This window comes from Pollicipes pollicipes, unplaced genomic scaffold, assembly GCF_011947565.3.
Source record: "Pollicipes pollicipes isolate AB1234 unplaced genomic scaffold, Ppol_2.1 Scaffold_3216;HRSCAF=3773_pilon_pilon_pilon, whole genome shotgun sequence".
In the NCBI taxonomy this organism is placed as follows: domain Eukaryota; kingdom Metazoa; phylum Arthropoda; class Thecostraca; order Pollicipedomorpha; family Pollicipedidae; genus Pollicipes; species Pollicipes pollicipes.
In genome coordinates this window covers 966,812-1,034,311 of record NW_023596251.1, presented here as the reverse complement: position 1 = coordinate 1,034,311, position 67,500 = coordinate 966,812, and the positions used below count along the sequence as shown (strand labels likewise).

At 56.8% G+C, this 67,500-nt stretch overlaps 3 protein-coding genes across 3 annotated transcripts in view; 1 reads left to right on the top strand and 2 right to left on the bottom strand.

Moving 5' to 3' along the window:
• LOC119090993 (uncharacterized) overlaps positions 1–4,240 on the top strand; it is a 6,070-nt gene extending 1,830 nt beyond the window's left edge. Inside the window, exons 4-10 of the mRNA XM_037213717.1 lie at positions 627–749; positions 948–1,129; positions 1,513–1,639; positions 2,597–2,721; positions 2,944–2,950; positions 3,317–3,537; positions 4,112–4,240. Of these exons, the coding sequence (XP_037069612.1) occupies positions 627–749; positions 948–1,129; positions 1,513–1,639; positions 2,597–2,721; positions 2,944–2,950; positions 3,317–3,537; positions 4,112–4,240 (914 nt within the window). The remainder of the gene's footprint in view (positions 1–626; positions 750–947; positions 1,130–1,512; positions 1,640–2,596; positions 2,722–2,943; positions 2,951–3,316; positions 3,538–4,111) is intronic.
• A 5,926-nt stretch (positions 4,241–10,166) lies between these two features.
• On the bottom strand, positions 10,167–40,036 carry LOC119091078 (Usher syndrome type-1G protein homolog). The gene is made up of 10 exons (XM_037213795.1): positions 39,924–40,036; positions 29,598–29,741; positions 19,337–19,562; positions 18,875–18,973; positions 16,982–17,149; positions 15,488–15,625; positions 13,553–13,670; positions 12,821–12,920; positions 11,435–11,568; positions 10,167–10,536 (listed from the first exon to the last, which is right to left on the bottom strand). The coding sequence occupies exons 1-10, from the start codon at positions 39,944–39,946 to the stop codon at positions 10,286–10,288; spliced, it is 1,401 nt and encodes a 466-aa protein (XP_037069690.1). The 5' UTR covers positions 39,947–40,036; the 3' UTR covers positions 10,167–10,285.
• Positions 40,037–53,973: 13,937 nt separating this feature from the next.
• LOC119090992 (uncharacterized) lies at positions 53,974–60,652 on the bottom strand. The gene is made up of 7 exons (XM_037213716.1): positions 60,596–60,652; positions 60,212–60,351; positions 59,681–59,809; positions 59,301–59,399; positions 58,430–58,580; positions 56,312–56,491; positions 53,974–54,531 (listed from the first exon to the last, which is right to left on the bottom strand). Exons 1-7 carry the CDS (start codon positions 60,650–60,652, stop codon positions 54,289–54,291), a joined length of 999 nt encoding a protein of 332 aa, XP_037069611.1. The 3' UTR covers positions 53,974–54,288.
• Between the last annotated feature and the right edge of the window lie 6,848 nt (positions 60,653–67,500).

Genomic DNA, 67,500 nt, shown 5'->3' with positions numbered 1-67,500 from the left:
CTCGAGCGACCCTCAGCGGGGGCGCGCCCCACTCCCCCCCCCCCAACCCCACACCACTACCTACTCCCACCCCTCTCAGCCCGCTGCCATGATCGAAACACCCGACCGCTCTCCACGACTCGTCAGGCTCACGCCTGGCTTGCCTCGCCCGACTCCGGTGCTTGTGGATGCTGAGCGCTGTGACGGCACGGCGTCGCCTCCTGACACGCTGACGCGCCGACACGCTGACGCGCTAGTACGGTGACACGCCGACACGCTGACGCGCTGGCACGCTGGCACGCTGACACGCTGAGACGATGACATGCTGCCATGCTGCCATGCTGCCATGCTGACACGCTGACACGCTGACACGCTGACATGCTGACATGCTGACATGCTGACACGCTGACACGTTGACACGCTGACACGCTGGCGCGCTGACACGCTGAGGACGATGACATGCTGACATGCTGACATGCTGACACGCTGACACGCTGACACGCTGACACGCTGACACGCTGACACGCTGACATGCTGACATGCTGACATGCTGACATGCTGACATGCTGACACGCTGACACGCTGGCGCGCTGACACGTTGACACGCTGACACGCTGACACGCTGACACGCTGATACGTCGTTGCAGCGTGCTACTCGGAGCGCGGCCGCCAGTGCACGTTCCCCTTCACGAACCCCGACGACGGCATCGAGTACCACAACTGCTCGTCGCTGAACCCGGCCGACATCTTCGAGCCCTGGTGCGCCACAGGTGAGGCCAGACCGTCGTCACGTGACCGTCGTCTGGAGCCGGCAGACGGGCGCCGCAGGTCACGTGGGCCTCTCAGCCCGCCGGCAGTCACGTGACCGTCGTCTGGAGCCGGCAGACGGGCGCCGCAGGTCACGTGGGCCTCTCAGCCCGCCGGCGGTCACGTGACCGTCGTCTGACGCTGCGTGTCTGGGCGGCCAGAGGTCAACGGCACGGGCCACGCCACGCGCCTGGAGCGCTGCCTGCCCTACTGCTACTTCGAAAGACCCATCGTCACCTGCTACGACACGCCGCCGCGGCCGCCGCTGCAGGACGAAATGCCGGCCGACCGGTGGCGCGTCAACTGGACCTCCAGCTGGGACGGCGTCACAGACCTGCAACAGGTGAGACCGGCTGGCGCGGCGACGGCGACGGCGGCGGCCGCTGTCGCGGCGCCGGCAGTGTGTGGACGGCCGTCGGCGACGGCGGTCTCGCTGGAGGGCCTCACTCGGCCGGCACCGCGATCAGCGCCGGCTTGGCCGTCTGACCTCAGAGCGCTAATGCGCCGGCGGCAGCCGCCGGCACTCCACAAAAACGTCGTGACGTGTGCCGCGTCCCATACCAGCAATGGAAGGCAGCGCGGAACGGTAGCGGTGACTCGCGCGGCGAACTGGACTGGGCGTGGCCCTCGCGTTGGCGGCGTGGGGAGGGGGTGTCAGAGGGCGGGAGGCTTCGCTTTGGCCCGAGAGCGAACGCAGCGCAGTGACAAGGGCCGCCTCACCCGCAGCATCAATCCATCATCTACACCTGCCCCGAGGGATACCACTTTGACTTCAACAACACGCCGGAAGTGCAGGTCACGTGCGGCAACTGGACCTGGGAGGAGGCACCGCAGCTCAACTCCACCTGCCAGCGTAAACAGCTGACGCGCGCGGCCGATGGGGCGCCGGGCGGAGCTGGCGTATGACGTCATCAGCCCTGTTTGTCGCAACTACTTGTGTGTATTGTGCATCTTGCGTATCAGTCCCAACCACTTGTAGTTGCTTGTGTGTATTGTGTGTATGGACACGCTAGATTGCGAACTAAGCATCGTTGCCCAGTTTTCGTACGATCATGACTACGATTATTGCGTGGACGAGATAATCATGGGTATTTCATGGTGTGTTTGGCTATTCTCGCTGCCTATCGGACAAGAATTAACGCACAACACTTTCATCGAGACGCGAGAGCGTAGAGCTCTTAGACAGCTTATTTTCATCACAAATGTTACGTTAGCCATTAGGGCGGGGTTGCTGTACGTTTTTTACTTGTTTGTATTTTTTACTCCACAGCAATTTCCAGTAGGTTATGACATCCATTCGGCATGTTCTACGAAGAAGCCATGCTGGAATCATGGTCTCGTTCAGAACTGATCAGTTTTCTTCAGGCAATGAACCCTTATTTTTGAAGACCAAGCTGTAGACAGACGGCGTGTTTTTTTTTAGTCATTCAGTATTTTCCATTTCGCCGAAGGTTTCTCTCATGACTGAATATGCTGAAAGGTTTCGAACCTGCACTAACAGAGGACAGACCAAATATGATCTGGTGATATTTTCACTTTGGCAGCAGCTTAGCCTACAACATTGAGGCCGAAAGCCCAAACGTGTCAGTCTTAACTGTTTGAAATGTTTTCGGGCTCAAAAACGTTTTTTGGGGATTACGACATTTCTTTGGCTGCACCAATCTATTTAAGTATTTGTCCCAATTTCTTATTTAAAAATTGTCCCTTCCCAAACGTCCCGCGGAGAACAATTGATTCCGTTTAGAGACGAACCCCTTGTGAAGCCAAGTGCGCGTGCCGGCGCCGACGGCACGTCTGGTCCTGCTCCCAGCGGTCCGGTGCCCGGAGGAGCTGCCCAGGGTGGCGTCCGACTCGGCCTACAACGCCTCTATCCTGGCCTGGAACGAGGAGCACGAGTACCTCACCGAGATCACCTTCGAAGTGTCCCACAGGCACGTAATGGCCGGAGGGCTAGCCGGCGACAGAAGAGCGGGAAGGGTAAATGTTATCAACAGATGATGTTGGCTGCTTCAAACAGCGCTGAGATTCGATGCAGGTAGTATGTTGCTGACTGAACACAACACCATACATGACTTGCCAGTCAGTACTGAATCGGCATTGAAGTGGGCTGAGCGCTCGGGGCCACGGTTGATGAGGTGCGCTGTTGTTTGTGGCCAGGTCACACGTATGACATGTCCGTTGGTGTTGCCCAGGTCACATGCTTGAGGGGAGATCAGTCCACTGGGCCGCGTTCCTCATTGGCAAAGTACCTACTTGAGTTGCTACCGATGACAACGCAAGTTAATACGCCATACACAAGCGACTATTGCCCAAGCCGTAGCAGCAGTTGTGACACACTTACCGCTGACGTCATAGGTTGCAACTTGTGGACAGCTGTTGGTAATGGAGAACGCGGCCCTGGTGGCCGTCAAGTCACGTGCTCGGGTGGTGCGCAGCACGTCAATTGGTGTTCGCCAGATCACGTAATGGAGGAGAAAGCCTGCCGCCGTCCTGTAGGTCGCGTGTTCACACGTCCGCTGCCGTTGACCAGGTCACGTGTTCGAGGGTGAGCCGCGCCAGACGGAGGATGACTGGCAGACAAACCCGTCCAACTGGAGTCAGCTGCTGACGGTGCGGTGCGAGGCGTCGCAGAGCTGGTCGCGGCCCCAGCTGCCCGCCTGCCAGCCCTTCGACTGCGCTGGCCCGCCGCCGGCGCCGCTTCTCGCAGTCTCCTCCGACTGGGACAACGACACGCTCACCTACAGCTCCTCCGTACGTCACGCTCGCCTTCGACCCTTCCGCACGTCACGTTCTGTTCCGACTTCTCCGCATGCATCGTCGACTCCTGCGTGCCTTCCGCTTGCCTTCGACTCCCGCGTGTCTTGCGCCCGCCTTCGACTCCTCCCCTTGTGACGCTCAACATCAGCTCCTGCGTATGCTCCGCCCACTCTAAACTCCTCCGCGCGTCAAGGTCACCTTCGACGCCTGTGCTCCTGTAAGGCTCTATACACTACATGCAACTATCACACCTTCACGCGCAATTAGCTGTGTTCATACACAATTACTTAAGTTTACACACAACCATTGTTGCGTGACTTTCACTTAATCTCGGCACGTTCTGCTAAAATGAATTATTCCGCAGTGCGTGCGCCATAGTCAGCCTGTATCCCTCTTCGTCAAAACCCTGCTTCACACTGGCGCTGTGTGTCTGGACTCCTGCGGCGTGCACAACACACACGCACGCCATCTCGGAGCCAGGTTCCGCGCGCACGTCTGCGCCACGAATCGGCCGGCGCCCGCGGCCGGCTCGTGCCCGCGTGTGATAACGTCACTGTCTGCGCGGCAGGTGCGCTACTGGTGCACGGCGGGTGTGGGCTGGGGCTTCCCCAGCGACGGTTTTGCCACAGAGCGCAGCGTCACCTGCCAGGCTGGACGGCAACTGGTCGCTGACCAGCGTCGAGGACTGCATCGGTGAGCCCCGGCGGCCGAGCGTCGCGCCGTCGGATGCCACGACCACCGGGCCTCGTGGTGACCTTCCAGGTTGTGTGCATTGTGCTGTTGAATCATGCCACCTTCGCCTACCGAGCTCTATGGAGGCCGTCTTGCCTGGTCCAGACCCCTATGCCCCCGATCCGTGCGTGCAGCCCTGAACCACACCACGTTCTCCCGGCGACCTCTTTGAAACCTTCTGATGCTGGCCTGCTGGTACAGACGGGGTTCCGGCGCTGCCGCACCCGCTAGCCGTTGATGCGACCTCGGCAGACCAACCGCCCTGCCTCGCCCCGCCCCCCCCCCCCCCTGCGTGACGCGACCCGCGGCGTGCAGTGACGCCCTCCGCGCGCCGGCAGTGATGCCCTGCCCAGACCGCCCGCCGGCGCCTCTGGCCGACCAGCAGCTGTCGTACGGCATTCATCGTCAGCAACTACACGTGCCCCGCCGGGCTGGGAGTTCCCCGGCGGCGGAGCGCAGCGCTCTGTCGAGTGTCTGCTCGACACCAAGGTGTGGCAGCCTGAGAGCGTGCCAGCCTGCCGCAGTGAGTGAAGCCGACCGATGGACCGGCGGACGCCCGAGGCAGTGGTAGAGCGATGAGGGAGTGGAGAGAAATGGAGGCTGGCTCTTGTGCAGCCTCGGGCTGTCGGTTCGGGACGGGCGTGATTAGATGCGCCGGTAGCAGTGGTGATATGTGCCGGTAGCAGTGGTAAGGTATTGCCAGCAGCAATGGTGAGATGTGCCGGTAGCAGCAGTGAGATATGCCGGTAGCAGCGGTGAGATGTGCCGGTAGCAGTGGTGAGATGTGTCGGTAGCAGTGGTGATATGTGCCGGTAGCAGTGGTAAGGTATGCCAGCAGCAGTGGTGAGATGTTCCGGGAGCAGCAGTGAGATGTGCCGGCTAGCAGCGGTGAGATGTGCCGGTAGCCGTGGTGAGATGTGCCGGTAGCACCGCTGCGGCGGGGTGGACTAGACCTGCGACAGTGAGCGCGACCCATGACGTTAGTCAAGCAGTTTTCCAGCGGCAGTGTTCTGGTCCTCATGCTGGCCGGGAACGTGTCCGCTTTAGCTGACACGGCCGGGCTTTGTTCACACCACTGAATGAAATGTGATGAGGACTAGTCACCATTTTATGGTGAATAGATAGAGACGTCTGCTGTAACGGACTTGCCCGGCCTGTAAAAGATCGCCGTGTATTGGTGACATGACGAATGACAGGATGGTAACGTAACAATATAGCATTCTACAATCTCGTCGGGTGTCAGCAAGCCATCGGGTGTCAGCAAGCCAAACAGGTTCCAACAATGCGTTAGCTTGAACCAGCTGTCCACCCGACTGTGGGCGCACGTCTACCCCGTTATGAGTGTAACCGGAGCCGCCGGTCAGCCAGTGACGCCGCCGCCACCCTCGACAGAGCGTCGCTGCGAAGACGCGCCCCCGGAGCAGCCCGCCGACGACATGGCTGTGGACTGGCCGCTGGTCGGCGGCTACCCGGGCCGACAGATGGACCACGTGGTCACCTACAATGTCCGCGGGGCTTCATCACGTGGGACCTCAACGTCACGAATCAGGTGAGCGGCGCCAGGCGCGCGGCCACGCGTGCGCCGAGGACCGGCCCGCTCTCTGACGACGCCGGGCGGTAATCACTGCCATCTATCGGAGAAGACTGACAGATGCCGTCGGCCGTATCACGTGCGTTTGCAGCGCTTCGTTCAGTGCTTCTCTGTTGGTACGCCGGTCTGTGGTAGCAGCGCTATCCGCAGCACGTTGACAGTACCTGAACGCGACGATCCGGTGGTCCTGCATGACTTCACGTGACCGATCCACCTCAGCGGGTTCGCGAGCCATTAATGAAGCCGATGATGCGTGAGCTCAAATTCACGACAGCTGGTGGCGCTCTAAGTCGGCTGCTGACGTCACGTACTGATGCCACCGGCAGGAGGTGACGTGCGTGCACGAGCCGGCGAGTGACGCCATGGTCTGGGACCCACCCGACATCGCCGAGTGTAACCGTGAGTGCAGCGGGTTGGTCACGTGGTCCGGCCGCAGGTCGTGTGACGTCATGCCGTGCGCCGTCGGCTGGCGGCGCGCGCACGCGCGCTGAAGCTGGTCCGAGGCTAATGACGTCCACGCTTCTTTAGATGATGTCATTGACAGAGGGTTCTGAATCTGGATGACGCTGCTGTCGATGACCGGCCTGACATAGATGGCCATATTGACAGCGTCTTCGATCTCTTTGATGCCCTACGAGTGACATCTTAGACTCTCGTGGCCAAGTCTCTGTGGGCTTAAACGCGCCTTCTCTGCGGCTGATCGATCAGTGGATTGATAAGTTCTGAATGGCTTCCACAATAAGGCGTGTTGCCAGTTGTCATTCCGCGTTGTACTGAAGGCTCAGTCTCGCGATATGTAATTAACCCATCTGTCGGCATCCTCATCTCCCATGCCGCCGGAGCGAGACACCGACTCAGGTACGTGCTGCAGCTCTGTCATGGTGCTGAGCTTCAGCTCTATCGTGGCGCTGAGCTGCAGCTCTATCGTGGCGCTGAGCTGCAGCTCTATCGTGGCGCTAAGCTGTAGCTCTGTCGTGGCGCTGAGCTGCAGCTCCGTCATGGCGCTGAGCTGCAGGTCTATCGTGGCGCTGAGCCCACCACGGACAACCAAGAGTTGTAGCTCTATCGCCTCTGGCTGAAACGTTGGATGATTAATCAGCATTGGCGCTGGAAATGTCTTGGTATAGTAATTCTAAGTCTAAGTAATTCCAGTTTGTTCGAACATATACCGTAGCATGTTAATTCTGAGCAGTGTTGCTATCGCTATTTTGGAGGAAAGTGTTAACTGTGTACATCAGTCGTTGTTATCCTTCCCCTTCCTGTCGCCACGTCCTGCCGAGAATGAATCAGAGTGGACGAATGAATGGGTGAGAATGAATCAGAGTGGTCGAATGAATGGGTTATGTCATGTGCTGACGAGTGCGCGCGTGTGTACGTCATGGGTACATGTGCACGTGCGTGTGCTGAGGGAGCGTTGGCGCGTGGGACGGCCGGTCTGCCGCGGACAAAGACTGCAACGTGAACGTTTGACGACAAAACTGACGAGACGAGAAGACTGGAAAGCCGCGGGAAGTGGCTCGCCTCCCTGTGATCAGCCGAAGAGATGGCCTCGGAGAACCTCGCGTTGGTTGTGGAGACCGAACAGCTACATGAACAGGTGAGGAGGCGAACAATAAGGGGTACCTGGCCATGTGAGTGGCTTGCAACCCATGTGCGGGCTGTTGGCGTGATCTCTTTTGGAAGAGTGTGTGCTTTGGTTTAATACCTATTGGTTAGGATGTGTTTGTGTAATGCGGCAGCGTACAACCAAACGCGTCCAGCAGATTAACACAATAGGGTTGTTGGAGTCTTGGATCTGCTTCCATCAACAGGTTCCATAGAATCTCAAAGAAACTTTGATTATTTTTCCGTCTCATTCTTCCTCGCTCGATTTTCCACGATCGGCCGGCACGCTTCGGGAAGGAGAACAGCCTGTGCTGCGCCTGCCAGCCGTGGCCGACTCTGGCCGGGGAGCTGGCGCCGCGGCCGAGCAGGGAGATCAGCTGTGGCCGACTCTGGCCGGGGAGCTGGCGCCGCGGCCGAGGAGGGAGATCAGCTGTGGCCGACTCTGTCCGGGGAGCTGGCGCCGCGGCTAAGGAGGGAGATCAGCTGCGCCGCGAGTGCTGACTGAGCTAGCCCAGACCAGACTGGCGTCAGCGGCCGAGCTACCCGCCGCCACAGACGGAGCAGTCCTGTGTGCTGTCAGCAGAGGAGACTGCCGGCCTGCGTAGCCCTCTCCAACGGCGAGGAGAGAGCCAGCACAGGTTCGCGACAGTCAGACCACGCTCCGGTGCTCCGTCCACACTGATCTGAAGTCTGGCTTCACCCCAGACACGCTTAACAATGCATCATTATGGGCCGCGTGATGTTTGCTCCCAATGTGATGGCTTGTGACGTGCGGCTACCGAGTCCGGGGCCTGGGAGGCGGGAGCGGCAAGGGAGCCTAGAGTCAGAGTCGGAGTCGGAGTCTAACGCAAACTCCGTGTGGCCTGCCGGCCGGATGGGTGTACCTATACTGGGACTGTTAAAAGTTCTACACTTAAGGCTAAAGCGGAGAATCTGTGTCTGTTCCTTTCTTTTAGCCTGATTGTAGAAAAAACTGATGTGAATAAAGTGACGAAAGCGTTGCAGCTTGTTTTGGAACTGCTATTCAGCGCGTCTCTTGTTTCAGGTTTGATTGTTAGTCTAGGCTTGCGTCTTAACGGATAAGTCACGTACTCGAGCCCAATCAGGACTCACTGTCATGGCCGACCTCGGACGTCACACAGTGGCCCGACCTCTGTCGGACGTCACACAGCGGTCCGACCTCTGTCGGACGTCACACAGTGGCCCGACCTCTGTCGGGCGTTACACAGTGGCCTCGGCCTCTGTCGGGCGTCACACGCGACGTGTCACAGTTGACACGTGACCCCGTCAGCGCCGTGACAGCGGCGTCACAGCCGGACAGACCGCGTCCGTCCGGTCCGGCGACCGCTGCAGGGACCGCCGGCGGCGATGGAGGCCGGGACCGAGCGTGGCGACACTCGGTACAGCCAGGCCGGTCGGTGTGGGGACCCAGAAGGGTCGGCAGGGGACGACCTAACGTGGTCTCCATTTACATAATTGATTGCACGGCTGCATGGTTCTCACTAGATTTTTGCGTTTTCAGACGACGGCTATTTACGCACTCCAAATTTGGTAATTTTTAGCTTCTTCCGACCCCTTGGTATGACATTTGTTCCACTAACGACCTCGAGCCCAATGCAAGTTAAATAGGTCTTCGTATGCTCACATCTGTCCATCTTGCTTTCCCATGTTTCTATGACCAGAAGTTTCGGCATTCTTTCAGGCTGGCCGGTCGCACAGCGTAAAACAAACCACTTCAACATCACAGTGTCTATTTACACCAATCATGCTCATTCCTGCACCCGTTCATAATAGCGACCATCTCACGGATATAGTTACCCCATCTGTCGGCGCGCATACGAACCAAACACGCACGCTGCTTACTAAGCACGCTCACACGGGGACTAGTCGGTGGTTACAGCTAACTGTCGCGTTGCAGTCGCCATGGAAGGCCACACGCGAGCCCGAGACGCTCTGGCGGCTTGTCACGGGCGCAGGACGCAGGACGCAGGGCGGGACGGCGCTCGCGCGCTGGTCAGACCGATTACTCCGCAGCAATGGCATCATTCAAGTGCTGATGACGTCATCTCGCGCTGACGACGTCATCTCGCGCCGTCCCCTGGCCACTGCGGTGACCACACTGGGGGTCATGATGTTGCCATCGCATGGCAAGGGGGGGGGGTCGTTCCCAGCTCATGAACGGCTCCTCCACGTTCTGCAATTTGACTATGCTCCTCTGTCGGCTCGAAGCCGCGCGAACGCTTACGTCGCTTCGTCATTTCGCTTTACGCACCATAGTCATGGAGCCGGAGGGTTTCCGTGAATGGTGCGCTAACGCGGTAAGATGACAATGAAAACAAAGGGATCGCTAGTACCGGGTTTTGCGCATCTGTGCGCATTGACAACGTCATTTCTCCCCGTCCCTTGAGAGATCTGCTTTCCCAACATACATCCCCGGAATGGTGGGGAGTTTTGCAATAGGGTTTGACTACTGGGGTCTGTGGCATACTGCGGTTCCGACAGGCCAATTTCAATGGACTTAGTTACGTTTGTAACGTCGGTGACAAAAAGTGATCTAGCCAGAATACACCGCCGTCAGTCCGGTTCTGGCCGGCCGGTTTATTAGGGAACATTCCTCAATGGCCCGCCCAAGTCGTTAACGGCGGCATCGTGCTTCCAGGAGTCCTCACCGAGCGTCACAGGACGCTAACCGCACTGGCCCGGCCCATGCCGACCGCAGGCCGTGAGCTAGCTCACCTCTCGCCTCCTCTCACACACACGCAGCTCTCGGTTCCCGCGCCCAGCGCTGGCGAGAGTGCCGCCGGCGTCGCGCTCTCAGAGCTGCGTGTCGGTGATCTCGCCGGGCTGCGCCAGCGCCGCCTCCCGGTCGCTGAGCGCCTTGAGCAGCTTGCGGCGCGGCCCGAGCGGCAGGCCCAGCTCGGCCAGGTCGGCCTCGGAGAGCAGCGCCAGTGCCGCCAGGTCGATCTGCTCGCGCGTGAACGTTGGGATGAACTCGGCCAGGCCGGCCGACGTCAGCACCAGGTGCAGCGCCGACGTCTCCGGGTTCATCTCCTCCACCTCGTCATCTGCCGGCCAGCAGGGGCCAGCACGTACAGAGGAGCCGAGGCTGAGCTCAGCACGTACAGAGGAGCCGAGGCTGAGCTCAGCAGGTGCAGTGGCACCGGGGGTGGCCTCAGCAGGTACAGAGGCACCGGAGGAGGGGGCCTCAGCAGACACAGAGACACCGGGGGCGGGTTCAGCATGCAGTGAGGTATGGCGGAAATGTGTTTAGCTGCAGTGACGTAGGCCATAACTACTTGATAAAACAAATGAGTAGGAAACGTTGGACCTTCTCGATGTCTGTTGGCAGGGGAAGCTGGCTGACTTCCTGACTTTGTTTTCCATCGGCGCGGCACAATGCAGCTGTCACGACGCCAGCTAGTGTGCCAGCTCTTCCTTTTAGTCCTCGCCGAACTAGTCAGAGGGCAGAGACTGAAGGCTAAGTAGTAAGGAAAGCAGGGAGAGGTGATATCCATAGGTTACAATATGAGCTCTACCGGGGGACAATTTGCTAGAGGGACGGTCACAGCGTTGATGTTCATAAGGTGTATGCCACTTTCCCAACGTCGTGAACACGAGATCTGCACGACTTTGTCCTCGAAAGGGCATTGTCCAACTCTGTACTGGCGCGATTTCAAGGATTTGGGGCTGTATTTTGTTACCTGTGAGTTCTATTGCCCTCCTCTACCGTCCCGAACTATCTTGTTTGTTATAAATGGTTGCCATAATTACCACCGGCACTACTGGCACTGGTCACTCGCGCACCACTGACCGCCGCTGGCGCAATCAGTGACAGCGGCAGACAGTGGCGCCGCCTGATGGTGTTGGTTTTAGCGCCTCCCATGTGCGTTCATTGGATGCACCTGCCATGAAAATAGTTGTTCTCTGACAGCATTAACGCCAGCGACGCAACGAAAAGCTTACCGCTTGGAAGGTCCTCTTCGTCCCAGGGGTTCTGCTTTCCGGTGAGGCTGCCGGCGGAGCCGATGCTGTCCTCCTGACCTGACTTGACCTCCCGGTCCTCGGGTAGCTGACTCAGCGCCGAGTTTATGTTTCTCCTGACAGAGTTCGACGCCTTAGTCAGTGTAAGTTTATGTTTGTCCTGACAGAGTTCGGTGCCGTCGTCAGTGCAAGTTTATGTTTCTCCTGACAGAGTTCGGTGCCCTAGTCAGTGTAAGTTTATGTTTGTCCTGACAGAGTTCGGTGCCGTTGTTAGTGCAAGTTTATGTTTCTCCTGACAGAGTTCGGTGCTCTAGTCGGTGTAAGTTTATGTTTGTCCTGACAGAGTTCGGTGCCCTAGTCAGTGTAAGTTTATGTTTGTCCTGACAGAGTTCGGTGCCGTCGTCAGGGCAAGTTTATGTTTGTACTGACAGAGTTCGGTGCCCTAGTCAGTGTAAGTTTGTGTTTGTCCTGAGAGAACTACGTGCCGTGGTCGGTAAAAGGTTGCATTTGTCCTGACAGAATTCAGTGCAGTAGTCAGTGCAAGTGGCTGAGTGGATGAGTGAACACGAGGCAGGCATAGACATCGAACAATGGAAGAACTGACAGAAAGATACAGATATGTTACAGAAATACGTGGAGGTTGATGCCAACTCGACGAGCAGCTTTTAACCAGCGTCAATGCCTGGCGTACCTCGCAGCGTATAAACATCAATGCCTGGCGTGCCTCGCAGCGTACAAAATACATCGCGGCAAAATAAGGATGGATTTCAGTAAACGCAAACAGCTGACTTTGGTTTGCTGCTATTCGTAATGGCCTCCTCAGAGCACGGTGAAGTGGGTGTTCACCGCCGGTGTCATTACAGCCACGGCCAGCGACAGCCAGGGAAGCGCATGGAGTTCACGAATGACAGCAGCGTCAGACGACCCTGCGCTGACGACCCTGACCGTCAGACGACCCAGCAGCGTCAGACGACCCTGCGCTCGGATTGGCTGCAGTTTTTTTGTCAAGTAAATGGTGCTGATATCAAGGCGGAATTAAGGCGTGAGCCAGTGGTCGACACGTGTTGAGAGAATGTCAGAGCGGCGGCCGCTTCTCCAGACAGGGGTGGAGTGACGTCCCTGATGTGGAGACGGACGGCGCGGAGGCCGCTTCTCCAGACGGGGGTGGAGTGACACTCCTGATGTGGAGACGGACGGCGCGGAGGCCGCTTCTCCAGACAGGGGTGGGGTGACACCCCTGATGTGGAGACGGACGGCGCGGAGGCCGCTTCTCCAGACCGGGTGGAGCGGCAGCCAGGTTCAGCGGCCAGCATCGATATGGCGAGAGGCAGGGCCGTCTCCGTCCCCGTCGGACGGTTCGCCACTGACCTGAAGGCGACGTTGCCGAAGCCGGGTCGGTCGAACAGCGACTGCTCGGCAGCCGCCCCCGACTGATTGAAATCCAGGTCCGTCAGCTTACCCCGCTTGCCTGGCGGGTGACCGGGCACAGGTGTTGGCTTGCAGACGTGGCCCGGCACGAACACCAGCGCGCCGATGCATACCCCACTCATATAACGTATGAATGTTTAACGTGTGGATCATGCACGCCGACGTTTTTCTGCCAAGCGTCAGTGTGTATTAATGACGGCGACTGCCTTACGGTAACCCGTCCGTCGATCCCTGGGTGCCACAATCCGAACCAGAGATCCATGCTCTGACAGGCGGTGTGGTGCGACGGATGATGCCCCAGTCCGACCAAGGGCGCCAACGCACATCAAGGGGCACCAAAGCCTAACGAGGGGCGGGGCACAGTCTGCCAGGTCTCAGCACAGCCGGACACAGAACACCACAGTCACCAGGGGGGCGCCACGCAGCATACGACAGAGCGCCAACGGTCGCCGGGGTGCGCCACACAGCATACGACAGAGCGCCAACGGTCGCCGGGGTGCGCCACGCAGCATACGACAGAGCGCCAACGGTCGCCGGGGTGCGCCACACAGCGTGCGGCAGGGTCCTAACGGTCGGCAGAGTGACGCGCTGTGACGAGGCAGGCGTGACTCTCACCTGGGCCACTCTCACCTGGGCCACTCTCACCTGGGCCACTCTCACAGGGCCACTCACCTGGGCCGTCGGCGCCCGAGCCCTCCTCCTCGTACTTCTGCACGTACATGATCTGATCGTCCCGCTTCAGGCCGGACAGACTGCGCACCGACTTGGTGCCGTTGGCGCTGTCGGACACCTGCGGACGGCACCGAGGTCACTGACCCCTGGCCGGGACGCCTCAGAGCTTGCATGCGCTCGCCCCGCGCTCGCCGGCCCATAGAGCGACTGACACGGTGTGGGGTCAGTCGGTTTCGGCCCCGAGATTTCCGAGACGGTCCTAACCCGAATGGCGGGCCCCTCCTGTGATCCAATCGAGGGGGCTCGTTGCCCGTGCACACGGCGCAGAAGCGTTGGCGAACATCCCCCCCTCCCCCCCCCGCGACCTTCGAATATTCTGACGCCCAACATCAACATGCAAGTGCTTCCCTGCCCTGCCTTATCGGTGTAATTTCTGGCCGCAAACTGTGACGCCAAAGCTGACAACATCACCGATATTGACCTTTGGACAAAATCGATGACTTTCAACTTGCGAAATTTGGGGGTTTACGGAAAGCCTCTGCCGGAATTCAGACGACAATGGCTGTGAGTGACTGGGTGAATGGGTAAGCAACAGACGAGCGTGGCTGTACAAATAATGAGAAAAGTAAGGAGAGTGCAAAAATATCTAAGGTAAAGGTGCTGATAAGGACCTCAGGGTTGTGAACTACCTTATTGCTATAGGCGATGTAATTATATAGACTTCATAGGTGCATGCTCTTGCTAAATGGGAATAGTCCATTCAAACAGCTGACTCATTTGTGCCAAAACAAGGAAGAAGATGGGGTCTACAAAGCACTACTCAATCGCAAAGCGTGACCGACAGTGAAAATATTTCTTTACATTCATCTGTGAATGACAGTGCCGTATTACAATGGCCTTGTGTAGTGTTGTAATGCAAGTACCACTAAGTGATGCTGGCCAGTATCATCGTCCATACCAATAACAAAACTTCGCAGGAATATGGTAGCGTTAAGAGCAAACTCCCATTAAGGGAAAGGGATCACATCGATTATGAGCAGATGTCGGATTCCACGCCTTTAACTAAAGAATGCTGTTTCAGTGGACCTTGTCTCTTTAATTGCGCAGGACAATCCCGGCACCTTGCGCCCGCCGTGTTTAGGTAACTTGATGTTCTTCGACATTCAGGGCGCCTTTAACACCACCTGGTGACCTCACGGCAGCCTGCCCAAGATAAATAAGTGTAGCATCACAGCAGCATGAGCAGCATTGCCCCTGAAGCGCTCTTGAGGTCCAAGTGAGGGGCGTGAGCTCAGGACTGAACCCACGGGGTAACGGAGTTTCGGAGGACACTTACCCAGGTGGGGCGGTCCTCATTTGTAAACGGCCGCCACCTACACCATTGCATTGCATTGAATGCAGCCTCAGTGGTGCATTAAACCTAGGCCATCCTAGGAAATTTTGGTCTTACCAACCCTTCGACATTTTAAATTTTGAACTTATCTTCAGCCCTTGAACCTTTAAAACAGTATGCGTAGGCATGTAAACTGGAGACAAATTAACGTCAGGTACCAAAGTTTGCTCTAAGGTCGCCGTAAGCTGTCCTCTTCGATTAAAACAAAAACCCGATTTTGTATTTACCCCGTCTCGTTGCTTTGGAGGCTATCGAGACGCCTTATGAAAAGTTCACAGACAAGTACAGACTTGGAAATAAAGAGAAGGTAGTCGCCACGCTTCACTGCCCGCACTCCCTCCTCAGCGTGCCTCCCTCGCCGAGCCTCCCACCTGCCTCACCGTGAAGTTCTGCTCCCCACCCTTCACTCCCGCTCTCCCTCCCCAGCGTGCCTCCCTCGCCGAACCTCCCGCCCGGCTCACCGTGAAGTTCTGCTCCCCACCCTTCACTGCCGCTCTCCCTCCCCAGCGTGCCTCCCTCGCCGAACCTCCCGCCCGGCTCACCGTGAAGTTCTGTTCCTCGAACTTGTTGTTGCGCCGCTGCTGCAGACGACGGTTCACACCGCCCGGCAGCATGCGGTTCCGGTTGGCGGCCGCCCCGGCGTTCGTCAGCTCGGAGAACCTGGGCGTCTGGCCGCTCACCTGCCGCACCGCGCCGGGGACGTGAGGTTTTCTCACTTTTGGAGCTCGCATTCATTTCTGGTACGGAACTGACCAGAACCACCGCATGGCCTGTTTGCCCGGTGTTCCAAATGGTTCGCACGGTCGGTTTGGCTCAGGCTGCATGGGAGGTACCTAACAGAGCTTGTTGCCAGTACCCGGAACTTCGCTGAACTAATGCGATTCCAATTACGACGACAACTTAACTTTTATATGGATCTTCTGTATATACCGCCCAATACTACGGTGGAGCATGCGTAGGTTACGTGCAGGTTTATACGTGCCTGTTCCCTACATGTGCTCATCTACGGACTATCGAGTCACCCCGCAGGCGCGTCACCAGTCCCATAAAAACATCTCGATTGATGCAAAAAGGTCTGTAAATACTTTCAGTGTTGACCGGCTGGCGAGCCTAACACATCTCAATAATATGCCGAATGTGGGTCAGGCAACTGAGCTATGACATAATCGTCGGGTTTGCACTGCGATTTGCGCCTCGCCGTGTAGCCAGTTACAGCTGTATAATGCATGTGATGCATTTCATACGCATAAAAACAAAATGAGCTATGTATTTTGTAGTCAAGAGGTCGGCATAACGGGCAAATTTATCAGCAAATAGTTTGCATAGCTTATGCGGAGCGGATGCAAAAGTCATACCTAATGACAAAGCCCAACTTTGCCGTGACCGGACAATGAGCCTCCATTACCTATGAGGCGCGGCTCTGAAGCGCAAGAACACGCTCTTACGTTAGATGCAGAAGAAAACGCTGTGCAAACCATCTAGTTATGTAACATATTATTTTAGTTATTTATTTCATTCATGATATCTATGCTTTATTTAGATTCCCCTGGGGTATTTTGCACGGGCTTGGTCGTTATCAGTCGCGTGACGAGTGCCGTGCTGACTGCCCCCCAGTGAGAGTGGCCTGGGCTTTCGGCTAACGATCGGATTTCACTGATCCCATGATTAGATCATGAGATACCATGGTGAAGAATTGCAGTCCCACAGGCGGTCGCGTAGACGAGAACTATCGGTTGGCATCGAGCTATCGCTGTCTGTGTGCTGCTGCCACAGGCGCTGAAGCGATTCATCATGAGGAACCCTCAACCTGACAGCAAGATCGCAGCAGGCCTTCTCCTGGCCACGGCCAAGCCTCCTAACTGCGTGGATTCAGCAGACACATCGCCGAAACAATGGGGGCCGAGTATACGTCGGTAGGTGTGAAATGGGTGGGAGAACTCGTCAACGCACTCTAGCTAACCTTCCCCGCAAAACCCCGTTTATCATGCCGATCCGTGGCACGATAAGCGGCCAACAGATGGCAGGCCAATACGCACGTGAGGTTTCTCCTTGTGCAGGCCGAGCAGGCCGGCCGTGCCGCGCGAGATGGTGGAGACGATGCTGCGCGTCTTGGCCGGCGCGCTCTCCGGCGCCTCCGCCGGCGCCGCCTCGTCGCCGGCGTGCTGCTCCATCTTCTGCCGCTCCAGCTGCATTCGCTGCTCCTCCTGACGGCAAGATGAGGCCGTCACGGCCGCTCGAGACTAGTCGTCACGGCCGCTCGAGACGAGTCGACACGCGCGCTCGGGACGGAGCCGTCACGGCGCTCGAGACGGAGCCGTCACGCCGCGCTCGAGACGGAGCCGTCACGCGCCGCTCGAGACGGAGTCGTCACGGCCGTCGGGACGGAGCCGTCACGGCCGTCAGGGACGGAGCCGTCACGGCCGTCGGGACGGAGCCGTCACGGCGTCGGGACGGAGCCGTCACGGCCGTCAGGGACGGAGCCGTCACGGCCGTCAGGGACGGAGCCGTCACGGCCGTCAGGGACGGAGCCGTCACGGCCGTCAGGGACGGAGCCGTCACGGCCGTCAGGGACGGAGCCGTCACGGCCGTCAGGGACGGAGCCGTCACGGCCGTCAGGGACGGAGCCGTCACGGCCGTCAGGGACGGAGCCGTCACGGCCGTCAGGGACGGAGCCGTCACGGCCGTCAGGGACGGAGCCGTCACGGCCGTCAGGGACGGAGCCGTCACGGCCGTCAGGGACGGAGCCGTCACGGCCGTCAGGGACGGAGCCGTCACGGCCGTCAGGGACGGAGCCGTCACGGCCGTCAGGGACGGAGCCGTCACGGCCGTCAGGGACGGAGCCGTCACGGCCGTCAGGGACGGAGCCGTCACGGCCGTCAGGGACGGAGCCGTCACGGCCGTCAGGGACGGAGCCGTCACGGCCGTCAGGGACCAGCCGCGCACCGTCGTGACATCGGCTGGCCGACGGACCGAAGGACGTGCGGCATCTCCGACTCAGAAGGGCAACACCTGGAATGCCAAGCGTGCGGCACACCTGACCCCAGACGTGCGGCACCTCTGACGTCAGACGTGTGGCACCTCTGACGTCAGATGTGCGGCACCTCTGACGTCAGACGTGCGTCATCACTGACGTCGGACTTAAAACACCTCTGATGCCAGACGGGTGGCACCTCTGACCCCAGACGTAAGGCACCTTTGATTTCAGACGTGCGGTGCGTCTGGCGTCATACGTGCGGCACCTCTGACGTTAGATGTGCGGCACCTCTGACTCCAGACGTGCCATGAGAAGTGAAACGATGAACAAATCGCAGAGAGTCCTGCCTCAGCTCACACCACCGAAAGGGAGACGATGCGATCCCGATTAACGGATCTCTTTAAATATTCGGCTGTGATCTGGCCGTCTGTAGGTTGGCGGCCTGACGTCCATCGACGCCAGTTTTGACAACGCAGTTAGTTCCTTTGCTGATTATTACGTCAACAAAGCACAGATGGGCATACAGACAACACCAGTGCGCCGTGCGTAAGCGTCACACCCTTTGATCACCACGCATGATGATAATAGACCCCCCTTGATATCGTGTGGCTTTTGATACCCAATCGAAATATGTCGTAACAGCTCGTGATTGTCGGTTGTGCACTAATTATTTGCCCGCACGCCTTAGGGTTGCTCAGCTTCTCAGTCCAAATGGTCGGTATAGGCGCCTTTCAGCGACAGACTTGACACGGATACTGACATCAAAGGACGCTTGTGTGACAGCTGTCGCAATACAACCACCGCACCACACTTGTCGCTAGCGACGGTCAACTTTGAAGTAATGCAAACGCGACTAAAACAGACAAGTGTTTAGCTGATATGTGGCATATGTACGCAGGTCCGTGTATTCTCCGGTCTCAGTTTACCAGGGACTGGCTAAGCTGCTGCTTCTGACCTTGGCCGCCTTACGGTCCAGCTTCTTCTGTATCTTGTCATATTCCTTGACCCTCTTCTCTGCCTCTTTGACGGCCTTCTCCTTCAGCGACCGGGCGACCTGAGCATAAGAGCGCAGCGTAGGGTGGGTGACTGGTCACGTGGCCTTCATAGCATGCAGTGACGCGGCAACTCCCGTGGAGCCGAGCCCGACGCCCTGACGTCCGCGCTACGGAGATCACGTGGCCCCAGAGATGCCATGACTAACGTAAAACAAGGACACAGAACACAAGATGGCATGATGAGTGAGCCATACATTGACGCCAGTCTAAATGACGGAATTCTCAGCCCCTTCGATACTCGTCAAACCATCATCAGCCCACAGCAGCCCAGCTACGACACAGCACACTCCGCCCACTGTCTACCCCGCCATCGGCCCACTGCGCGCACCAGCGGCGCTCGCCCGACCGGGCGGCACGCGCACCTTCTTGTTGAGCGCCTCCTGTTTGGCGATGACTGTGTCCAGGTAGCGCAGCACGTCATCGCGGCTGCGGATGGCCGCCAAGTCCTTGGCCGTGTGGAAGTCGTTGTCGAGCGCCCACAGGTTGGCGCCGAAGTTCACCAGGAAGCTGACGCAGTTCATGTGACCCTTGGCCGCTGCGCAGTGCAGGGCCGTGTTACCGTAGTTGTCGCATTTGTCCGGATCACCCCTGTGCGAAGAGGAAGAGAAAGAGGGCATTTTATTCATACAGCAAGGACTGCGGTGTGAGCCCAGCTGGCCAGTTCTCGAGTGGTCCTCTCCTGCTTGTTGTTTTTTTCGAAGATGACGGGATGGCTTATTACATAGAATCTTGAATGCATTTTTCATAAGGTATAGAATATGTTCCCTAGAACCTATAATATTTATCTAGACCCACATATCTTTCTGTACCTATAAGCACATTATTTTTAACGTTTCGCACCAGCTGTGTGAATTTCAGTCGCCGCGTCACTGACCTGTGACAGATTAAACTTGGTGATGTTCTGTAAGGTCAAAAGTGCCGCCGCCCCGTACCATTGCAACCGATTGATACCAAGCGCATATTGTTGAGTACATCCATGATTCGCAGAAAGTTCGTTTCTTCCAAATTTGACACAGATCAAGTTAAAGGAGTGTTCTACATCTGAATCACGTTTTGAACTGAAATAGCCATATCAAGACCTTTCGATGCAGCTAACGGCCATGTCCTTTTTAGAAATTGAAACCTTCTGGCTGTTGAGCTCTGCTTCTCGAGCTTAAAGGCCGCAAAGATGTGGGAGAGCACTTGTGGACTGAGTCATTCAAGGGTACGTCGGAATGCATGACGTCGTAATAACGTCATATACATACTGCCACTCCATTGCCCATTCGCCGATCAAGGACAAAAAATATAATTATCGAGTCGTTTATAAGTGACGTTTGTTAGTACGATTCAAGACATCAAAGATCGAAAAAGATCAGATCGAAGATCGAAAAAGACAAGATCGAAAAAACACGTTAAGAGAGCTCCGAAGACAGAACAGTCCTCCGTGTTACCCTTGGAGATTGAGTCGAAGGCCGTTGTCCTTCGACTGGAGTCGGGCAACATCTCGCATCGATTTGGAAAGTTGCTCCTTTGGACGAGGGCGGTCAATATTCTGCATGCTTATTGCTTTGATGTAAAGGCTTTTAGCGGAATTTCGTAGCCATAAAAACCCAGAAATAATAATATGCATCGATGTTTTCAACTTCCAGAGATCGCACACAGTAGAAACTCATCATCTAGCGCTAAATCAAGAACACTTGTTTGATTCCGGTGACACCTTTGACGCAAGATGCGGCCTATCCAGCTTCCTATCAGGCTTGTTCTGCAACTAATACAAGTAAACCGAAGTTCCGAGAAAAATAGGTACCAATGGTAGGTATAATTACCCCCTTACAGGCGTCCTCTGCGCATTTACATGCTATGCCTTCACCACAGGCAGTCGCCATAGGAGTAAACGTAAAATATCATAAAAGTACACAAATTTGGGGTCCCAACCCGCAGGTACATGACTTCAGATCAAAACCTCGTGGTTGGATTTGGCTTGTTTCAGGTGTCTAGAATATAAATATTGATCACATTTGTTGGAACACAATGTCTGTAACCACGGGTGTCGATTCGTACAGTTTGGCGAAGGCCGCGCCCCTCCCCCTATTGAGATCTCCCTTTCCCAATACAACACAAATAGTTTTCTTTGGACACGGCTTACTAGCCATGGCCACAGGTGCAGATCAAAAAATTTCAACTGGGGGCGCCTCTCTATAAGAAACGTTGATCTGTTTTTTTTTTCAATTGCCAACACCTGACACTCCACACACATGCGTGTCTATTACGTGCCATTAGTCTGAGAGATAAAACAGTATGTCAAAAAACAACGGAAAGCGATAAGGGATAAAAAACACATTAATGCATGAACACATAAACAGTATAAAAACAGCTCTATCGCACAAAAAACGACCTGGCATTGGATTGCGTTTTCAGGCTTCAGGAACGCCGTTAGAGCCATAGTGGGCGGGCCTCCGGGGATTGAGGCACCCTTCTGTCCTTAAAGTACTCTTTCCGCTCTCGCGGCATGTTGTACGTCACGGGCGCGCAGGGGCTTTCGAGGCGCCGCTCCGGGTCAGGCTATTTAGGGACGTTTTTCTAACCCTCGAGACACGATTTCAGACCTTGGGGATATGTGTTGAGTACTTAGGACAGCTCCGCTAGGAACCAGGGCGTCTCTTGATCGTTAGGGGCGCTTTTCTGGACTTCATGGCATATTCTAAGCCCACAGGCACTTCATTCTAGCCCGCAAGCACGTCTTAGCAACATTTGGGACGTCTCTGGAATGCGAGCGGCGGTCTTTGAGCCCCGGCAGCCCCATCCCTGGGGTTCGAGGCTCCCTTTTATTGCTTAAGGCATCATCGCTCCTCTTGCCCTCAAGATGTAACTTTGATCTTCAGGGGTGCCCTCTGGTTCATCTTGGGCGGTTGCAGTTGCTGGGCACCCTTTAAGTATTATGGGCGTGCTCGTCGTCAGGACCGGCGATCGGGGAGCCGAATGAGCCCTCGGGGAAGGAGCTTCCCAGCCCAAGGGTTTGGGAGTCCTTTCCTTTTTCAGAACATCCTTCAAGACTTTGCAACATATCCATAAGCCAGATGACGCCCTTCTAGTTTTCGGTGATGCTTCCTCCCCTCCCGGCAAGGTTTGCGACATCCTTGCGTCGTTCTGACCAGCCAAACCTTGCCTTGTTCCGCCCGTGCCAGCCGCATCTTCAGGGGCGCCGTCATAGCAGAAGGCCTTCAACGCCCTTGGGCGGCCTATAGAGGGGCACCTCACTCTCCGACCAGAAAGGTCACGTGCCCCCAGTGCTCCTCCCCTTGGATACGCTCCTGCCTGACTACCATGCTGCTTAAAGTCAGTATTATTTGATACATGAATCACATAGATCCAGTTTCGTCAAAATAGTGAGCAGAATCCAATGAAAAAGTTGGTTCAAGGTTAGGTTGCCACGGGCTCGCCCCCCTCCCCTCCCTCCCCCACCGCCAGTCATATACCAAACGTGACACCTCACAACATGCCACAACGGTCTACAAGCACGCCTCAGATCATCCGGCTTCTCTCCGTGGACTTCAAGTACAGAAGCCAGAGCATCACAAGGCAAGGAATTAAGAAGACAAGGAATTACAAAGATAAGTAAATACAAATACAAGCCAAAAGGTAAGGAAGCGACCACCTACCTAAATCAGGAGACGTGAACAGTAATAAGCAATATATAAAAATTGCGAACTCTAATGAAATTCATGCTCTTATAGTAAAACTCAATTGTCCTCCGCTGTTCCCGTAGGTTCGCGCAACACACAAGGCTACCGTCGGCTATCGGGCCGCTGCCACACGTGATTGGATGTTATCTGCTCACAGGCCATGGTCCATCAGCCGCGCTCGAGCAGGTGGTAACGGGCCGCACGATACCGGCAAGAGCACTCGCTGCCCTACTGCGAGCTCGTGCGATGGAAGAGCCCGGAGAACGTGGCTCACGCGATGTAAGATCAGAACGACCCCTTTATTTATGGAGGGCACCACACAAATAGAGAACCAACAGCCATAGATTAACAACAAAACATCAGCACATAAAATAGGAGCAGCGAGGAAATGCCTCGTCCTTCATCGATCAGTACTACTTTTCAAAAAATCTAGAAATTTTATGTGATATGACAGCGTAGCTATGGTTACGCGTTGTGGTCTGCACAAATCAGGCAGCAGCTATCCGCTTTGCCGCCACTTTAAAACCGCTTCCTTCGTAGAGGAGTCCGGATGGTTCAGAAACATCGGACCAGACGGACACGCCGCGCCAGCCCGGCGGCAGCAGTCGTCAGCCTGCTGTCGGACCGAGTCGGCCTGCTGTCGGACGGAGTCGGCCTGCTGTCGGACGGAGTCGGCCTGCTGTCGGACGGAGTCAGCCTGCTGTCGGACGGAGTCGGCCTGCTGTCGGACCGAGTCGACCTGTTGTCGGACCGAGTCGGCCTGCTGTCGGACCGAGTCGGCCTGCTGTCGGACCGAGTCGGCCTGCTGTCGGACCGAGTCGGCCTGCTGTCGGACCGAGTCAGCCTGCTGTCGGACCGAGTCGGCCTGCTGTCGGACCGAGTCGGCCTGCTGTCGGACCGAGTCAGCCTGCTGTCGGACCGAGTCGGCCTGCTGTCGGACCGAGTCGGCCTGCTGTCGGACCGAGTCGGCCTGCTGTCGGACCGAGTCGGCCTGCGACGAGTGGGCTCCTGGGTCACCTCGGCCGGTGGCGAGTGGACTCCTGGACCACGTCGCCTGTGACAGATGGACTCCTGAACCACATCGGTCGGTGACAGGTGGACTCTTGAGCCACATTGACGGGCGACAGATGGACTCCTGGGCCACACTGGCCGATGACAGGTGGACTCCTGAATAACGTCTGTTGGTGACAGATGGACTACTGGACTACGCCTGTCCGTGACGGGTGGACTCCTGGACCACGTATGCCGTGACAGATAGACACCTCAACCATGTCTGTCTATGACAGATTGACTCTTGGAGCGCAAGAGCTTGCGACGCAGACACCGGCCGCGGATCCGAACAAAGAGGCGCACCACCGCTCCCGTCCGCCCCTCATTACCGAGCTTCCGTTCCCACGCGAGAGGGGCCGGAGAAGGCTCATCAGTAGACACGCCTATTCTCTGTACAGTTATTGTACTTCCGCACTCAGACTACTGCAGTTGAGATGGAAACACAAAAGAACATGTAGCGACGGCATTTGGCATTTTGAAATGGCGCCAAGAACGAGTGGAGGCAGACAGTCTGTTTACTGGACACTATCACCCAAACGGGCCTGTGCACTAATAGCATTATCCAAACGGGCCTGTGGACTAGACAGTATCACCCAGACAGGTATGTGTATTGGACAGCATTACCCAGACGGGTCTGTGTATTGGACAGCATTACCCAGATGGGCCTGTGTAGTGGACAGCATTAACAAGACGTGCACTGGACAGCATCACCCAGACGGAGCTGTGCACTGGACAGCATTAACAAGACGTGCACTGGACAGTATTATCCAGAGGGGACTGCGTGTTGCACAGCATGACCCAGACAGGTCTGTGTGCTGTCACCTTGACGACCCTGTAGACGGCACCACTATCTTCAACTGGTCCGCGGGACCTGCCTTTCAAATGGTCCTCGGGATAGGTCCTCAAATGGTCCGCGGAACAGGTCCTCGAATGGTCCGCGGGACGGGTCCTCAAATGGTCCATGGGACAAGTCCTCTTAAACGGTCCGCGAGGCAGGTCTTCAAATGGTCCACCGAAATGGGTCCTCAAATGGTCCGCGGGGCAGGTCCTCAAATGGTCCGCGGGACAGGTTCTCTCAAATAGCCGCGGGACAGGTCTTCAAATGGTCCGCAGGGCAGATTCTGAAATGGTCTGCGGGACTGGTCCTCAATTGGTCCGCGGGACCGGTCCTCAAATGGTCCGCGGGACAGGTCTTCAGCTGCTCCGTGAGACCGGTCGGGGGAAATGTCCCAGGTCTGTCATCCGATACCGCGGGAAAGGCCTGACGTCCCTCTCCCCTCCGTCCCTCCCCCCCGCGGTCGGGCCGGGCCGGTCCTCGTGTGATTGGAGACCGTGGGAAATTTGGAGGCGCTGTGGACCACCTAACGCAAGTCCTACCCCAAGAAGACGCTCGAAATCAACGCATGGTATATACGTGCACGCTTTCACGTCGAAACCGCGAGAAACATCGTCCGATCATTTGTGGATGCCCAACTGCCATCCCGAGGCATGGTAATGCCTTAGTTTGTCTGTTGTTGATGAAGGTGGCCTAGAATGAGATCAAGTCAACGAACTTAGATACGAATGTGAGATAAGAACACTCACACACAACACGGACAATGGTGAGCGAATGGCCTCAACCAATTTTTAAACGTGCTTCAATTGTATCATGGCTGTTGAACACTCAAGCACCGGGTTCGAATCCCATTGGAGTAGCATATTTCCCGGTTACAGGCGGGGCTGCACGGCTAGTCACGTGAAGCCGATAGACTGCAAGATTCGGTGTGCATGAGGAAGAGGAAAGGGAGCCGGTCGGTCAGTGTCCGCTGGCGGTGTGACGGGGGCGAGCCTTATGAGCTCACCACGCCTTCCCCCGGCACCTGCAGGCAACCGCGTACGAACGCCAAGACTGAGCCGGGAGTCCAATGGGAAGTGCGCAGACACTGGGGCCGCCTCTGGAGTTAAGGAGCAGGCAGGAAGCATGCAGAAGGCATGCATGACCGCTCCGAGGCTCAGGGAGCAGTGTGCCGACGCCCGGACTGAGCCGAAACTCAAGAGAGCATCAAAGCAATCTGCAAAAGCTGGAGCCATTCCGGCACTCGAGAACGAGGTGCAGACGCTGTGACCGTTCCGCCACTCCGCGCCGGAGCAGCCCAGCAGTCAGCACTGCCCCGACACCAGTACAGCCTTGGGACCAGCAGTGACGTGAAGCGGACGCCCCGGCGGCCCAAGGAGTGAGGGAGCGAGGCGCGGAGTGCGGCGTCGGCCCGGTACTCGGAGGAGCCAGCAGCGGCGAGCTGACCGCCCAGGTGTCGCCGGCTCTCCGGCGGCGTCACCGCGGCATGACGGGCCGCAGCCAGGCGGCGCCGCGCCGCACGGAGCCACATTGTGCCGTCGCGTCACGGCCACCGCGTCTCGCGACGCACGGCGAGAGGCGCCGCCGGTGACGGAGATCTCCGCAGAGGGATGCAGTCAGAGGCAGAAGTCACCGCGGAGGGATGCAATCAGAGGCGGAGGTCACCGCGGAGGGATGCAGTCAGAGGCAGAGGTCACCGCGGAGAGATGCAGTCAGAGGCAGAGGTCACCACGGAGGGATGCAGTCAGAGGCGGAGGTCACCGAGGAGGGATGCAGGCATAGCGGAAGGTCACCGCGGAGGGATGCAGTCAGAGGCGGAGGTCACCGCGGAGGGATGCAGTCAGAGGCGGAGGTCACCGCGGAGGGATGCAGTCAGAGGCGGAGGTCACCGCGGAGGGATGCAGTCAGAGGCGGAGGTCACCGCGGAGGGATGCAGTCAGAGGCGGAGGTCACCGCGGAGGGATACAGTCAGGGGCGGAGGTCACCGCGGAGGGATGCAGTCAGAGGCGGATGTCGCTGCGGAGGGATGCAGTCAGAGGCGAAGGTCACCGCGGAGGGATGCAGCCAGGGGCGGAGGTCACCGCGGAGGGATGCAGTCAAAGGCGGAGGGTCACCGCGGAGGGATGCAGTCAGAGGCGGAGGTCACCGCGGAGGGATGCAGCCAGGGGCGGAGGTCACCGCGGAGGGATGCAGTCAAAGGCGGAGGTCGCCGGGGGGGATCAGTCAGCGGTGGAGCTCGCCGGGGAGGGATGCAGTCAGAGGGGGAGGTCACCGCGGAGGGATGCAGTCAGAGGCGCAGGTCATCGGAGAAGGGTGAGTCAAAGGTGGAGATTACCGGGGAAGGATGTGTTCAGAGGCGGAGATCATGCAGCCAGAGGCAAAGGTCACCTGGCAAGGAATGCCTGGACGAAATCGCATCGTTACAGTCGGTGGCGAAATGACGTACAAAAAGAGACAGCAACTGGTTAGAATCGTACAAATTTGTTGCAAACTTCAAGTCGTTATGGTCATGAGCCTCTAATTTGCCTAGCAAAAGGAGCAGGCACACCAGCTGCATTACCGACGCTCAGCAAAACAGTTTGCCATGCCATACTTATTGGATTCGTTAGCAGTTTGGCCACTTTGTGCGCAACGTGTGTTTCAGCATGTTTCGAGAAAAGCACGTCTAGTAGATACGATGCTACTCTCTGCCTGAGCATTGCAAGCCGCATGCATCGTCATAGCGGTGTGGTTCTTTCCGTACTCCAATCCACCTAGGTGACATAAGTACATCAGAATGAAATAATGCACAGCAGAAAAGCACATGGTCGCTTTGAAATTGGGTCGTGTCCCCAACGACCACACGTGTAAGCTGCCAGCAACTGGCATCGTTTCACTTCCGCTGCCATTTTTCGTCGGCCGTCAGACGAAACCAAATTATCCTGGAAGATTGACGACCGTCTGACACGCGAGGCAGTGACGTCACCCCTCTATCATTACGTCCACGCAAGTTTTTTTTTGATGGAGGGGGGGGGAGGGCGGTATGGCCCAGTAAGTGAAGTCGGCCAAGGCACCAGGTGATCAAGCGGTCACCACTTCTGGAGTGTAAGCATTGTCTAAAATAAACGATGCACGGAAGACGTAACACCTGAAGGCCGATCCGAGGACCGATCCGAGGACCGATCCGACGACCGATCCGAGGACCGATCCGAGGACCGATCCGAGGACCGATCCGAGGGCCGATCCGAGGGCCGATCCGAGGACTGATCTGAATACCGATCTGAAGGGATATGAAGACTTATCGCATGTGAGCTGTAGGCATCCAGTTCCCTTCAAGACATGTGGGAAGAACGGACGGTCTGCTTTAAAGCCTCCCCCATTGTATCGTGCCTCTTTATACATTCACCAACATTTGCTCTGTTTGTCACACATCAACACCACGAATGTATTGGTGAACTCCAGCTAAAACGCACCCAGGTCATGGACAGAAGCGCCCAAGCATACAACCAATCAGTACCTATCCGTTAGTTTCTTGGTTCGGATGACCTCAGGATGCAGCCACCGATAAGGCTACCCCATACCCTTCGGTACCCTCGAAGTGAGTCGCCAGGCTTCAGCTGCGCGACGCTTCAGCTCTGGAGAGCGCCGATAAGCAGCAGACATCAGTTAGAACGGCATACGGAAGATACGGGCATTGTAAATGATATGTCTTATCAGCAATGTTGAAATATCAATCCAACCAGCGTGTGGTTGCCTCCGCATGGGGTTACTTCGGAGTTCAGGTAGCTTCTCAAATAAAGTAAATTAAACGTATAGTAGCTGTTTTGCTGTGGCGGAGTGAAAAAGTCTCCAACTGATAATGGACTATCAACGCCTCAGACAAGGCATGGAATCTATAGCACACTGCCCCAAAAGGTAAAAATAACGAGCGACGTGCAGCCTAATTGCGCTCAGGGGAAGCCGCGTTTTGGTTTCCCCGATGTTTGTATCCCACGACTCTGGCAAGCCCACGCGACCTACGGGGCTTCACGCCGAAGGCTCGGAACAATGCACTGGCAGCGTGCGATGCGTCCACAAAGCCTCGCTTCAGTCGGATAAGCTGTGGCCGCCCAGGTTAACGTTCATGCTCTGGCCCTGGCTGCGATGCATCCGATAGTTAAAGGATTTGGGACCGAGAAGGACTTCACCAGATAAGCCAACCGCGCCCCATGAGGCTGAGCCAACCACGCCCCACAAGGCTGAGCCGAGCACGGCTTACAGGACTGAGCAGAGCGTGCATTACAGGGCTGAGCCGAGCACGGCTTACAGGACTGAGCCGAGCACGGCTTACAGGCCTGAGCAGGCCATGCCTCACAGGGCTGAGCCGAGCACGGCTTACAGGGCCGAACCGGGTACTTCTCACAGGGCTGAGCTAGCACGCCTTACAGGGCTGAGCCGAACACGGCTTACATGGCTGAGCCGAGCACGCCTTACAGGCACGCCTCACGCCTCACAAGGCTGAGCCGAGCACGCCTTACAGGGCCGAGCCGAGCATGCCTTACAGGGCTGAGCCGAGCACGCCTCAGCCACACAGGGCCGAGCCGAGCACGCCTCACAGGGCCGAACCGAGCACGAGAACTGAGCAGGGCGTGCCTTACAGGGCCGAACCGAGCACGGCTTATAGGACTGAGCAGAGCGTGCCTTACAGGGCCGAGCCGAGCACGGCTTACAAGACTGAGCAGGGCGTGCCTCACAGGGCCGAACCGAGCATGGCTTACAAGACTGAGCAGAGCGTGCCTTACAGGCCCGAACTGAGCGGGACTTGCAAGGCCAAACTGAGCACTGCTTACTCGGCTGTGCGGAGCTGTGTCGGTCGGCTGCCAGCTGAGCTGCGACCCCATTGCGGGGCCATAGCTCGGCACGTGCCTGCGCTGGAGGGTGTGGGACGCTACCTAGGGGCAAAACTGATCATCCGCAGCCAGCGGTCGCTCGGAGCGCTTACCCCGCGACCGGCGATAGTGGCGATCATTGGGAGTGCTTACTCGCGGCCGGTGGGCGATCACTGGGAGTACTTGCCCGCAGCCGGCGATCACGGCGATCATTGGGAGCGCTTACCCACGGCCGGCGATCAGTCGGAGCGCGTCCAGGTGTCCCTCGTGGGCGGCCCACAGCGTCGGCGTCATGCCATCCTCATCCTGCGCATTGCAGTCGCGCTTGCTCGCCTCGTGCAGCAGGTCCAGATAGCCGTCCCGAGCGGCCCTGGTGAGAGGTCGTGCCAAGTCATCAAGGTCACATCAGGTTAGGTCAGGTCACGACAAGAGAGAGTGCTCATGTCGGGTTCATTTATGGTCTAGGCGGGAAAGAAGGGGAGGCTGGTAAAGCACAGGCTTAGCCGGGTCCGGGAGAGCCTATTGTCGCGTCAGGTGAAATGGCTGCCGGTCGGAACAGGTGAAATGGCTGCCGGTCGGAACAGGTGAGATGGCTGCCGATCAGGACAGGTGAGATGGCTGTCGATCGGAACAGGTGAGATGGCTGTCGATCGGAATAGGTGAGATGGCTGTTGATTGGAACAGGTGAGATGGCTGTCGATCGGAACAGGTGAGATGGCTGTCGATCGGAATAGGTGAGATGGCTGTCGATTGGAACAGGTGAGATGGCTGTCGATCGGAACAGGTGAGATGGCTGCTGGTCGGAACAGGTGAAATGGCTGTCAATCAGAATAAATGAGATAGTTGTCGATTGGAACAGGTGAGATGGCTGCCGATTGGAACAGATGAGATTTAATCTCAGAAGTTGGCGTGAAACTCGAAAATACCCATTCGGTGGCTTTCAGCTTTGCTTGTACAGTTTTATTTTTATGTAAGTTGTTCAGTTCATTCGTGAGGAACGTTATTAACATAAATAAGACAGTAGTGTTAGCCTTATTCCTCGGAGAAAAAAAAAACAAGAGAATGGAGATATAGTTGGGTCAAGGCTGCTGCACAAGGCTGCAAGACAGCCTTGTGCAACAGCCTTGGACGACCGGAATTACGTCAGAACCAGCACAGAACCCAACTATATATCCATTCTCCTGGTTTTTCTCTGGGGAATAAGGCTAAGGCTACTGCCTTATCTAGTTTTATTTTTTCTCAGTATATGCAATAGTGCTGGCCAATTCATTACACGTTACGCGTTTAAAGCTGTGTGATGCAGCTCGTGGCGCGCTACTGCTCGTCACACACCTCCTTCAAATATGGCCAAAACAAACGGTGCCTCACAGACCAGGGAGGTAGGCTAAGCAGGGTGGACAGTCGAGCCTGCTCCAGAATGTATGACGCTGGGCACAGCCTTCTAACGACAGTCGGTAACAACAAAGGTGGCGTGTCGAGTTACGTAAAACCAGTCCGAAGCAGTGGGTGAAGGGCGCTGACGGTACAGTTAGAGGTCACACCTGGTGTTGGCCCCAGGTCAGGTCCCTCCGCCGACACGCGGAGTGAGAACTGGCCGGTGGCATGCGGCGCTCTTACAGCGGAGCTGTTCAGCCCTAGTCAAACACCACCGCCGGCCGGCAGCTGAAGTCGACAAACAGTGCCACACTGTCTGCTTTCATCAGCACAGAAGTACAGCCCATTCAGGTCACAGGTACATCAGTACAGCCCACTCAGGCCGCCAACATTATGTATGGTCTCTGATCGTGGTCAGATGCGCGCGGGCCGACATAGGGGCAGGACCCGATGTCGACCCAGGCAAGGCCGACATCAGGTCAGGCGAGCCGGACACACATTCCGTTACCGCTGCCGTTGTCATACAGGGCCCGGTTTTTGCGGTCACTAAACAACGTACCAAAATTCCACCTCATGCAGCATCGTGCCTCTGTGGCGCACCGTTGACACGCCGTACAACCGCAAGCTTTCGTCTCTCGCTGGCCCATTCCAAGACTACCACATCAGTGCATCGTGCCTGTCCCCCCCCCCCCCCGACCCCGCGAAGAACAAGCGACGACATGCGTTAAGCTGGTTTGTGGTCCCTGTGCCCTGCTGGGACGCTGTGTTTGCCACGCAGTAACAATGCCTCAGGTTTCGCCTGCAAGACAGCCCTGTGCAGCAGCCTTGGACGGCCGGAACTACGTCAGCGGCAGTGTGCGGCGCTGTTTAAACAACAGGAAGACGCAGCAGCGCGCGAGCCTCAGACGACTCCGCGTCATCAGACCGTGGGGCACTACCACACTCAGACGACTCCACCTCATCAGACACTGGGACACTACTACACCCGGACGACTCCACCTCATCAGACAGTGGGGCACTACTGCACCCAGACGACTCACCCTCATCAGACAGTGGGATACCACCACACCCAGACGCTCCACCTCATCAGACGGTGGGGTACTACTACACCCAGACGCTCCACCTCATCAGACAGTGGGGCACCACTACACCCAGACGACTCCACCTCATCAGACAGTGGGGCACAACTACACCCAGACGACTCCACTTCATCAGACAATGGGACACTAACTCGGACGACCCTACCTCATCAGACAGTGGGACAATTCTTCACCCGGAAGACTCCACCTCACCAAACAGTGGGATACCGCCACGCCCAGACGCTCCCCCCATCGGGCAGTGGGGCACTACTACACCCGGACGACTCCACCTCATCAGACAGAGGGACACTATCACACCCAGACGCTCCCCCCCCCTCAGGCAGTGGGGCACTACTACACCCGGAAGACTCCATCTCATCAGACAGTGGGATACCACCATACCCAGACGCTTCCCCCATCAGGCAGTGGAGCACTACTACACCCGGACGACTCCACCTCATCAGACAGAGGGACACTATCACACCCGGACGACTCCACCTCATCAGACAGAGGGACACTATCACACCCGGACGACTCCACCTCATCAGACAGAGGGACACTATCACACCCGGACGACTCCACCTCATCAGACAGAGGGACACTATCACACCCGGATGACTCCACCTAACCGAACATGATAAATCACCACACTAAGACGTGCGGTCGTGTGAACCGAAAGATGAGCGTGTTCCGGGCTGCTCCGGCCACACTTCAGCTGTCTGTACACTTAAACGAGGCGTAAAATTAAGATACAGTCATTACTTTCAAAGGTGGCCTCGATTACAGGCTTTTTCACGAGTTACCGTTACCTGCTGCCGTAAGCTATCCTCGAAAGGCATTTGCCCCAGGCGCTTTGGATCTAAATAGCACATATTTGTTTTTGTTTGTGTTTCGTATTTAGCTTTTCCTGGACCGACTTATGAGAGAGTGCGATTAGAGCAGAAGAATGGCATTGGTGTTCCAATAAAATGATGACCGATAAAGACGCATTATCCCTTAAATACATCAAGCGCTCTAAAAGCGAATATCCTACAGTATTGCTCCGAGGCGAATGAGACCAATGTTAACATGCTCCAACAATCTTCATCGAGTCTCGCGGCCCTAGACAGTAACCCCTGGCCAGCCCCCTGCGGCTCTGGACAGTAACACCTGGTCAGCCCCCTGCGGCTCTGGACAGTAACACCTGGTCAGTCCCTGCGGCTCTGGACAGTAACCCCTGGTCAGTCCCTGCGGCTCTGAACAGTAACACCTGGTCAGTCCCTGCGTCTCTGGACAGTAACCCCTGGTCAGTCCCTGCGGCTCTGGACAGTAACCCCTGGTCAGTCCCTGCGCGGCCGGCCATGTCCGTCAGGGCCAGCCACACATAGCTGCAAACAGGGCCATCACAGCCGCCCCATCGGCGCTGACTGTGAGGAGCGTCCCTATCAGGCCACCTCGCAGCGGGTGGGCCGGCTATCTGGCGGCGCCGCGCGCCCCGACAGCCGTGCAGGACGACCCGCCCGGATAAGATTGCGACGCTATCGGCTCGAAGCACCGGAGCGACACGCCAGCCGAACACGTCACCTGACCACGTCCTGAGGTCAGTCGGCTGATGCCGGCCGGCGGGCACGCGGATCCGTCCGACGCCAGCTGACGGGCACACGGCTCCGTCTGACGCCAGCTGACGGGCACACGGATCCGTCTGACGCCAGCTGACGGGCACACGGCTCCGTCTGACGCCAGCTGACGGGCACACGGATCCGTCCGACGCCAGCTGACGGGCACGCGGCTCCGTCTGACGCCAGCTGATGGGCACACGGCTCCGTCTGGCGCCAGCTGACGGGCACACGGATCCGTCTGACGCCAGCTGACGGGCACACGGATCCGTCTGACGCCAGCTGACGGGCACACGGATCCGTCCGACGCCAGCTGACGGGCGCACGGCTCCGTCTGACGCCAAACTGTCGGGGCACACGGCTCCGTCTGACGCCAGCTGATGGGCACACGGCTCCGTCTGGCGCCAGCTGACGGGCACACGGCTCCGTCTGACGCCAGCTGACGGGCGCACGGATCCGTCTGACGCCAGCTGACGGGCACACGGATCCGTCTGACGCCAGCTGACGGGCACACGGATCCGTCTGACGCCAGCTGACGGGGCACACGGCTCCGTCCGACGCCAGCTGACGAGCACGCGGCTCCGTCTGACGCCAGCTGATGGGCACACGGCTCCGTCTGGCGCCAGCTGACGGGCACACGGCTTCCGTCTGACGCCAGCTGACGGGCACACGGATCCGTCTGACGCCAGCTGACGGGCACCACGGATCCGTCTGACGCCAAGCTGACGGGCGCACGGCTCCGTCTGACGCCAACTGTCGGGCACACGGCTCCTGTCTGACGCCAGCTGACGGGCACGCGGCTCCGTCTGACGCCAGCTGATTGGGCACACGGCTCCGTCTGGCGCCAGCTGACGGGCACACGGATCCGTCTGACGCCAGCTGACGGGCACACGGATCCGTCTGACGCCAGCTGATAGGCACACGGCTCCGTCTGACGCCAGCTGACGGGCACACGGATCCGTCTGACGCCAGCTGACGGGCACACGGATCCGTCTGACGCCAGCTGATAGGCACACGGCTCCGTCTGACGCCAGCTGACGGGCACACGGATCCGTCTGACGCCAGCTGACGGCACACGGATCCGTCTGACGCCAGCTGACGGGCACACGGCTCCGTCTGACGCCAGCTGACGGGCACACGGATCCGTCTGACGCCAGCTGACGGGCACACGGATCCGCTGTCAGTGACCCTGAGGTCAGTCGACTGATGATCTTGAATAATTCAAAGGTTTCAGGCTTCTTTGACATACGTGTCGCATGGTGGGTGGCTGATGTCTTGCTCTGTGAGCTGATGTCGGCCCGCAAAAAGGAGAAGAGAAAACAGGGAGGAGCCTTTTTAAGGGGGGTGTTTCAACTTTGAATATATTGACGCAAGCATGATGAAACATGATCATGATGAAACATGATCAGACATGATGAAACAAGCTCATTTATAATCATTGGCACATTTTTTAAAGTGGTAAGGACTGTTTCTTGGCAGTGCAACTCCGTGTTCAGTAAACGTGCCTATCAACGCGCCACGCTCTGATTATGTCATCGTACCTTGAGTAACATTGAGTGCCGGTTGACGGCTGGTATGTCTGAAAATCACTCGCGATCGCTCACGAACTCCAGGCATAAACGCTTCGACCGTTACATATTAACTGGCCTTGATCTCCGCATGGCTTAATAAATAGCAGTATTTGAATGACGTCATTGTGACGTCATGAGTGTCAAGGTGACTCTGAAATACTCTCCCTATTTTCGTGGGCGTGTGGCTCAGAAACTACAGTGACTTGGGTTTAAGAAGGGTGGTATTATGAATAACACCGAAAGGTCTTCAAGATGGTGATTCAGCTCAAAACCCCATATAAGTATGGAACACTTCCTTTAAGCTATTTTGACATATTGTACCCACGTGCCTTTAGTCTATGATTTAAGTTTGGCATATATGATAAAGGGTTAGAATTTTCATCCACCGTCATGTCTATGTAGATGTTTAAGCGTCAGAGGCATATTCTCGGGCGTACATCCCGTACATTTCAACGAACTGTGTCTCTAGATGGCGCAACCCAAAGCGAAAATGTAATTCCTTATCCGGATGAGCAGCTTAAGTCTGATACCTTAAAGTTAATTAATGATTGCATAACCACTCAGCAATCCATGTGTTCATTGATGTTCTTGATATTGATGAGCACTGCATGTCCGAGAAACCAGAGGTCCAGGGTTCGATTCCCCGCGGAGCCCGCTCTTTCCGCCAGGGCAAGGAGCAGGCGACCCCAAACAGCCTCAGCAGCTGAGTGCGCCGTAAAGTAATGACGATGTTCTTGATATTGAACAAGATTGATAGTGCAACTAAATGGCACCTGAGAGGTGCTATACATTTTTGCATCCGAGAACCGCTAAATGGTCCCATCCTCTGCTGTTTGGAACGTACCAAAGTACCATTTTGAACTTTGTTCAGAATAACACTTTGAGCTCAAAACCAACCATGCGTACAATCAGCCAACAAATATTAAAGGTGAGCAATATCTTTTTCGTTCGACACTTGCAAAGTGACCTCACATGACCTGATGACGATCTGGTGCAATCCTTAACATTGTTACTGACTTGGGAAAGTCAGCAACAATGGCGATGTCGGCCGGAAATAAGAAAATTATACCGGGCTAATCATAGAAATAATAATAGAAATAACACTGGGCTTCCAATAAGAAAGACTACTGGGCTATTTCATGCAGAGGCCACAATCTAACTGCAAGCCTTCACTGGTGCCGTCAAACACGTGACCTTCACCTAAAGGCGATGCACTCTAAATTTTTGCAACTGATTATCACATGCAAATGCAATGCAAAGCGGCGCAGATTTGTTGAACCACCTGGCGTACTCGGAAGTTGCTTTCAAATTTGGAGTAATTAATCCCTACTTTACGGCCATTGCATTAAAAAACTGTGTCCTAAGCATATTGCCCGGTCCAGACGTTTTTACTCACTTTAGCTACTTAAACCCCAAGCACGGAAGTGGAAGGAACGACGCTCGATGTTGAAAAGTTGGCAAGTGGCAGCCATTAGTGTAAACATGCTGTCTAAGTCACGCTGAAGCATCGTCGGGCTATGCGGATCCATGCACGTGTAACCCACATTCAGTGGCGTAACATGAGTGAGCTTTGGGCCTTACCCCACCCTCTCCCTAGAAGTGGCGGTCCCGCTGAAGCGGTAGGGCCCATGAAATCTTTGGGCCGTTTGAAACGTCCGTAGGGCTTCTAAAACATACAAGGGCTGTGGCGTCACACTGGGGGCATCGAGCCCAAAAAGGTCCTAATAATTTTGGCCCCTATAGTGACGAAGACGAGGGTCCCTTGCCTGAAAGGGCCCATATGACCCAATTTGGCCCCCTCTTGGGGAAATCCTGACTACGCCACTAACACCGATGGCGAGCAAGTCAGCAAGCAAGTTATACGATCGTAAGCCAAGTCGCAGGAAAACTGGACAACCCCACTCGACATTCCCACTGGGTTGCGCATGCCCATGTCCCCGCTGTATCCAGACTTACGCATGCCGATGTCCTCGCTGTGTCCAGACTTACGCATGCCGATGCCCTCGCTGTGTCCAGACTTACGCATGTCCATGTCCTCGCTGTGTCCAGACTTACGCGTGCCGATGTCCTCGCTGTGTCCAGATTTACGCATGTCGATGTCCTCGCTGTTTCCAGACTTACGCATGCCGATGTCCTCGCTGTGTCCAGACTTACGCATGCCGATGTCCTGATCTTCGCGCGCTTAACCTCTCCCGCCACCAGTTTCTCTGCTCGCTCGTGCGCGTTCCCCCGTCCGTGCCGACCGTGCCAATAGCCTGGTAATCTTATTTCGGAGAATATCATGTGTGATGCGTGGAGAGTGTCAGACGCGCTTTACCGCCGGACGACGGGCGTAATCTAGTATACACAGCATGGGTCTCTCCCAAGTGGCCGCGCTCGCACGTCAGTCGTCTAGTGTACACGGAATGGGTCTTTTCCAACTAGCCGCGCTCTCACGTCATTTTTGGTCAGATACGTGAGGCACCGCTAAAAGTGACGTCATTACCGCCGCCGGGAATCACCCTCAAACCGGAAATACGTGAGCGGTTTAGCTGAAATTAAAACGCAAAGCCACACCTTTGTAAGCGGACGCAGGCTAATTGGGCCACTAACGGCATACATTTTGACCGTATTTTGGGCGGGGAGCACGTCTGTCTGCTCCCACCTGTGCAGGCGACGTTTTAGCGAAATCGAAACCGTGCTCACAGTCGCTGCGCTGTGGTGGTGCCCCAGCCGGATATGGTCCGAGGCGCTGGCGGAGCTGGCGCATGAGGCCGGCTCAGAGGTGTCCCGGTCGGCCCCTGGTGTCCCGGTCGTTCCTCACACGTCTCAGAGGTGTTCCCAGCCGGTTCTCACACAGCTCAGAGGTGTCCCGGCCGGTCCTCACACGGCTCAGAGGTGTCCCGGCCAGTCCTTTCACGGTTCAGGGGTGTCCCGGCCGGTCCTCACACATCTCAGAGGTGTCCCGGTCGGTCCTTTCACGGCTCAGAGGTGTCCCGGCCGGTCCTCACACATCTCAGAGGTGTCCCAGCCGGTCCTCACACGGCTCAGAGGTGTCCCGGCGGGTCCTCACAGGGCTCAGAGGTGTCCCGGCCGGTCCTCACACGGCTCAGGGGTGTCCCGATCGGTCCTGACAAGGTTCAGGGGTGTCCCAGCCGGCCCTGACACGGCTCAGAAGTGTCCCGGCCGGCCGTGGCAGGCTCAGGGGTGTCTCGACCGGTCCTCACACGGCTCAGAGGTGTCCCGGCCGGTCCCCACACGGCCCAGGTGTGTTCCGGCCGGTCCTGGCACGGCTCAGGTGTGCTCCGGCCGGTCCTGACACGGTTCAGGTGTGTTCCGGCCGGTCCTGACACGGCCTCAGGAGTGTTCTGGCCGGCCCTGACACGGCTCAGGGGTACCCCAGCCGGTGTGAAATTGAAGGCCGTCCTCCGGCTCGAGCCCGGCTCGCATGAGCTACCCCAGACAGATTTAGACCGGCGAACAAACAGATCAAGCGGCACGCAGATGGAGCGTAATCACACATGTGAAAGCACGACTGCGGCTCACAACAAAGCAATCTGTTGTTAGATTTGTTGTGGCGCCCAGCCCAGCTCAGCCCAGCCCAGCCCAGCCCAGCCAGCCCAGCCAACCCAGCCAGCCCAGCCCAGCCCAGCCCAGCCCAGCCCAGCCCAGCCCAGCCCAGCCCAGCCCAGCCCAGCCCAGCCCAGCCCAGCCCAGCCCAGCCCAACCCAGCCCAGCCCAGCCCAGCCCAGCCCAGCCCAGCCCAGCCCAGCCCAGCCCAGCCCAGCCCAGCCCAGCCCAGCCCAACCCAGCCCAACCAGCCCAGCCCAGCCCAGCCCAGCCCAACCCAGCCCAGCCCAGCCCAGCCCAGGCCCTGGGCCACCATGCTAGCTGCGTCGAGCGGGAGCTCATGGAAAACCTGGGATCGAGGCTAACGGCGACATTGGCGCAGGCTCGTCACGTTTGCTCCCGTTACTCAAGCGTTGTAAGCAGACCACTGTATCCCACGCTGCCGACACGCAGCCGTCACCTCCGTGACGCGAAACCCGGCCTTGTTACGCACTGCCTGAATGCGATAGCTACTGAGTGGAGCGGGGATGTCAGCGCTACGATCCAGATCATTGTTAAGGGGTCCAAGTGGTTGTAGGCTAGGGGCGGCAAGCGAAATTGAGGATGAAACGCTGGGCGTTCTCAAACTGTGCGCGGTACGGATATCTCGCGCGGCACGATCTGAATGCATTTCACCGAATTTGAGACCCGCAAAGCTTGCGCAAAATCTAGCGCTCCACCTGACACCCGAACCCCTATTTCAATGAAACCTTCACATTGGAAAGACGATCTACAAGGGGTACAATATTTCAGGTGATGCATGCCCGTTGCGAATTTTTTAACGTAAGCAGCTCTCCACACTGTCACTCAAGCGTGCAAAACCTGAGAATGGGGCATGTCTATCCAAACTGCAGTTTTTCTTCTGACAAGCAGTGAACATGAGCTCTGTCAATCATCAAAAGTTATAGCATAGTCGAGGTTCTGGAGTGATCCTCTTCAAAACATACGGTTAAGCTCGAAAACGTCGAGCACTTGTCTTCTCCGTCTCCCCCTCCTCGGCCCCTCCCTAACCCAACACGTACACCTTTACGGTGGGGCCACGGGCACGAACGCGTCCAAATGGAGGGGTCAAAGGGCTGATGCCAATGGAGTAGCGAAAGGTACCTGAAGCGGCCGCAACACTGGACGCTTTATCGTTTCTGCGGGGTTGAGACGTGCCTCACGAGGCGCCGGGCGACCCTCGGCGTGACGTGTGGACTCTTGTGACGAAGTGCAGTCCTGCGCGTCACGCAGCCGCGCCCGCGTCAAATGCCAGCGCCGGAAAACTGCGTCCTCCGCGCAAACCGAGGGCGCACCGGAAACGGCAATTATCCGCACCGGAAGCGGGGTCGGCCGGGTCACTGACCTGTGGAAGCGGTCCTCCTCCATGGCGCCGAGGTGACCGGCGCCGCGTGACCTGCGCCGCGGCTGACCCGTGCACCGCCTCCGGCAGCCTCTCGCGGCCCCTCCCCAGGTCGTGTCGCGGCGACGACTGGCGCGGCGCCGCCCGCCGCCAGGTGCCGTCACGATCCGCTGGCGCCGGCGTCGGCCATGGCTTTGGGCGCGCGGCGTGACAGCGCCGAGTCGAGCCGCGTCACCGGCCGCCGAACACGGACGCCAGGTATGGGGGGCGATAGTGGAGCAGCGCGCCACCGGAACCGCTCCACTGCGGGGGAGGCGAGGGGGGCGCCTCCCCGGCCCGGCCGGCCACCGGCGGCAGAGGGGTGCAGGAATGACGCACCGCCCTGCCACGCCGCACGGAGGAGTTTCCGGAGCGTGCTTGAATGCTCCGTTCCCGGCGAGCGCCGAGAGGGCAATCTTGGGTAATGACTTGAAGTGTTGAAATTTCAGTGGCACGCTGCTTGACACCTGTGGTTTAGAATATTACAATAATTTGTGTTGACTAGCAATTACCTTGGCCAATCTTCAGCTCGGGATTGGGACGGACAATACTTATGGACAGTAGCGTGTATGGAACTTGACGAAGTCAAGCATCAAACAAGGAGAAAGGGAGCCACAATTTTGGGGGCGCAACTGCACTTTGAGGACGCGTTATTGCACACTCCGAAAGTTTGCGCTGCGTCCGATAATCACCCACATACCTATGCCAGGCCATCCACTAAGTAAGAAACTAGACGACTTCTAGACACTGAGCGTGCCATCCAAGTACAGCCTGAGTCGATGAGTTAGTCCATTATAGATATCACCAGGACTAAGACTGCACATGGTATACTCGCGTCGCTGGACGCTTGAAAGCCTATGCACGAACGAACCAGTGGAAGATATCATTAAAATCATATCGAAAGGGTGCACCGGCACGGCGACTTTCCTCTATCCAAGCTTTCTGAGATTGTGCTTGAGGAATTGTCGAAAATCTTTTCACTCAAGTCATCTGTCACGACGGACATCCGTATCGCCAAAGGGTCGAAGCGTCCATGGACTCCTCGCATGACCTGCTCTCCGCCGCCCTCTGCATGCGTGAAATGGGGAGCAGTGTTGCGGCCGGTCCTGAATCGTGCCCAAGACCTACTGCAGAGATGCGGATGACATTTGTTGATGTAGCGGGTAAAAGCCGCTCACAAAGGCCCATCTCACGGATTAAGATGCTCCAGCGCTCAGGATAGCCTGTACAGGATAGCCTGTAGCGATACCACCAAAACACTATTGCAAGGTAGCAATACCAACAGAATACTATAGCAAGGTAGCAGTACCAACAAAATAATATTCGGAGACGGTGATGGCACCGGAAATGGCAATGATAACGGAAACTATGTCGCAGGTCGTGAACATCAAACTCACAGATATCGGCCGTTATTTGATCGCCTATGACGAGTGCCGACACTGGCGCCGACGACCGTCGCAATAACGTGCATCAAATAAATCATTGAGCCCTTTTCATGCCCAAAGCATAGGCGTAGGAACGTTCCAAGAAGTGGGGGGGCCAAGCTAACGGTGTACTTCAGGAACTTTTTCCGGAAAGTGAGCCCGATGAACGGGGGGGGGGGGGAGGGAGGGATGGAGGTTGTTATCGCTCTTTATTCAAATGTCATGGCTGTTATGCTAGATATGCATCTAGAGCCGTTTATCACTGGAGCACAATCTGGCCTATTCAACTCATCTGTCATTTGGCAAATAAAGTTTTCCAGCCTCCTTAGATTATTCATCCATTTTAACATTGTCTTTCCTGGGGAGGCGAAATTCCACCAGCGGATAGGTATTTTGGGTCATTAAGGAAGCATCTGCCTCCACAGCGTATATGCCAAAATACGGCCTGGACATAGGCTGGTGATAATTTTGGAAACGGATCGATGGCTCACAGTGCGACAGGTTTTTCATGCGCTTTCATTTCGCTGGCTGCTTTTCAAAAGATAAGACTTGCCGCAGCATTTTATGCGGGAAACAAATTCGGGAGCTTGAACTGCTAGAAACAATGTGACAAAAGCCATAAAACTGGAAATTCTCTCTTAAAAATCAAGTCACATAACAAGGCCCATCTGTCACATGTTCCTTATCTGGGCCCTGCTCCTGTCTGCCGTCGGTGGCCACAGCCCTGGCCCGGATGTCCCCCGCATGACTGACTGCGAACTGATCGTACGGCTGCTTTGTTGCATACTTTGGGACCAGCGTTAGTGCTACATGGTGTATGAAACAGGTGTTGAACACCTGCAGCGGTATCTTTTTTCGAATCATCTTCCCTCACACCACACCATCGCAGAAAAATAGCCTCCTGGAAGCTACCTGCCTTAAGTATGAATTGGCCCAACGGACACTTCATTGCCCATCATGCAGCGTATACGTCTTGATTCGCTTTTGTGTGTATGCAGAGGCGTAACCAGAGCCTTGCCGAGGAGGAACACAAGGTTGACAAAAGTCCATCTTACGGTGAAAAATCCCCTGATATGGCTTACTTGCTAACAAGTGGCACGGTTCCCTTCATTTTATTGTTATTTTTACCTTGTAACCGGAGCAGAAACCAGGAGCTACCGTGAGCTTAATTCCGTTTGCATTTTGAGGTCAATAGACTGCAGAAATCAGGCGTTGAAGACTGTATGGAAGACATCACCGGCACTCTTAACTTACAATTGTTAGTTGACTTTCTAAACCGATAGAATTTAGGAGCTTTGTCCATGTTTTATCAGGGTTCTACAGATATTGAGGACATTGCGAAGGTAGATTGTAGATCAATATGCTTGATCCAAATTTGAATATGAAAATTTGATCGTAGATCGAGTGATGAACAATTTGTATTAACATGGCCGAGCCATGTTTGTCCGAAAATGTTTACCATTCAGTCAGAATCGATTAGTGATGCATTTTATGTAACGTGTTTTTTAACAAGCGCACTCGCAAATCTTAGCAACAAAAACCTAGACGCCAGGCGTTGCAGTCACCGCAGTCCGCGGAGTTTTAGCCCAATAGCTAATACGTAGCCGTGGCCAACCCATGGACGAAAATGATGATGCTTCTAAAATAATTACCTTTAAACACTTTAATCGACTAGTAATACAAGTTATGTGACGTAATTTTGAGCCCGCGCACTCGAAAATTCTAAAAACACGGCCCCAGTCGTTGCATTCTCCGTGGGCCACGCAGCGTCGGTCTAGCAACTAATATTAAATTGTAGCCAACGTGTGGACGAAAATGACAACCCTTGTGAAAAAATATCCTTGGACGCTTCATGATACCAGATCGTGTATTTAGAAGGCAGCCTGAGCGTGTATTTCACGTGTGCGATTTTTAGACTGATTAAAAGAACGGATTGGCCCCTAAAGCCCCGCGAAATGGGGCTGGAATCTGGTGGTTGAACTAGAAGAATGAAGGAAAAATATACATTTTTTGTGTTTTCGCAGCTATTTATCTATACAGAAGACAGGTTAACACGACACCCGCCGTCTGGTGGCACTTGCAGTGGCCGACACTTTTCGGTTTTACGAAGTTGCAACCTAGACCATCCTTGTTCTGGCTCTCGAGGTTGCGGGCGGGCATGTTCAAGCCTTTTGATGTCATATGTTTCAATAATACATCCTGAAAAAATGAGCGGTCTCAGGCAAACATGGTATGACCTTGCTCGTTTTTTTAAAAATTCACTTCGACCCGCGCTATTCAACAGTAATGACAGCCCACTCTACTCAACAATAATGAGACCCCCTTATATCCTTCCGAGTAAGGGGCCTCTTGAGAAGAACACCAGGGGTACATTATCGATCCAATCGCGAAGCGTCTTCTGGCTATCATTCTGGTGGCACGGGGCGGGATCTCCTGGTCGATCCGGAGGCCATTAAAAGGATACATTATGGCACATTGTTCTCATCCCTGACACGGGAGGCCATCTGACCCGCGCAGTTAGCCCCGGATCAGCGCAGGACCCTCATTAAACGCAACAACATCCCTGGTCACCGCAGGTAGTCCGATAGTTGTCACATAGACTCCAGATCGTGTTTTTTTTTGTGTCCTTCAGAGATTTTGGGTTCTCCCTATCTGTAGATTGTAGATGAAATGGGGCTCCCAGTTTTGTATTAACATGGCTAACCCATGTTCGTCTTAAAACGCTCAAGATCCTGTCAGAGCTAATGACCTGATAAGAAAACTACCGTAATATGGTGTTAACATGCGTGCTCGCAATTCATAGCAATAACAGTTTCGACGCCCGACGTTGAGTCTCCAGGCTGTGCGGCGTCGGCCTTGCGGCTGTAACAACAAGCGATGGCCAATGAGCAAACGAAAAAGATGACGCGTCTTAAGGGAGAGGGTTGGTGAACTAGGTAAATCGGCATGCATATTTAATGTAGTGCAAAAGTAAGCCAACTGCAAACTTAATCTGAAAAGTGGGGGGGGGGGCAGTTAACATTGCTGCCCCCCCACTTTGAAAAGTGGGAGGGCCATGCCCCCCCCCCTGACCCCCCCCCCCTGACCCCCCCCCACCCCCCCTGGTTTCTACACAACATGGCCCAAAGCATTGTTTACGGAGTTTCGTCGTCTAAATCATTGGTTGCCAGCAGTGCGCCTTCAGACCAATTCCATTCATTTCAATTCTATCTATTTGTGCTGTGAGCGCGCGAGGTGTAAAGTATCATTCTCGAGTAGTTATTGGTATGCCATTGGACATGTCGGGATTTCATTTTTTTGTACCCTTCGTCAGCGTTTTTTTTCCTGTGTGCATAAATTTAGAAAAAGTGCATAAAATGAAATTAAAGGGACAGTTCATACTGAAATGCAAACATCTTGCTGTGGGTTTTTCGCAACGCTCATTTTGCCTGGGATGTCCTTGTTCTTGCCCCCGCTCTGGTGGAGTTTTCCGTAATATTATATTTGTTTTGGTTAGTACCTCTCAGTTTACGCAAACAATCGTGTGTAGCCAGTAAGATCAGGTGACTGAAACCGAGCATATATGTAAAGCCATCAGAAAACATAAACGAGGGAAGGCAAACTTGACTCGATACTCGTTTGTCCTTTTTAGAGACTTGCTTTTCAAACCAGAATTGCATGTAGATACCACCGCTGTTGCGCAACATTTATGAGTGGGTTTTGCGCGACTTTCTTAACAGAGCATTTGAAAGAAACGAAGCTCAAATCTTAAAGATAAATCTATCTGTCCAAGATGAAACTAGGCAAAATGACGTCTAAATCCCTGGTGACCTTCAGCTTATCAAGCTAAGGAATGCAACGGACTGACTCAAATACGATACGTCACCACACAAATACCAATATACAAACTCGACCGTCGGTTCCTTGGATCTGTCCGTTGCATGCTAAAATCAGTCCACCATGTAGTGGCTTATCCAGCTGTTGTCAAGGGTGGATGGGTACAACTTTATGGAATCCCCTGGAGTTTTGGGTTCATCCAAAAATTAAATTCTCACATTCCGGCCACGAAATGTTCAAATTCTTTTGTACATGCTAAGTGTAATACGAAAAGCCGTCCTCCTGCACGTAGCCCGAGGAAACTAGGGCGTGGTAATACGTACATACCTACAACGCTTTCTTTTTCTTCACGTCATTATGGATGCTGCCATTTCGAGGCTCATTATTCGGAGAAGATATGTCAAAATCAGCTAGAGTTGGCCCCCAATTGCCACCAAAACCAGTCACGACACTTGATTCCAAGGCTGTTTACGGCTAGCCGGCTCCCGGCGGCTAGCCGTCTAGTGGACGAGACCAGCTGATGGCTGATGTTACAGGGTTTACGGCTAGCCGGCTTCCGGCGGCTAGCCGGCTAGTGGACGAGACCAGCTGATGGCCGATGATTAATACGGGGTTTTGTTTCGACTGCAACGAAGGAATATAAAATGCTCCATCGTCCAAAATGCGCTAATGGCGTGGTACACAGGTCTAGTAAGTGGCATAAAGTCATTAGCCCACGGACATGACATATGCGACGTCGTCGGCGCGTAAAATTATCTTCGGCAGTTGTGCGTAAAAAAATGATTGGAGCGCATCCGATGGCTGCTTTAAGGCCAGTGCGCCAAGAAAAATCGTCATCGTATAGATCTCGGACTTGTGCGTATCGACTAATTTAGCCAGGTTCGTATTTTTAGCTTTCAGCTACATAGTGAGATCCTTCTCACTTTATCACAAGAGTCCACGATCGATGCGGGGACCACGGAGAGCTCAAGAGTGCCCGGTCGATTCATATTTAGGTATTTGTCAGCCGTGTTATACATTATATACATACATATTATACAGCGTATACATTCGATACAATGGGGAAATCCAAGGCCAGTGCCAATAGGGACAGCGCCTGAGCAACCAAGGGTGGTCAACATAGAGCCTCCCATCGACGGCGCAGGGTCCTCAGAGCCAGAGGGGGCAGCTAGAGCCTTGGTGAGGGAGACGCAGGATTAACAAAGGGCCTCCGATGGAGAAATCCCCCCCCCCCAAAAAAAAGGTGATGGGTATGTCCCAGCCGTTGATGAAAGGCACGTTTTCTCTTCTGTTTTTTTTGTATTTTTGCATAAACATTAATAATTTTCTAAGGAAGAGTCCTGGAGATTCCCAACACCAATCAGAGCCGATCAGCGATAAATTGTCTAACATAGTTTTGAACAAGCGCGCTCGTAAATTTAAGCAACAAAAACATCTTTGCCCGGCGTCGCAGTCCGTGGTAAACGAGGTCCATTGTCTGGCGATAACGATAACGTATCTGGCAGAATGACATTTGAACATTTTAGTGCATAAATGTGCATATTATAAGGTAGTCCGGGCGTATATTTCACATGTGCGACTTTTACATTGATCATAAGAACGGTTTATCCTATACGGTGTTGCAAAGTAGTTCTGAAATCTAGTGATGAAACTGGAAAAGTAAGGGAAGAATTTGATTTTTTCGCGTTGCTGCAACCGGTTATCTGCCCAGAAGACAACCTAAGAATTTCAAAAAGATACGCTCTAGAGCAGTAAGATATGCCCCAGTCTAAACTATGAACGTCACAAACCGATTTCGAGGGATCTTCGAAAGCCTCGTTTTACGGCGGCCATTCTCGCTCACAAGCGGCCGCCTCCTGGGCTGTCTGCAGTCGTCGACGTCATTCGGTGTCACGAAAACTGTAACCCCGGCAAATCGCTATTCTTGCTCCTGAGTTTGTGAGCGCGCGGGCTCAAGACCCTTTCATGTAATTTGTTGCGCTGATCGATTCTGCATAAGAATGAACGTTCTCAGGTAAACATTGGTGGGCTTATTTTTTAACTCGCTTAGACCCGCCCTGTTCAAAACTCATGAGACCACTTGTTTTTCCGGGCATAGGCCCCATGAAAAGAACAGTAGGGCTACATAACAATTCCCGGTCAAGGGATGTGAAGTCATCTCACATCACATGGGTCCCCTCCTTAATGAGAAAGGTCTATGACCAGCGCAGCTGGACCCGGATCGACCCAGAAGCCCTAATTACCACAGGAAGACCCTTGATACCAGCAGGTGTTCCAATAATTGTCATATAGACCGCAGTCCTTCGGGTCCCCTGGGCCCTTCAGCCTTCCAGTTGGGCCCTTTATCTCTGGTCCCGAGTGCCCTTCGTTCCTTCTTCGGGCCTCCTCAAATAGGGCCAGTGACCAACTCAGGCCACTTGCAGACAGATGAGCCCTGTAAGGCACTGTGGGTCCCTGACCCATGCAGGAACCCCTCCTTGTTTCAGTGACACAGGCCAATGCAAATCGCGGCCCCGGATTTTCTTCTGCTTGTGAAATGGGTCTCCAGGGCTCAGGCTGACACGAACCAGTTTATTCAGCATTGGGGTCTCTGACAGGCATATAGGCCAGCATCATCTCACGGTGTCCCTATCGGTGCAAAACGCCCTCTGACTGATCTTGCGACCCTTCGGGCCGGAATCCTTTATGTGACTTATGTACACCCAGCCCTTCGGAGCCTTATGCCCTCCAATCGGGCAGTTGATCGTCAGTTCCTGTGGCCCCCGCGCCCCCCTCTGTCTTGATCAAACACTGCCCTTGGTCGACTCGACCTCAATCCCACATCGGCACGGATCCGACATCGCGATGCTGGTGGTGTCTGACCGACATAAACGTTCTTATCAATTCAGAATGCCCTCGATCGGCCCAATGGGCCCTCTGGCTGGCGTTGGAACGCCCGGCCGTGCGGGCTGGGGCTCCTAAATACGACTTCCGGCCGGCCTTTCGGGCCCATCGGACCATCGAAGTGGGTCCTTAACCATCGGGCCCGAGGAGTCCGACGGACCCTTCGGGAAAGAGTGCCCCGCTGCTCAGAGCGGGCGAGAAAACCCAAGACCAATGTGGTGGCCCCTGAACGATCGGGAGCGGCCCGGCAGGTTAACATACAGAGCCCACCCATCCGAGCAAACGGGAAGCGTACATGAATTGATGGCCTTGACCAAGACCAGCGTACATGAATTAATGGCCTTGGGTGATCAAGAGGTCCTTGACCGATGAGCGTGTTAGGCCATGGACATCAGCGGAGGGTTATGCGAGCTAATATGGAGCGCCCAATATCATTGCAGCTGGCCCCTGCGCAATCAGTAGCGTCTGGGCTAGTTTACAGAAGCGGCTCCGACAATGTTTAAATGGGATCAAAGGAAAAGAGCCCTAGATTAATGCAGAAGGCCTCTCAGCGTCAAGTGTCTCGGTGCGGTTACCCATATGGGCCCCACCAACAGCGTAAGGCCCTCCGGGCAAATGAAATAAGCCCGAGACCCATGTAAAGGGTCCCTGAGTAACTGTGAATACCCCGGCAGGCTATCATATGGGCCCCGGCAATAGTGTTTAAAGCCTTTCGAGCAAATAGAATGTATCCATGGATGTCCCTGGTCGATCAAGAATGGCCGGCAAATTGGCCAGTAAGGCCCCCCAAAACAACGCAAGGCCCTCCCAGCAAATGCAAGTAGATCACGAGCAACGTACAAGGCTACTTAGTGATCGAATTAACCCGGTAAGTGGGCATAAAGGGCCCGCGGCAACAGGACACGTCCTTTGGACGGTGGAAAGGCCTCAAAATCTCCCCAATCACCACCTTTTTAGTCAGCGAAAAGCTAATGTTGTCAGCTGCCAGCTCAAGGCCCTTCACTTTCGTCCCCGTCCCTGTCTGTCCCTGTCTGTCCGCGACTGTCCCTGGTCCCCTAGGGGCCCATATATGTCCAATTTTGTTATGTTTTTTGTTCGAAAACTGCGTCCGTTCGTTCAGTTTTGAGTCCCTTTGGGCTGAAGGGGGCGTGGTCTCGTGGCCTCCTTCCGGATCCGCCGCTGATGACGCGTGTGCTGAAGAGTGCTCATCGTCACTTAGCATGCGTGTCACAAGCTGAATCTGTCCTTTTAAAAGATATTGAAATGTTTGACTGGCTGAGCACGACGACGTAACCACTGGACTGATATAAACGTTTGGTGACTTCCAGTGATAATAACCACTGTAGATAATAGCCATTGGATAATGTTTATTGTAGTTGATATATCTAGATAATTATTATTGCGATGGATAAAAGCTATTGTAGAAAACAATGCTAGCAGCACTAATCCATACCAGTCACACAGTAAGTCGTGCGTCGGTTATTGCAATCAATGGAGGCGTACAAGTCACTTCAGGAAACAAACGCTCTTATCGCGGCCATTTTGTGTGTGGGATAGACGTTTCTACATTTTCAATTTTGTTTCGCTCGCTCAATGCTACATGTAGCGTTGCACACAGATTTCCAGTCAATAAAGACGCGTGATATAGGCACAGGAGCGGTCCCCACAGCCCAGCTGGTGTCATAGCTGAGCTTTTTACTCCGAAGTTCGCCCCGTTCTGGCTTGCGCGGCGGTCCCGTACCGGACTGCACCCAGCACATTCTCTGCCGTCCACGCGTCCGGCGGCATAAGAGTCCCAATGGTTCAGACGGCTGGAGGGCCTGCCTTCCGGCCCATCCACTCGTTGTAGGCGCGTTAGGGTTGCTTTGGGCGCTCGCTATTTGCCCTTGACAGATATGACCTGCGACCGGTAGCAGCGGCCACACTAAGGGTCAGGTGACGTCAGAGGGCAGGACGGACCGTTCCGAGCATTGCGACACGCTAAACTTCGCACCAAGATTTTGTCGTTAACCTGGTTTTGCGCGATTGGGTGGCAGGGGTCAAAGTTCACACAACACGCATTGTTTAGCGTACGCGGTGATCCCAGAAATTCATTCATTCGAAAGATTTGGATTGAATATCAATGCGAGAAATGCACGCAGTTGCCCAATGCCATGCTCGTCCCCTCTGGGCAAGGACTCTCAAACAAGGAGGAGTGACAGCAGCCCCCGGGGCAAGGCGTCAGCGTTGTTGGACAGCCGGGATCCACTATGCCGGCAGGTGCCGCTGCCGGGGGGTATCGGAGGCAGCTCCCACGGCGCCTTGGCGTGCGGCCGCTGGGTGAAGGTGAAGTACGGCTGACCGCCGCCAGGGGCGGCGCTTCGCTCCGAAGTCGGAGGGAACACCGGCGTGATGCTGTCCTGGAGTGCCGCCACCGCGTCCAGGTCAGGCCCCGTGAGGCATGGCGCGCCACACGTCAGGCCCAACACCTGGAATGGGTGGAACATTTCCGTCAGATCCTTGCGCCCAGCATTGTCCTCGACGCGGCGTGCAGGATGTGAAGTCTGGAGCCTGATTACCGTGACGTCACTGGCGCCAGCCGGCGGTGACCGCTGATGGACCACCTCCTGGCAGTCCCGGCCGTGAGCCTTGCTGCGCGGCCGAGCGGTGTTCCTGGAACCGGCTGTCTGACCAGTTTCGGAAATCAGTCCTCGCATCTCCAGCGTGGTGCCGCTCTTACCTCGGCAGCCATCGGACGCAGCGCAGCTGCCGCCCATGGTACCAACGGAGCGGAGAACACTCCTGATTCATGATGCAAGTGAGTTGGATCACTGAAGTTGATGAAACCGGGCGGTTACAGCCTCTCCACCTCTAGGACGATTGGACAAGAACATAAGTTGGCCGGGGCGCATTATTCGCTTTTGGCTTGTGTACGGTAAGGAAAGTCAAGAATACGTCTCGTAGGACCAACTTAGTGCATCTTCGCCCTGCAGGCTTTCAATAATCAGGAGGTAGGTCAGTAACGTGGCGCGTTGAGCACTCGATGCCCGCAGGTCGGTGGTAACACGGCTTCAAGCTCAACTGGCCGAACTATGGCTGGGGTGGGCTGAATGATCCATGGCATGCCTCAGACCCGGGGGAGGTGGCTGCACCCATGTGCACACCCTCCCGACATTGCCAAGGAAACTACGTCAGCTGAAAACGTTTGGTACGATGGAGCTTGTTCCGCAAAGACCAGCAGGCAGTTGATCAAAATTATAAAATGATGCGTAAAACGGCGAATATTTCGTGACGACTGGTATAGCCATCTGCTGCTGGCAAACCCCCGCTTACCTGCTGGGTACTTTGCAACGGATGTGAGACGTTCCCTGACGAAAGCGGACACGTCTCACGTGAACACACCACCTGGATCGCAAGTCCAAAGCGCAAATCAACACATACAATCATCACGTTACAAATCAGTCGATATTGCACCAGCGGATCACAGCGGGGCAGGGCTCACCTGCAGGGCAACGCAGACGGTGTGTACGCGGAGGCGATCATGGCGGCCGACTGACCAGCGGTCGTGGGCGGCTGGGGGGCCGCGGACGGACCTGGCCACCTCCGATCGCGCTGGGCCGCCTGCCAGTCCGCAGGCTAGCCTGCATGAGGCCCTGCGGTTGGCAGGGAGCATCCGGCTCAAAGCTCAATGATCAGATCGCGCCGGCGGATCGTGCTTTCCCATCAGCTCTGCTCGGTTGACGAGGGGCTGCCAGGGCCGCGAGGAAGACGTTGCGGCGTACAGGATGCGAACCCACGGCACCGGTAGGCGCGATTCAGGTATGGACAATGGACATCAGTGGGTTTTTGTGGGATTCGTTGTGTTCATGGATTCGAAAGGCAAATAGCTGTGTGATATGCAACCATCAACTGATGAAACCTCTCACCACCGTTTGCGATCAAAAAAGCCATTATCAGACCGAACGCATTTGTAATGAAGACGGACATCATTTTAAACCGTATGTATTACAATGTTGGATGCATAATCAAAAGTCCCTGCACGTCGTGCGTGGAGCGCGTTGGTAATGAACGTCATTGTTATTATCATAAACATGGCAACATACTGTCACCCTGGCCCAACTGTCACTAGTTCAGTTGTACTGACTCAGTTGCCTGGTTATCTGGTTGGCAGCGATTCATTCTCAGGTAACATCTATTGCGGCTCGGTTAACAACAGACCACTCCCGGGGTACAGCGGCCAACCCTCGGGTGATAGAGGCCTACGCTCTGTTGACAGCTGCGCACCCTCTGGTGACAGCCACCCACCGTTGGGTGACAGCCATCCACCCTCGGGCGACTGCGCATTTCTAAGTGGTCAACCCCACCATAGGATGATCTCACTTGCCACCACAGAATGAAGGCGTTTCGGGCTTTAGGTCACGCCGACTACCCTGATCATATGGCGCCCATCCCCAGCTACAGGAGAGCGGTGCTCCGAGTACCTGGGTTCAGCTCACAAGACCGGTCCACCCTATCCTGGCGCCAGGCGGACTTCCGACATTATCCGGGGCGGACGACACTCAGAGCCCGACAGAGCGTGTACTGACTCCCAGGCGTCCCAGGGACGCGCGGACCGCGTGCTGACCCCCCGCGCTGACCTCCCGTGCTGACCTCCAGACATCCATGGGCGGATTCGTCGTGTATTGACCCCCCCCCCCCCCCCCCCCCCCCCCCTAGGCTTGCATATTACCGTATCATCGCCCACAACAAATCACACCCTGTGCGGGTGCAAGACACTGCCCAGTGTAGCTTGTAAACGAATTGCAGCACTCATCGGTGAACTCGCCAGAACAAACTGCAAAACAGCCGCCAGCAGCCATCCACGACGGGACCGGTCAGGAGGCCGCCAGCGTGTTCTGTCTATCCCACCTAACAACACAGCGGCGCGCGGCTATTTTCAGCCAGCTATTCCCAAAGCCGGCTTGAGCAGCGGGGCCCCCTGCTCAGCCTGCGGTAGCACGCGCGGTAACATCGCACAATAATAGCAGTGTGTTCTCCGAAATGTTGCGAATACTTGGGCCACAGCCATCCCAGCCACAACAGCATCCTGCTCTGTGGTTTAAGCGTGATCACCGCCACACAATCCACGCCACATGATGTGCTAAGAATGAAAAACACACGGTCAAAGGGCATGGTGACGTCAGTGACGTAAGCTGCCAGCACCGTCACACTGTGTGCACACGGTGTCACGTGACGTTCTCTGACATGCGACACACACGGCCCCGCGACTTGTCCTGTGACGCGCCCAGCAGCGGCCGCTGGACTTCGGGTGTGGCAGCAGCAGAGCGGTGTTCAGCAGCAGCAGAGCAGCAGAGCGGTGTTCGCATCGGTGTTACGGTGAGCGGTGTTCGCATCGCTATCACAGTGGTCTCCGCAGGCTCGTCAACCGTTCCCAGCTTAGTCTGCTGCCGCGCTGCCCCGCCGGCGGCGCTGGACTCTCGCTGGCACTGCCCCGCCGGCGGCGCTGGACTCTCGCTGGCACTGCCCCGCCGGCGGCGCTGGACTCTCGCTGGCACTGCCCCGCCGGCGGCGCTGGACTCTCGCTGGCCCGCGACACATCGCTGCCGATCTGGTCACCGCCCGATCAGCAGAAGCTGATTGATTGGTTCCTGGCGCCGATCTGTTGCTGATCTGGCGCTGATCTGTTGCTGATCTGGGGCAGGTTTTTCGCTGCTTTGGCGCAAATATTTTGCTGATCTGGGGCTGATTTGGAACTAGGGTTGGACTCTTCCCAAATCGAGTTGGAAGAAAGACTTTAAAAACACCGTGCTAACCATGGGTGTTGCGTACTGGGCAAGCCATGGGGCAAGGGTCAAATGGCCGCCAAGGAGGCCAAACCTCCGAAGCTCTCCACATTATTTTAGAAGACGTCGTCATTGTTGCAGAGCTTCATTTCATTTGGTGATGTCCACCCAACTCGGAGATATCCCCGCGATGCTACATGCTGCATGGTCTGGTCTCATGGTAAATCAAGAAGCACCCTATTGCGCCATATCGGTATCAGATTAGCACTGGAGCGAAGCCAGATCAGCGAAGCACCACATTAGCATCAGATGAGCATGAGACCAGCACTGATCAGATCAGCACCAACCGGCACCAAATAAGCACCAGATCAGCGTCAGATCAGCACTAGATCGGCACAAATCAGCACCAGATTAGCACCAGAACAGCACGGCTCGAGCCCGTCGTCAGCACCAAACCCAGTCCTTGTGGTCCCGTGGTCGGCAGAAATAGGAGCAGTGCGTCTTCAGGCGAAACCCCTTGTCTATCAGGCTGGGAGAACCGACGAAGTCGTGCGGGCTCTTGCGCTGCGTGGGGAACGGCTTGGACATGGGGTAGTACCAGCAGAGGTAGCTGTCGTGCGCGATGAGGTCGCGATGCTTGACGATATGAGGCCAGAGGACCACCGTCAGCACGCGCTGGTCCAGACCCTGCGGACGAGCCGGGTCAGAGGTCAGAGGCCAGAGGACCACCGTCAGCACGCGCTAGTCCAGACCCTGCGGACGAGCCGGGTCACAGGTCAGAGGCCAGAGGACCACCGTCAGCACGCGCTGGTCCGGGCCTCCTAGACCGATCCGGGCCCCAGGTCGGAGGTCAGAGGACCACCGTCAGCACGCGCTGGTCCGGGCCTCCTAGACCGAGCCGGGCCACAGGCCAGAGGTCAGAGGGCCACACCGTCAGCACGCGCTGGTCCAGACCCTGCGGACGAGCCGGGTCACAGGCCAGAGGTCAGAGGGCCACCGTCAGCACGCGCTGGTCCGGGCCCCCTAGACCGAGCCGGGCCACAGGCCAGAGGTCAGAGGACCACCGTCAGCACGCGCTGGTCCGGGCCTCCTAGACCGAGCCGGGCCACAGGTCGGAGGTCAGAGGACCACCGTCAGCACGCGCTGGTCCGGGCCCCCTAGACCGAGCCGGGCCACAGGTCAGAGGTCAGAGGGCCACTGTCAGCACGCGCTGGTCCGGGCCCCCTAGACCGAGCCGGGCCACAGGCCGGAGGTCAGGGGGCTACCGTCAGCATTGTTGTGATTACGTGGTGTGTTGATTTTAATGCAGAATCTAGCAAGGATAGCGACGATTTCAAGTGCATGGCAACGTGCAGCGATGCCCTTCGGCCTGGTGGCGCTATTGGCCTAACTTCACGGCGAAACTCATAGAACAAAGCACTGGTCAAGCGATCAGTTTACGCTTTCTGCGTCTCTTCGGCGGAAAGATTCGTATTGAAATCTCTGTTTGGTAGTGGAAACGCAATTCGAAGTATTGTTCAAAAAAGAGCATAGTTGCGTAACAAGTTTGCTGCGTCCAATACCCTACACTAGCGCATGAATACTTTTGAAAAACGCGTCATTCGGCGTGGTTGGTATGAATGCTGCACTGCAAGCTTTAAGAAATATATCCTATTTAGGCAGGCATACCAAACAGTGACATGAGCACGGAATCTACAATCAGCCACAGCCCAGTTGGACCAGAGCAAAGCCTGAGCCTGCACCCGTCGTCGCGTGTGATCAGTTCATCTTGCGTCTTCCCTTGCAGTGTGCCGGCGCGTCCCGAACGGTTTACTGGGAGGAGGGGTGCGAGACCATCCAGTCATGATTGCTCATCCAGCGCTGCAGCCACGGCGAGCAGCGCGGCCACCTGCTGGTCGGCAGGCGCAGGTGTTTGTCCTCGTTGTGACGTCATGCTGAGCAGCAGCGCTCCGACTGGCGGTTCATGTCGGCACGCTATCCCGGAACAGTTCCCTGCATGCTATCCCGGAACAGTCCCCTGCATGCTATCCCGGGACAGACCCCTGCATGTTATCCCGGGACAGTCCCCTGCATGCTATCCCGGGACAGTCCCCTGCATGCTATCCCGGGACAGTCCCCTGCATGCTATCCCGGGACAGTCCCCTGCATGCTATCCCGGGACAGTCCCCTGCATGCGCCGCCGTATTTGTGCATGTCGTAGCAGGTAGCCAATGAACATCAATGACACCGGCCAGTTAAACGAAAACAAATAAACAAATTTCTGAGCCAGCACGAACGACTCGAAGTATACAAAATCTCAAGACACGTTGATGGCTTATCAACAGTGCTCTTAACAGCTGGATTTGATCCTTTCCTCACTCACTGTCATATCACCACGTCACCACTACGCAAAGCCAAGGTCGCCAGGCCAAGGTCATCATACAGCAGGGTCTGGTGTATCTGGTCGCCAAGGTCACCAGACACCGACCTTGAACTTCCACTGGGTGGAGTTGATGATGCGCTGGCGGACGCGCCGGTAGATGTCGTTGTGCCTGTTCCAGCCGCCCCACATGCCGCCTAGGATCTCGGTGCCGTGCGCAGGCGCGTCCCGCATGGCGTGGAACGTCTTGTTGGAGGCGATCCACTCGTCCACCGCCGCCCGCTCACGCTGCCGGGCAGGTCAGGTCAGCGTCGGATCAGTGCGGGGCAGGCCAGGTCAGCGTCGGATCGGTGCGGGGCAGGTCAGGTCAGCGTTGGATCAGGACAGGCCAGGTCAGCGTCGCATCAGGGCAGGCCAGGTCAGCGTCGGATCAGGGCGGGGCAGGCCAGGTCAGCGTCGGATCAGGGCGGGGCAGGCCAGGTCAGCGTCGGACCAGGGCGGGACAGGTCTGGTTAGCGCCGGATCAGGGCGGGGCAGGCCAGGTTAGCGTCGGATCAGGGCGGGGCAGGCCAGGTTAGCGTCGGATCAGGACAGGCCAGGTCAGCGTCGCATCAGGGCAGGCCAGGTCAGCATCGGATCAGGGCGGTGCAGGTCAGGTCAGCGTCGGATCAGGGCGGGACAAGCCAGGTCAGCGTCGGATCAGGGCGGGACAGGCCGGGTTAGCACCGGATCAGGGCGGGGCAGGCCGGGTTCGCGTCGGATCAGGGCGTGGCAGGCCAGGTTAGCGTCGGATCAGGACAGGCCAGGTCAGCGTCTCATCCGGGCAGGCCAGGTCAGCGTCGGATCAGGGCGGGGAAGGCCAGGTCAGCGTCGGATCAGGGCGGGGCAGGCCAGGTCAGCGTCGGATCAGGGCGGAGCAGGTCAGGTCAGCGTTGGATCAGGGCAGGGCAGGCCAGGTTAGCGTCGGATCAGGACAGGCCAAGTCAGCGTCGCACCAGGGCAGGCCAGGTCAGCGTCGGATCAGGGCGGGGCAAGGCCAGGGTAGCCCCGGATCAGGCAGGCCAGGTCAGCGTCGCATCAGGGCAGGCCAGGTCAGCGTCGGATCAGGGCAGGGCAGGCCAGGTAAGCGTAGAACCAGGACGGGGTGGGCCAGGTCAGCTTCGAAACAGGGTGGAGCGTGCCAGCTCAGGTTAAACAAGTGTTGATCGGCGCAGGAAAAGACAGCGTACGCCAGAGCAAGGCAGGCAAGGTAGGGCAAGTCAAGTCAGGTCACGTTAGCGCAGGTCAGGGCCGGGCAGCGCAGGGCTGGGTAGAAAAGGTCATGACATGGAAGGGTCAGAGTGAGGAAGTATGGAGAGTGGGAAACACACCAGTCCAGATTACGCAAATCAGATCGGGGTGGTTCAGAGCAGGTCATGTCTGCGTCAGGTCAGGTCGATGCAAAGGGTGTTGACAGAGAGGGCAGGGGCAGCTCAAGGCATGTGGTAGAGAGGGATGGGCTGATCAAGTCAGATCGTTTTAGGGCAAGACATAGCAGGACAGGACAGGGAAATGTATGAATAACGACAAACGACACGCAAACAAAAAGGACCAGACGAAAACGATGCAAAACTAATAATATTCCAGTGCACGTGACATCATTAGCTGCGCTTCTTGGCAAGATATGGATTTCAGAGGCAGCGGCCACAGAAAACTCAGTACCCCGCAGACACAGAACACTGTTGGTCAGGGAAACCCAGCCCGCATGAAGCAACCGGTTTTTTCGCGGATGCAGGTCGCAAACATCAGCACCGGTAAAGATGTCGCCATCATCGCAGCACCAGCTGCTCTTCTGAGTTCCCTGGTCACAGGCTTCACGGAGTCTCGTTTCCTCGTGAAGTAGTGCTCGCTACAGTATTTAGCAATAGAATTGGCCGTTAAGTCCGTTACCTTCCACCCTCTCACGGCCGAGTCACCTAGTCGCCACACAACGAACAAGATTTGAACTCTAGTCTCGGGGCCGTAGCCGCTACGTGGTGCCGGAGGCGCCATTAGCGCGCGCAGGAGCTGGAGAGTCTGCTACCCATCGAGGCTCCCGCGAGTCCGCCACCCACCGAGACTCCTCGCGAGTCCGCCACCCCACCGAGACTCCCGCGAATCCGCAACCCACCGCGACTCTTGCGAGACCCACCGGGACTCCCGCGAGTCCCCCCGCCCACCAAGACTCTTGCGAGTCTGCCACCCCACCGATCCGATGAGCGAGTCGAGGTCGCGGACGATGAAGCGCTCCACGGTGTCGTCGGCCAGCGGCATGAACCGCCAGATCATACCGAACTTTTTACTGAGATCCCCGAGGCCGGGCAGGTTGCGCACGTCGCAGAAGTCCACGTTGTCGTAGCTGCAGCGGCAAAGAGCTACACTCAGACAGCGCCTACTGGCTCAGGAAAAGGACGCGCTACACGTCATATCGTCTAGATCATGTTGGCGATTGCTTACCCATTGTTATGGGTTTGCACGGATGTATTTCAACTTGCGCATGCGGTTGGGATTACGTTTTGCAGTGTAAAACCATGTCGTTGATGGACGTAACCATCCTTGCGTTATTATCGGCCGCAGTTGTCCGAGGACGTCACGGTGACGTCACGTCACGGTGACGTCACGGAGGGTGCCGCGCATCTGCGGGGTACACTGCGTAACGGCCCAGACAATGCTGAATGTCTACCGCCGCCGTCAGATTGCTCTCAAAATGTTTGCATGCCCCAACGAGAACAGACACAATCTCCGAAAAAATTATGCCCTGCCTCCGCAAAAGCCGTTCCATTATCTGTTGTTGCAATAAAAACTGCCGATCAATAAAGCCAGCATTTTCCACACCATTTGTGGTGATAATGTCATAAGAAATTTAAGTCATCCACCAAATTTAAAAATGGGTTTCTCGTTTCTCAATCTGGTCCTTTGACAGCTCTAGATGATTGAGCGTCGTACGTATCCAGCACAAAACAAATAATTAATTCATACTGCCATGACATGTATGACGCTATACGCAAAAACGGAAACGCGTTACGAGCCGAGCGCAGCGCAAGGAGCCACAGTGTGCATGCACCACTTGCCAACTCACCGACATGCCACGCGGCAGACGAGCTGGCTCTGGCCCGGCTGGCTGAGGTCGATGTCGTGGTACACGCGCACCACCCAGCCGGGGTAGACGCTCGGCACCCTCGCGCAGATTCGCCTCAATCCCGCCGAAGAACACGCTTGACGCGTTGCCGTAAAAGCTGAACGAGATGACGTTCTGTCCCGGGCCACGCAGGTCGGCGAAGCCGCCGCAGCTGGAGCGTGTGCCGTTGAGCCGGCGCACCGCCGCCGGGTCGTAGGAGCGCCGGCACGCGCAGCCCGGCAGCTGGTACTGGGCCGTCGCCGAGCCAGGCTCCGCTGCCGGCCCGGGCGCTGGGGACGCCGCCGCACCCGGCGAAGAGGCGGCCGGCGGCCCGCTTCGGCCTGGCCCGATGGTGGACCCGCTCCAGTTTCAGGCCCAGCAGCGGACGCGCCGCCGCGTTCGACGCGAACAGGTCCCGGTCGACCAGCCGGTTACCGGGCGCCCGAGTCACCGTCTCGCGTGCGAACGTCCTGTCGCGTAATGTCGCCGGCGAACGCACGTCTGCCGCGGACGCAGGCACCGCAGAGGGTGCGGACGCGAGTACCGTGGAGGGTACGGGCACGAGTACCGCAGAGGGTGCGGACGAGGGCACCGCAGAGGGTGCGGGCTCGAGTACCGTGGAGGGTGCGGACACGAGCGCCACTGTGGGGCCGGACACGGTCCTCTCTCTCGTGTCCACTCCCTCCGACGGGTCAAAGTCCACAAACCGCTGGCCGGAGACGTAGCTCCGCCTGGCGGCGTTGTGCAGGGCGGCGGGGGCGGCCTGACGCCGGTCTGCCGGCCCCGCGTCATCGCTGTGCTCGCTGCCCAGCGCCGCGCGCCGCCACACCAGCCCAGCTCCGGTCCGTGCCGCTGGTGCAGGTACCGTCCACCGGCCCACCACCAGCATCACGAGCAGCACTGTGGTGGCCAGCGCTGGCACCAGCAGCGTGCGGCCTTTGAGGCGCAACACGTTGGCGGCCACCCGTAATGTCTCTGGTGCCGCCATCTCACGGCTGGTCACTAGCGCCACCTACCGAAAGACGGGCACAGACGTCACACAAGAGTCCGGCATAAGACTGGCATATCACATATAGCTGTAACAAAAAAAGAGCGTCAGAGAAACTCCGCGTCAATTGAACCCTTTTATCCTCTTGTTTGCCTCATCCTTCATTCTCATGACGCCCCCGCTTGTCTGGGGCAGACTGCATGCGTCAAACACGAGTGGGCCGAGAGGCCCCTGGGAAGGGGGGACCCCGACCGGGCACCCAACGCACACCCCAGCGCACGTCCCGGCGTGAGCTGAAGTTTGGTGGTTGGCCCCACAGGTGCATATAGTCCTACCCTGCTGTTACTGTTAGCCGTTCTCATTCTATCCCATAGCCCTGAAATGATCTGTTATGGCTGAAAGAGCCCCGATCTAAACATCCAAACAACCAAACTCAGAGCAAAATGCATATCCCAACATTGCAATATTTTGCGTTCCAGTACACGGAAGATGCATGCAAACACAGAAGATCCGCAGGGCGCATGTTCTGCGGCTTGACAGCGATCGCCGGCCGGTCAGCCAAAGGCCGCCACCCCTTGGGGTGGAGGGGCGCACGTGGAAAAACTCGACCACTGCTTTGCATTTTGTGGCAGCACGCCCACGTCTGACCACGGACGCGTCTGTGGCGGCGTGACACCGTCAAATGCCGCGTCAACCACCTCAGTGTTGTGTTGCGCTGAGCCATTCAAAACAGGGAGCGCGATGCCCCATGGGCCCCGTTGGCAGTGTAGTGGGTGCGCAGTGTAGTAGTGTAGGTTGGCAGTGTAGTGGGTGCGCAGTGTAGTAGTGTAGGTTGGCAGTGTAGTGGGTGCGCAGTGTAGTAGTGTAGGTTGGCAGTGTAGTGGGTGCGCAGTGTAGTAGTGTAGGTTGGCAGTGTAGTGGGGTGCGCAGTGTAGTAGTGTAGGTTGGCAGTGTAAGCGGGGCGCACGAACGGCGGGCCGCGGCATACGCTGAGAGGAAACACTCACATTACAGCCTCAGCACCAGTCCGAATTCATAACTTTTGCGACCTCACTCGTCCAAGTTTCAACAAAGCGCGGCGCTCCACTCTCAGCACCACTCAGAGGCTCCTCCCTGCCGCGTCACGGACCCAGAGGCTCTCCCTGCCGCGTCGCGGACCCAGAGGCTCTCCCTGCCGCGTCACGGGTCCAGAGGCTCTGCCTGCCGCGTCACGGACCCAGAGGCTCTCCCTGCCGCGTCACAGACCCGACGTTCACTATCGGCGCCACAGCCAACTCTCGCCATCAAGTGCCGGAAAGACGTCCGGTAGCGTCGCAACGGTCCAGCACAGGGCGCTTCCTCCTTCCATCTTAATTGGCGGCAGATTCCGTTGCGTCGCCGGGAACCGTGGCAACGGTCGGCCCGGGCGATGGCGTCCCCGGTCGCGTCTCGGGACGCCACGCTCCATCAGCCGGTGCCGGCCGATCGCCATCATAATAATCCGGGCCCGCCGCGCTGGGGAGCCTGCGAGTCGCGCGAGCCGGGCGGCAGCAGCGTAGCCAGGCCGGCCGGCGGCAGCGGGAGCCTGCGAGCGCGCGAGCCGGGCGGCAGCGGCGTAGCCAGGCTGGCCGGCGGCAACGGGAGCCTGCGAGCGGGCGGACCGGGCGGCCAGCGGCGTAGCCAAGCCGGCCGGCGGCAGCGGGAGCCTGCAATCGCGCGAGCCGGGCGGCGGCGGTGCAGCCAGGCCGGGTACACCTCTTCGGCGCCGGCCGGTGCGCCGACGGCCGGCGCGTGCTGCCTGCCGCCGGACACGGCCGAGGCCCGCCTGACTCCTCACCGCGGTGGGGTGTGCTGTGTGGGGGGGGGGGGGGTCCCGCCTCACCAGCGACGGCCGACAATAGTAAAGCGGGACGGCGGCGGACACCGCGGAGTCTGCACGGCCGGTGGACAAAGGCGGTGTAAGGACGGCGGCGGACACAGGCTGTGTCCGGACACCGGTGGCATGAGGACGTCGGCGGACGCCGGCGGTATCAAGACGGCGGCGGACACCGGCGGTGTCAGGCCGGCAGACGGACCCTAACGCCGCTGTTGTTGTTTGTGAATGTGACGTTAGTGGTCTCCTGTTCTGCCGTTGTTTGTTTATATCTTATCTCCGCCTCATTGTGCTTTCTTTTTGTCCCGTTGCCGCCTCCCGTTCTGCGTCGCCTCCTCCTGGCACTGCCGGCACTACTGGGGCATTTTGCCGACCACGACCATCCTGGGGAGGGTTCGTAAAGGCTCGTAACGGAGGTTTCTCGTACCACGCTATGATATCTCAGGATCTGGCTCTGGGCCGTGGAAGTTAAAACGGCAGTTGGTAGCCCTTGTCACTTTAATCAAAAGAACGGCGCCTTCTTGGGATAGAGTTTGGTATAAACGAGAAAGGGCCTCAGCCCCTGGTTTTTCGGAATTATGACAGAGTTATTTCGCTGAGATATCGATCCTCATTGCATACCGAGCGCAAAATGTCCTCGAAGCTTACGCGCCCTCAAACGCCCAGCCACCGCGACGATACTCGATATACGAACAGGGATTGGCTGAAGCATTTTATGAACAAACATCGGTCATCTGGTAGTACTTCCTCACACTGATACTGCACTCGTGATTGCAAGCACATCTTGAAGCGTAGAGTACTGACAACTTAACCGATGGTTTGCTCTATAACGTCGTTTAACCGTTTGATAGCTCTCCTTGGTGGCTCCGTGGCCCTGCAACACTAGCCATCTAAATCGAATGGCTGGGTCACTTGGCAGCAGGCGGCAGGACTTTATTACTCTGGCAGGAAAAATACGGCAAGAATGCGTTCAACGGTCAGATCATTTACGGTGAAGGTTACCCCAAGCTGGAGTCGGGTAAAGATATTTACGTGAAGGGTTTTCTTATCCAGCTCCACCTTCGCGTATGTCGCAGCCAAACGCAACAGCTTGACTTGGCGCGTGAAATTTTAGCACAACGGCCAGCAAAGAAAAATTGATAGGCAAGGCAATTACTTAAAAGGCTATACCGCACCACCTCGGCCCCCGGTCCACACTCGATTCTCCCTGCCCAGCCCAGCCCACTCCAGCCCGCCCAGCGCACCCCGTCCGAGCGCAGCGCACCCCGGCCCGCCCAGCGCACCCCGGCCCGCCCAGCGCACCCCCGGCCCGTCCAGCGCACCCTGGCCCGCCCAGCGCACCCCGGCCCGTCCAGCGCACCCTGGCCCGCCCAGCGCACCCTGCCCGCCCAGCGCAACCCGTCACAGCCCAGCGCACCCTGCCCCGCCCAGCGCACCCCGTCCCAGCCCAGCGTACACCGGCCCGCCCAGCGCACCCCTTCCCAGCCCAGCGCACCCCTTCTCAACCCAGCGCACCCTGCACGCCCAGCACACCCTGCCCGCCCAGCCGCACCCCGGCCCGCCCAGCGCACCCCTTCCCAGCCCAGCGCACCCCTTCCCAGCCCAGTGCACCCTGCCCGCCCAGCGCACCGGTGCGCCGGTCACCGGTGCTCTTACGGCCACCCATTGGCGTAGCGTGGCCATGATCCTCTGCAGCACGCAGCACCGCTGAGCGCGCCCGCCGGCTCTGACCGCGTGCTGCGGAATACGGTACAGCCTCTGACTCCGTACAGTCTCGGACACTACACTATGTGAATGATTTACTCTTCTGAGTCATAGGACTCTTGAAAAAATGTGCGTGGTTTGTTAACTGATGCATGGCAACTGGTCGGCAAGTCCCTGGGACTCGGTATATGTAAGCTGACTTGAAATTGCTTTAATGCCGACCGAAAGCGATCTCTCATTGTAAGACTGCATTCTGACCACGCGAACTCCAACCAGCTGATGTATTACACCAAACCATTCCATAGCAAGAGGGAAAACTGGACACCGCTGCCTCTGACGTCACAAGCAACCGTACAAGCCTTCTCATATGGTGGCATGTATCCGCGGCTTAGTCCACCATCATAACAGCTGTTCCAGTTTGCATCGGATAACTACAAGGTGTCTGCTAAAAGCGTGTGGTGGACTCTCCTGAGCCGATTAAAAGCTGTTCGAGAAAGAGAAGGAACGTGTTTTTACCCACCCTTGGATAAGTGCCCTACTTGAGCTAGTTGGTGAATGATTGCACATAGCTTGATCAAAAGGAGCGATATGCATGGCCCACGTTGTCACACAAGACTTAATGGCAGGTATACGACCATAGAGATCACGGATTGCACCCAAATAAAGGCACAGCCTTTCACGCGAAGGTTAGCGTCGTGACCAAGCATTGGATGCCTGTCTCATATCTAGATAAAGGCTCATCAACACAGGACGGTGTGCGTGTTGAGGGGCTGATCTGATCTCGCATCTCGGATTATACTTCGTGATGGATGTGTAAAACACGTGGTTATTTAATGCAGCGACCAAAGCCAACCACGAATATGGGCCAAATGGCAGAGATCAGTTTTGTATGCACGTTCACACACATGCGCACCACACACACGCACACTCACGTGCAACACCAGTGAGGCAAAAACACCACGAAAGCTACCATGCCGCACGTCCGAACGCCGTTGCCCCAGGTGCCCGGTGGGACTGTTCAGCTACCCCTTCCGAGCTGTTCAGCTGCCCCGGCGGGGCTGTTCAGCTGCCCCGGCGGGGCTGTTCAGCTGCCCCGGCGGGACTGTTCAGCTGCCCCGGCGGGACTGTTCAGCTGCCCCGGCGGGACTGTTCAGCTGCCCGGGGGACTGTTCAGCTGCCCCGGCGGGACTGTTCAGCTGCCCCGGGGGACTGTTCAGCTGCCCCGGGGGTCTGTTCAGCTGCCCCGGCGGGACTGTTCGCCCGGTGTCAGCTCGCCGTCCTCCGCAGCGGCTGCAGCTGTAGCAAAGCACACCAGACTCGCAACGATGCAGACCGGGCCCGCGCGACACAAGAAGACGGACGAGTTCTCGCGTGTCTGCACACTGGCGCCGACCTGACCAGCTGCTCCGCTCCGAGACCAAACGCCTGGACCATCCTCTGCCATGATACCATCGAAGCGCGTGAGCCGATTCCCACACGGGCGGCGCCGTAGGCTCCACACCGCCGGCCGCCGCCTGGCGTGGGCACTGTCCCGAACAGGCGGCGACTGTCGCGTTTTTGTCGCCGTTTACGGGCAAACGTTTCCGTTGCCGCACCGCAACCCCGCCAGATGGGTGCCGCCGCGACGCCGGGGCTATGCCGTTAGTGAATACCGGGTGGCGTCGAGTCAGCGGAGATTAGGCCCCGGTCCAGGCTGCGCAGCAGTGAGGCCAAACTGCAACTCACGCTGTCCCAGCCGGGCACAGCCAGCACTGGGTCAGGCGCCGGATGCCGTCCCCCAACCCGGACACGGTCGGTAGACGCCATGCAATGCACGTGCTGCTGGGCTGCAACAGTCGCAGAGCGCTCCGGGTCTGCGCCAGCCGGCTCTATGTCTGACGTGTCTGATCTAAGCGCGGCTGACCTCGGACCCGGATCGGTGGCCGCTCGGTCTCCAGCGGACTGACAGCAGTCTCCAGCGGACTGGCAGCAGTCTCCAGCGGACTGGCAGCAGTCTCCAGCGGACTGGCAGCAGTCTCCAGCGGACTGGCAGCATCTCCAGCGGACTGACAGCAGTCTCCAGCGGACTGGCAGCAGTCTCCAGCGGACTGGCAGCAGTCTCCAGCGGGACTGGCAGCAGTCTCCAGCGGACTGGCAGCAGTCTACAGCGGACTGACAGCAGTCTCCAGCGGACTGGCAGCAGTCTCCAGCCGACTGACGCGGGAGCGTCAGCGCTGACAGGCCGCTGTCCGGCGCGGAACAGACAGCCGTCGTGGCTGCCACCGAGGTACGGCTCCCCGGAGCAGACAGCGCTGGCGAGACACGGCTCCCGGAGCAGACAGCGCTGGCGAAACACGGCTCTCCGGAGCAGACAGCGCTGGCGAGACACGGCTCCCCGGAGCAGACAAGCGCTGGCGAGACACGGCTCCCCGGAGCAGACAGCGCTGGCGATACAGGGGCTCCCCGGAGCAGACAGCGCCGGGCGAGACACGGCTCCCCGGAGCAGACAGCGCTGGCGAGACACGCTCTCCGTGAGAGCAGACAGCGCTGGCGAGACACGGCTCCCCGGAGCAGACAGCGCTGGCGAGACACGGCTCCCCGGAGCAGACAGCGCCGGCGAGACACGGCTCTCCGGAGCAGACAAGCGCTAGCGAGACACGGCTCCCCGGAGCAGACAGCGTCTGGCGAACACGGCTCTCGGAGCAGACAGCGCTGGCGATACAGGGCTCCCCTTGTGGCCGGTCGGGGGACCAGGCCGCCGGCGGACACATCCTGTGACCCGTCGGGACCCAGCGCCGGTGGGACACATCTGTGACCGGTCTGGGACCAGGCCGCCGGCCGGACACAGCCTGTGACCGGTCAGGGACCAGCCGCCGGCGGACACGTCCTGTGATCGGTCAGGGACCAGCCGCCCGGCGGACACAGCCTGTGACCGGTATGGGACCAGCCGCCGGGGACACAGCCTTTCGGACCATGCCGTCGGAGGCGGTATAAGAACCTCACTGGCGAGAGGAGCCCGCCGTCCGCGCGCAGAGGCTGGACTTTTACCAGCGCTCAGCTCACCCAGATGGACGGACGCACGCCGCCGCCGACCTGCGACGGCGTGCGGACGCGCACCGCAGCGCAACAAAAAGCTGCCAAGACCATGAGAGAATCACAATACAAGCCCTGAACAATAACACGTGCACGGCGCTGGCATGGAGCTCGTGGTCCGAATGTGCTGCACACATCAGGGCAGGTCAAGCACGGGCGTTTTCGGCTGGCCTCTGCGCGTCCGTCAAGCCAGGCAAGGCCCTGACAACCTCACGCGCGGTGCGGGTATCTTTGTATTCAGGGCATGACGGTCACTCAGAAAGTGTCAATCTTGTTTGACTTGCATGCTTCAAAGTGGCGAATGCTAAAACGTAGAGCGGTACAGGAACAACAGCTCAGTCAGGTTGCAAGCATTTGTTCCTCAGAAATATTTGCACGATTAAGCGAACGAAGTGCACCTTCTGAGATCCCCGGATCAAGAAGCATGCGCTTTATTATACTGGTCAGATTATGTGGGGCCCGGCATCCAATGAGTGACGCGAGAAACTCTCGCCAGGGACAAATCTGTGGCGGGCTGCTGTACACACCGGACACTGCCGGACGCA

Coding starts and splice junctions, on each gene's coding strand:
- LOC119090992 (XM_037213716.1), bottom strand. CDS start 60,652: ATGCACCTGTGGGGCCAACCACCAAACTTCAGCTCACGCCGGGACGTG. Junction 60,352..60,595: donor GCCGGGACGTGCGCTGGGGT/GTGCGTTGGGTG, acceptor GTCTTTCGGTAG/GTGGCGCTAGTGACCAGCCG. Junction 59,810..60,211: donor GTGATGCTGGTGGTGGGCCG/GTGGACGGTACC, acceptor ATTACGCGACAG/GACGTTCGCACGCGAGACGG.
- LOC119091078 (XM_037213795.1), bottom strand. CDS start 39,946: ATGGAGGAGGACCGCTTCCACAG. Junction 19,563..29,597: donor CGACTGATCGCCGGCCGTGG/GTAAGCGCTCCC, acceptor CTCTTCGCACAG/GGGTGATCCGGACAAATGCG. Junction 15,626..16,981: donor TGCACAAGGAGAAACCTCAC/GTGCGTATTGGC, acceptor GCGGTGCGGCAG/GTGAGCGGCCAGACGCCCAG.